Source organism: Apteryx rowi, unplaced genomic scaffold (genome assembly GCF_003343035.1).
Source record: "Apteryx rowi isolate R43461 unplaced genomic scaffold, aptRow1 scaffold_448, whole genome shotgun sequence".
NCBI classification, from domain to species: Eukaryota; Metazoa; Chordata; class Aves; order Apterygiformes; family Apterygidae; genus Apteryx; species Apteryx rowi.
Genome location: NW_020450703.1, coordinates 82,781 through 144,899, shown reverse-complemented (window position 1 = coordinate 144,899; position 62,119 = coordinate 82,781). Strand labels below are relative to the sequence as shown.

Here is a 62,119-nt window from a genome sequence, read left to right as displayed (position 1 = left end):
CCCGCTGCTGCCGCCGCCGCCGCCGCCGAGCGCCGGCGGCCCCGGGGGAGCCGCGTTCGCTCCGCGGCTTCGGCCCTCTGGGACTGGGCGGACAGTGGCGGCTCCAAAGTGGCCAGGACCTGGCTGCTTTTGGGGAGAGGGGAGGGGGAAGTCTTCACCTGCATAGTCGGGGTGACTTACGTTTTTCCCCTGTTAAGACTGGAAGTTTGTAATTCAGTTTATACGTTTTAATTCCTGTTTAGGAAGTGAGATCTCTGAGGGTTAAATTAGTTTTCCCAAGACTCTGTTTTGCAAGTTAGAAAACTGAGAGTAATCACCCACTTCTTAGAAGAATGTTGAGTTTTTGTCCCACTTATTTGGTGAATAAAAAAACCTTTATTTCTACTCACAGACTGTATCTGTAAAGGAGAAAAAAAAACAACTTGTTTTCCCGGATGCATGTCCGCGTGGATATAGCAATAATCGTGACTAATTCTTTAAACCTCAATGAATAAAATAAATAAGACATTCAAAAAAAAAAGCCATTTGAGCTGTTTAGTGTAGTCAGTTAGTTGTCAGTTGTCATATAGCAGTACAACACAGAATTTTAGTATGCATATTCAATATGCATATGAATTTTAATATGCGTATGCATATTTTGTATGCATGTTCTTTTTATGTAATCATATGCTTCATTGGTTGTTAACCACAGTGGAATACATCTGCAGGAAGGAATTCAAGGTCTTCTGAGGGTCGCCAAAGCAATGTCTTTAAGCAGTGAGAATGTGCGATATGTGCAGGTAGATCGACTACTGTAAATGTAGGTAGCATATGTAAAAGTTTAAATTGAAGTGGTTTTAATGGTTTTATCTTGGGAATGATCCTGATGTCAAAAAGAGCAGTTGGAGGGAGAGATGTATAGGCTAGTAGGCAGAGAAAAAGCTACTGAGCATAAAAATGGGTGAGTTATTTCTGATTTTGATACCAACCCTTGGCTACCTACTGCTTAATCCCACTTGAGTCACAGTCTCTCCATCTGTAAAGTCAGATTCTTAAGTGAAAAGTGTTATATAAAAGCATTTGTGTTTCTTGAGAATGTAATGGTACAGGCTGTTGTGCAGACAAGAGAAGTGATTTGAAGATGAGGAATAGCCTGAGACAAACAGCTTGCTTAACAGTTTGAGCCAAGACTTTACTCAAAGAACAAAATTTAACCCACTTTTAAATCTCACATGTGAATAGCTACTGAAAGACTGCAGTTCTTAAGTAAACTTTCAAGCATCTATGAGTGCACATTTCCATAGTTCATACTAACACAGATTGCATTAGTGTACAGTTTATTTTTTAAAAATCCTGACTACTATGTGAGATGTCTAATATTTCTCTGTTTGTATCTCTGCTTTCTGCTTCTTTGCAGTGTATTTTAAACATACCCAATTTAGTTATAAAATGATTAGGTTCTGCCTGAGTTGGGATAAAATTCAGTATGGATTGCTAAACCTGCCTGAGAAATTGGCTAACACTTGGATGGCTAGTCTTGAGCTTCAGACAGCCTTGGCAGCATAGACTGATTAAAGTCTATGGATAAAATAAAGCACTATTTTTTACCTGTTTGAACAAGTGCTTCCAGATTGAGGGTCCTTCTTTGCCTTTCAGATGTAAAAAAGAAACTGTTAGTGGGAGATCATCATCTTACATTTATAGATATTCGTAAATTAATGTAATTTATTTCCAAAAGAGAGATGCTAAACAATGAACATATGAGAGGATCATTTTATCTGCCAATGATAGGTTGAAATAAGACACTAAAAACCCAAGGAAATTCTCTTACTGCAGGAGAGGCAGTGAAAAATATAGCACCCGATAGTAATGCTATAAATTATTGTTTACTCTTATAACCATAGTTAAGATTAGGCTGCATTCTTACATTTGCTCTTACCAAAACAGTTATATGATTGTTGTGACTTAAAGACAAGGAGGTATTTTTACACAGTATCTCTGAAAGTTATCACAGCACTAAAATATTACTTCAGTGTTGTTGTAAACGTTGTGGTGTAAACTTCTGGGTTGCCAGTATCACCTCTTTGTAAATAAAAGCTTTTGTTGTTTAATTGTGTTTAGGTAAAAACACTGCCTGATTGCTTAGTTTAAGGTCTGTATGTTCATAGTAAATAACTTTAGAGTTGATTGAGGACTGATCATTCATGTAAATGTTTAGAAAGTGCACAAAGTGCAAAAGTCTCCCAGGACCTGCACACAGTAAAATATACCAACAGTGTCACAGCCAAGGTAGACAACTTCTTATGTTTGTGCCAATGCAGACAGGTGTAATTCTGAGCTATGTATCTTGCCAAGTTTTTCCAGTACGTTTTCCTCCCTTGGACAGCAGGTTAATTTAATACTGCTTGCCTGGGAAGTTATATTCTCTGTCAATTCTCTATTTCTATGGTGTAGTATGTTAGTTCCCAGTCTAGGTGTTGCTGTCAGTCTGGGTTCTGCATTAAGTTGCTGTAGGCTTGTGGTAATGTTGGAGATTGTAGCTTTTGCTAGTAAGTGATGAAAATACAGATCAGTGTGTTAAGTAAGAGAATCTGATAAACTGAGATATAAGATTTCTGTAACTAAAGGAGAATAACTTACAACACTTTGGAAGTATAGTCTGTACATGTCAGTCAAGTGGGCAGGTTACAAAGATGAGCTGTCCTTCCCCACCGGAAATTTGCAGGGAGCGCTTCGTTTAAAATACTTTCCTAAGCTATTCAAGCTGTTACCTTTACAAGATATTTTACTGTGAAATCAAGAATGAAATTAGAGCTGGCTGTTCCCAAAATGTGAAAGATTACTGACAACATTCCTCCCTTAGTTTAGTGATTTCTAGTTTTTTAGACTTTGGTGCAGTGTCAGTGAGCATTTCTGAAACCACTGAACAGTATGGCCACACAACCCGGTATATCTGCAGATACTTACTATGCGATATCGTTCTGCTGGCCAGCTGCTTGTTACATGATCATGGATTCGCAAAGCAGTTTGGAGAATGAGGTACTGCAATTATTCTGGCTGATCACATAGAAATTTAATCCACAGGTGCAGTACTTTGATCAGATCCGACATAGGTTAATATTTGTCTGTGAGTTTTAAGTTATCTGAACCCCCCTAAAAATGTTCTGTGAGTCTGACTTGTCATATTTACTTCGCTTCCTACAGTGTTTTGTTTGGATCAATTTTTTTCAACCTAAACTCTTAATCTTAGTTACTAATACTTCATTTACTTCTTCCCTTTCTTTCTGAAATCTGTCTTGCTAGTAGATGTGACTTTTTCAGAAGATTWTTTTTTTGTGATTTTGATATGTTTACTTTGGTGTATCCAGTCTGCTTGAACATTGCACTCAGCTGTGAGAAATGAAGAAATAAAATGTAAATAGTTTGTCTTCTGTGTTTCAGTTATTTTGTGTCTGGCTGTTTCATGTTTAGAAGTTCGTATTTTCAAACTTTAAGGGCCAGAAATCAATGGATTTTTTTCCCTTTTTGAGAGCTGAAGTTCTTCTGTTATAAGATCCCAAGGACTAGAGTTCTAAAGATTCCCCCCCACTCCAGACCTTAGACTTTGTGATTTGTGATAAAATTTTTGAGTGCTGGTAATAGAGATATGAGCACCAAATTGTGATAGCTTCTGATAAAACAGCCTAAGAAAGATGAGAACTGAGTCTGAGGCTCTCTAATTGCCCATATTCAGCTCTCTGAACAAATCCTGTGTCTCCTTTTCAGCATTTACCTTAATCTAGTCTTGTAAATCTTGTAGATGGACTCTCTCAAGAAACGTTCTGTTCCTAGTATGTGCTATTTCACCTGTTTTCTCCTCACCCTGTTCTTTTGTCGTTTAAGTTCTTCTGGACAGATCCACGTTGCCTTATTGACCTGTAAAGTAGCACATTCATACAATCAGTGCCTTAACAGAGACTTCAGAAGTATCAGAGTATCAGTATAAAAGAAGGGAGAAGATCAGTATATCCCTATTCTGGGCAGTTTCCTCTCCTTGGAAACTACCAGCATGACTGTTCTTACCTGCCACAGCGGTATTGATACACGCACCAAGCCATTTTGACTACTAGCTGTTGTGCCATCCAGAGGTGGTTTAGACTGAAGAAAGGGCCAGTGTCTGGAGTGTGTTTCTTCGAAAGCCTGCAAGCGCATCTGTGCTGTGGCTTAAGAGGTGATAATTGCCTATTGCTGTAAAGCCAGTCCTGTAACTGTTACTGAGCAAGCTCCACTGGCTTTTCTGTAAGGACTGTGGAGATGAGGCTGCTTCTCATGTTCACATTATACATTTTGAAATCTCTCACAGAAACATGGAATAGGAAGCTTATCAAAAGAGCACAAGAACGTGCATAGCAAATCAGAAATATCCTGCATCAGATTGTAGCTGCTAAGTGGATGCTCAGATGTAAGCTGTAAGAACAGCATAAGCAGATGGGATGCTTCTGGGGTTCTTCCCTCTCTGTATATGACTCACTTCCAGTTTTCAGCTGTTCTCAACTCATGGACTTTCCAGTCCAGACCTGGTTTCTATGTGCTGAGTAGTTTTCAGTGGGTGCTCTTCTGTGAACTGCGTGTGGGTTGGTATCCACTTGAACTTTAATTTAGGCATATCAACATTTTTATATATCAAGCATTTACTTGTTAAATTAGTATTTGTGTAACTTGAGATAATATTCCATGAATGGAGTTCTTAAGTAGACAAGAAATATCAGATCATTTATGGAATTGAAGGAATTCTTGGAGCATTACAGATAGGAAAATGCCCTTTTTTAATACTAGTGCAGATAGAATAGCTTTGAAGTGGTTTAAGTGCATCAAGACTGAGGTGCTAAATATTGGTTTAACCAATGTAGTGTAACTAAATCCCTGCAAAAATTGCGCAGACATGTCCTGGTTTGAAATGTCTCTATTAGTTGGGATTTTTTCAAAGTCAACTTAAAATCATATTTGTCACATTTGCATGATGCAGCTGAGATCAAAAACATATTCTGTGCTGTTCATATTTGTGATTGTGATAATTTCATGTATAACTTCTCTTTTTTCCTGTATAATCAGCTATTCTGACGACTTAGACTTTTGCGGGTGTTTTGTTCAGTATAATGGCATGTGGCAAGGAAAGTTGAACTGTGTTTGCAGGTGCTATCGCAAGAGTCCTGTAAAGCCAGTTTGCGCAAACTTGTAATGTGTACAGTTACTTACTTGCAGTTCTTTGTACTGTTTTTTCTCTCTTTCCCACCACCTGAGTTAAATTAAGATTAGGATATGTCAAACTCTACAGTAAAGAATTAACGTCATTATTTCAGTAGTGTTTTGTTCGTAAAGAATCTAGATTCTTAAAATTGAGATGATTATTTAATCTTTTAAAGTGAGTTATCTCCCTTACTTATAAGAGCTCCTTAGCAGGCTTGCAGGGTCCATGGGTCCATGGTCCCAGACTACGAGCTGGGCTCATGGAAAGGGTTCCACCACCTTTCCTGCACTTCTTAATTAATGTGATGGTAGACCAGTAAGAGCAGCACTGTCAAGAAATGCTGTTCTAAGCTGAAAGGGAACATTGTCCCTAGTTTTAAAGTCTTAAGCTTTCATTTCTTTCCATGATGGTGCATTTATTTTATTTCTACAATTTCATTAGAAAACACCACCACCATGCCCAAAACCTACAGCTTTACTGTATAAACAGTGCATCTTTCTAATAATCGTACCTGCTAGTACAGCAGTAGAAAATTAACTTTATGGTGACAGAATTCTGACACAACTCAAAGCTAAGTGTTAGATGTATTTTGAAACACAGGGTTTGTCTGTGTGCTTTTTTAAACTGTTCATTTAACAAAGATGGTAGAGAAGGGATATGACATACAGGATTTTTCTTTAGTCATATTTCCCTTATGCTAATAGGACTGGAAGTTACCCGCTTCCAAGAGAATGCAGTCAGTTATTTCAGTACTTTTCTCCTTTATTTTGTCTTTAACCTAATGTTAATTGAAGGTGGGCTGGTATTTACACACCAACCAATTGTGGAGGAGAAGTCATTGCTTTGTATGTTTTTCTATTTAAGTGGCTAATAATAAACTTAAGTTCAAGTTTCTTTTTCCCAAGCTGTGGGAGAGCTCAGCCATGGATTCAGAGCCTGAGCTTGCACAACTAGCTGGTCTGAAGTTCTGCTCTATTCCTTCTTAGGAGTGTTCCTGTAGGGGAAGTTCCTATAGGGATGAAGTTTACCTTTGGGGTGTAGAAAACTAAGTAAGGTCATGTGCAGGTAACTGAGTTATTACAGTGTTGTCAATCCCCTTAGGTTAAGCTGTCACTGTAACAGACATGGTATCTCGGATATTTAAATTACTAACACAGGAACTAAAAATAAAACTTTTTTTTTTCTTCCTCCGAGTTAGGAAATGTTTCTTCTCACTCGAGTCTTAGGACAATAGAAAACACTAGCATAAAATGAATGTGCAAAATTCATGCATCTGGAGATGCGTGTGCACATACCTATGTCTTCTTATCCTAAGTAATTGTTATTACAGTGTCTATAAAGTTACAATTGTCTATAAAACAGTATTATTATCGATTCTTCTTGGTGTTATACATTATCACAGACATTGGTTTAATATTCTTCGTGGAGGAAAGAATGGTGAATGGGGCTTCTTTTTTTTTCCTCTCTTTCTTTAGAAATATGACTTACAGCTTATTCTGTGCTTTCTTTTGCTTCCTGTAGGCTGGCACCAATGCGATTATATACACTGTCCAAACGCCATTTTGTCCTGGTCTTTGTAGTATTCTTTGTTTGTTTTGGTTTGACAGTCTTCATAGGAATAGCAGGTAAGGATGTTGTCTTTTTTAAAAGATTAAGTTTTTGTTTGCTTTGTCTAAATGTGTTGGTATTTACAGAGGTACTTAGATGCTAATGAGCTTAGTGCCCCTGAGATCTCTGAGGAGGTATTGCTGTAAATCTACATCTGGTATTTACAGGGAGGGGTGACTGTTTCTTCTGTCTCATTCTTTCAGAGAAGTACTACCTACACAGATTTGGTATTTGCAACTGCTTTGCAGGGGAGAGTAACTAAAGTAAAAGAGAAAAGCTTCATGGTAACATAATTTTTCACCAGACTGCTACATTAATTTTCTTATTTGTGTGTCAATCTGTAAAATGGTGCTGCTAATACTTGTTTTGCTCTGAGGAAGTTGATGATTGTTTGTAAAGTCTTACAAATTTTGGGTGATAAGTGCCACAGAAATATAAAATATTTTAGTAATGTAAAAATATGAACTTCTGTTGTTGAACATACATGAAATTAATTCTCTAGTTTTGAAGACCTCTGAGAGAGTCATGAAATAATATGGAAGACTGAGCACCATTAGTGGCTGGGTACTTATCCTGGAGACCAGAGATATTTGTGGAAGTTTGGTCTACAAAGATGCAGAGTGTCATTAGGCAGATTGAGAGTATGAAAAGCCTTCTGTATTTCATGCCAGAGAACTTTTCCAGGTCCAAAAGGCACTTGAAAAAGAAGTCAGCACACTCACTTTCACTAGAGCATTGCCTGGTGCATCAGGGTAGCTTTGTCATCACAGAGGTAAAGTGGGCAGGCAGGGAGAGGGGAAGGGAGGGAATGGTTGTACTCATTAAGCAACTCCTTCCTCCCCTGCTTTGGGCATAATTTTAAGACTTTATCATCTCTCCCGAATTTACTAATTATTTCCCCCTTAACCAGGGTTTTCTCCTGTGTCACTCTCTGACAGCTCTCTTGAGTGTCCCTAGGGTTGTCTCTACCCGTAGAGTTGTCTCTACCTGTACCCCATCCTACGCTTCCCTTTAGAATGAGATGGCCCGCAGAGTCCTGTGACTCAACCTTTCCTGCCTGCCTTGGAAAGAAGCGATGGTTAATTTGAGGCAGCTGTTTGGGTTTTCATGTCCCTCCATGCCTCATAGGCAGTACACTCTTCATAATAGCATTAAATAATAAAATCTATCCACAAAATAGGACCTTTCTTTTCTGCTGTTTGATTTATAGTAGAAGCCTAAGGTCAAAACAGACTGTTTTCCAGTTCATAAAAATAAAATACTGATATGCCTGTGACTTGTCTAATGACGCTGAAGGGCATTACTTGGCCCCTACAATATTACGTAAATACATTTATAAAATCACGTCTTACATGAATGATTAAGCAAAAAACCAGAATGACTTAATTTAGTGTCATTTCCTATTTGGCTTAAAAAGTGAGCCATACTTGCAGTTTTGTGTTTATATATGATTCTTGTGTATTGACAGTTGCAAGAATGTGACAAACATTTTGATTTGAGACGGGGCAAAGAGCAGTGTTCCTGGAAGAGAAAACTGAGTGTTTTATTCCTAGTGAGTAGTAATCCTTGAAAGCGAGCTCTTAGTGGTGTGCCGCGTTGTGTCTGCCTGTGCACTGATGTGATGCCCCGGTGCCCTTGTTGTAGGGGACTTGGCTGCGGTAAGCCATGCTCGGTTGTCTGTTCTGTGCTGGGGTCCAGTACTCATTGCCATTCCCTTCAGGAACTGGCACTGCTGTGGGATACTTGTCCTCAGCAGACTGGTTTGCTGGATAGCTTTGCTGACAGAGCAGGGATGCAGTTCATTGTTAGAGCTTAATTATTTTTAAAAGAATGCTGTTTACCTTGGGAGGAGAACCAGTGAACACTTAAACTGTGATGTTTTTCATGGGTTTTGTTGACAGCTTCCTGCTTCCTGTGAATAGAGGGAGGGGTGCTCCCAAAACAGTATTCACTCGTTACAGGGTGCAGTCTGAGTAAAACTCACCAAACCCACTAAGTAAATGAAAAAGCGGGAAGATACATTCATGTCTGCTGTGCTACTTGTATATGCCATTCCCCATACTCAGCATCTCTATCTGCAGTTTGGGAAGCCTAGCAGAGGCCTTACCTCTCATCTGAGAGAAGATGGTTTAATCTGAGGTAGCTGTTGCTCTCCAGTTCTTGTAACTCAGGACAGGTGCAGAACTTTTTTTTGCAAGTTGCGCTTACTCTCTTTCCCTTTTCTCTGTATGCCCATGCAATCTTTGGGCATCTTGAGACAAGTCCAAGGAAAATACAAGATGCGGAGCTTGTTTTCTGTACCTGAGCGTAGTTTTTCTGTTCACTGACTTAGCGTGGTTGTTTGCTTTCAGGTATGGTTCTGTTGACTTGGCAAGACCAAAAGGAAAACAGCAGTGTTATTTAATCACTGTTTTTTAATAATGTACATCCTTTTGGTCTGTTGCTTTAAAAAGCTTTAATATATTGTCTGTTAGAAAAGCAGCAGTTACCGCTGTAGAACCTCATTAATTTTTTGTTTGCTGTTTTTAAAAACTGGGATTATGACTATTCTGCTCCAGTATTTTTTAATATCTTCTAGTAAAAAAAAAAAATCTCTAAAAAGGATCATTCTTTATTGTTTTTGTTAACACTTAATTACTGGAATATAATGACATATCAACTGTGGCCACTAATTGAAATGTCACTCTGCTTTTAAAACAAAAAAGAGCTTTCCAAATAACAATCTGGGCAGTTTTGTATGTGCTTGAGAGCTGAAAAGAGTTAGAGTGCTTATAGAATCCCAAGCAACGCTGTTTAGACTGTTTATAGCTGTTTAGTGTTTAGAGCTGTCATGACAGCTAACCAAAAATACTTCTTGCCTAGAATGAGTCCATGTTGCTTGTTTTTAAACTCCCTTCCTTTCCGTTGTTTCTTCATATTAACTTAGAACTCCATGGTCTTTTTGAATAATTGGTTTTCTTGCATTTTTTTTTTAATAACAAGTTTGTGGCTGAAACAGTAATTATTTTGAGGGTTAATAAATTAGATTAAGTTGCCAGACCAAATAAGTAAGGGGAGAAACCATTTGGGTAGGGAAATATAACTGTGATTGGGAAGCCTCTAGATGACCCAAATACACACATATGTGTCCCACCTATGTTCCTACTTGGAGTATATTTCCTCCATGGCCCTCCGCTTTACCTCTTCTCCCAAGTGCCATGTGTTCTTGCATACTTAAGAAGGCAAAGGGGAGACCTTATTGCTGTCTACAACTGCCTTACTGGAGGATATAGAGAAGATGGAGCTAGACTCCTTTTAGAGGTGTGCAGTGATAGGACAAGAGGCAACAAAAGCAAGTTGGAACATTGGAAATTCCAGTTAGATATTAGGAAAAAAATTTTTGCCATGAAGATGGTTAAATACTGGAACAGATTGCCCAGTGAGGTTGTGGGAATCTCCGTCCTTGGAGGTGTTCAGGACTTGACTGGACACAGCCTTGAGCAGCTTGATCCAATTAAACCTATTTTGAGCAGGGGGTTGGACTAGATAACCTCTAGGGTCTCTTCCAACATAAATTATGACTCTATGGTTCCCCTATTATTGCATACAGAATTAGAGGCAGGGTGTGGGCAGACAGATGCATTTGATTAGTTTTTGTGAAGTGTTACTGTATCCAGAATGACTGGAGGAGTAGCTGGATGAAAAGTCTGGGAGTGAACTGAACATCTGCCACAATAATTGAACATGAAACTCCATTGACTAAATGGAGTGTGTGTTTTAAGAGAAATTCTTTATAGAACTTTTATGCAATTAATATTTATTTATGTGAATATATATGTGTGTATGTATATGTGTGTATGTGTGTATATATATATATATATACACACATATACGCGCGCACACACACACACACACACACTTTCCTGTAGAAAAGGAGGGCCCAATCTGAGTAGTCTGAGAACTGTCCTAAACAGACATGTAGGTAATTTTGCTTGAACAGACCAATATGATCAAAATCCAGCGCTTGCCACAAAGTACTGTTATTGTGATTATACAAGCAAGTACTCTACAGATACACAAAAAAGACACTAGTGTCATGCGCTCAGATACAGTGGGATGCTTTTTCCCTAGCATCTCAGCAGTGAACACAATGCAATATGAACATTATTAGCTAAGTATATCAGGTAACGGTAGCAGTTTGGTCATAGCAACTTGGGAGTTCAGTGCAATCTAATATGCTGTTTTTTCAGGTGTGTTTTCCAGCCCTTTGTTGAGCTTCAGGCTACTGTACCAACGGTGCTATTGGTGCTTAGCTAGCTTTTCTATGGCTGAGTACTTTCATGACTGCAGTGTATCCATACCTTAACATGAGAAAAATACCCAGTGGTTTGGTGTAGTAGTTTAGAGCAGGCATGCAGGGTTTCTGACCTAGAGTTTTTGATTTATAATATATGTAAACTGTGTAATCATGCTCAGAAACACTATGGCAGAAATGCTTAAAGGAAATTAGGTAAGGAGGAAGAACCAGGCCAAGGTTATTAAGATATTTATATGTCTAAGTGACTTACCTCTCAGCTTAAACATTGGCAAAGTGGGCTATTATTTACCTGCCTCCCAGGGATGCTTCGTAACTATTTTGTCCAATCTTTTGAAATACTGTATTTATATTGTTACTTATGAGTAATATATTTCAATATTCCTTTTTTTCCCCTCTTCTATATCGTATAGGTCCTAATGTAATTGAAACTTCCGTAGCAAGAACTGACTTAAATAACAGCCTGAAGGTAAGAGTTAATATGTATTGTTGGATTACATGAATGACTTTATTTTGTGACATTTGTTAAACATTGCCCCCTCCCCATCACCCTCCTGCTTTAAGATTATTTTAGGCAGTTAGATTTTTAATGGAGTACTACTGGGCTACATGGTGCTTTCCAACTTGAAGTAGAACGTGTGATATTTTTACGACCACTGTGGTGTTTCAGGAGTGACACCACAGCAATTTCTAGTCTTCTGTGAGCAGGTCACTGGTGGGCAGGTGAGGCAGGGAATTTCATGATGGGATGACATTTATTCACAGTAATTCCTGATAAAGTAACACTGAGTGTTGATAGGATTCCCTAGTGAGTGCACGATGCGGATTCTTGTAAAGGCCTAGAAAGAGAAATTAAGAGCAGAAATGGAAAAACAATGCTCTCGGTGACAACTGATAATCACCTTCCTCTGATTTTTCTTTCTGTCAGCTAGGAAGGAATGTTTCTTTTTCATGTGAATTGTTCTCTGTCAGGTGACCAAGACAGTGAGATCCAGCTTCCTAACACGAACCTTCATATTCATTTCCTTGAAAGCCTTCATATTAAGCTTTCATTTTGGTTCTCAGTTCTTCTGTCTCTATTTCTGCCTAGCTCTTCACTGTCAACCTCATATCTAAAGTAATTTTGGTGAAAATTACTGAAATTTTTTTGGGAGTATAGTTTCTTTAAATGCACTGACTTTTTTTTTTTTTTTGATGTGTCTGTTAGTCACATGTATATGTTTAGATTGGTAATGTATTTTGGGTGGATTTAAAAAAAAATCTGTTTTTTATATCAAATAAGAAGTCTTTCCTGCATGTAGGTTTTATCTGTTAATGGTATCTTCAATGATTTTGAAATTAATATAGAATTTTTAGAAAACCTAGTGGAAAATTAGCTGCCATTTTCATACTTAGAGTTGTAAAGGTTTTAAACTGTGAAGCAGTTTGAGGGCCAGAAATCTAACTCTTCACATAGCGTGCTAAAAATAATTTTTTATATTTTCAGGCTAAGTCTCAGGATTTTGTGTTTTTATCTCTACATTTTTTTGCTGCTGCTTTTATGTGCTTTAAGTACTCATACCTTTCCTGAATTCAGTGCTGTGCCAAAGATGTATGCTGTTTGAACTACTTCTCTGAAAGACTTATTAAATTTAAAGTAATTAAGTTAGTTGGAGTGTTATTCATACTGTCAACACAGTAGCATGTATTAAATCTACTCCCCAAAAGGTTGTCACACATAGCTGTACGATGCGTTACATATCCAGATGTATGATGTAACAGAATGACTGGTGATAACCTTGTGGGGTTTGTGTGTGTGTGTTTGTTTGTTTTACAGCTGAAGCCATTTAATTTAAGTTCACCACCACTGTCTACTTACAATCAGCAACTGTGGCTGACCTGTGTAGTTGAGCTGGATCAGCATGATGGTGAGAATCTTACCTAGTTTTTCAGAAAACAGCTGTAGTAACCTAATTACATATACAATATCTGTAATTTCATGCGTCTGTCACGTATGTGATGCTGTGGTTGCTGGGTTTTTCCTCTGAAATAGTCTCTCCCTTTCTATCCCCTGCCCCCCGTAAAGACATGGACAGAACTAGTCTTGAGGCTTGGAGGCAGCAGGTGTATGGAATAAGTTGTTTGTTATTTCTGTGAAAACAATAGTATATGGAGAATCTGTGTCTCTGTTCCTGCCTTTTTGTGACTATTAGATGTGTAGATTATAATAATATTAATTATGCAATAAAATGACTATAAATATTTGAGAAATATTGTATCAGAAATTGTTAATCTGTCAAGATTCAGTCCAGGCATTTGTGACTTACTGCCTGAATATATGAATAAGAAGTATGATTTCTTTTTTTCCCACTCCAGTAAAGTATAACTGAATAACTTCCAGTAATCTTTTGACATTTTATATGTTTTGAACTCTATTTGAGATTTCATATATGCATGTAGCAATAGCTTAATATTTTCTCTTTAATTACAGTATCCCTCAAAAAGAATGTTACTATGACTGTCAAAGTGCTTGGGGTGGTGAAGGATGGAAGCACGCCATATGTTAATAATCAAGTTCACAACCGGACAAGATTACTCAACTGTGCACAAGTATGTGCCTTTTTAAACAAAATTCTGATGCAGAGCTTTTTCTTTTAAAACTTCGTGTGCATGTTATGTGACATCACAATTGAGAAGCATGTATCTGATGAGGAGATCTCAAGGAAGAGCTGGAGTAAGGTTTCGTTTATGATAGCAACTGTGCTAGTAATCCTGAGCCAGATATTTACCTACTTTTTTTTTATTATTATTATTGTTGCCTTACGTGACTCGTGTGTATTACCTCTTGTTTCTTGTTAGCCTCGCTCTCTGCCAGCCAAGCAGTGTGTGCTGCGTAGTCAGTTTAACAGATTAGCGGTATTGCAGTAAGGGGTATTGTAGTGGAAGATTGGGTATTGGGCTCCAGGGGAGAGAAGAATTCTCAGCCAACACCTAGCAGAGTGTCTGGCTGAAATCCTCTAGAATCTGTGTTCTGAAAAAGCCAATTTTCTTTCTATCTGAGAGAAAATGTTTAAAGTTTTGAGTTTCTAGTATAATTTTAACTGAAATTTTTAAACTTGATTCAAATCCCTTAGGAAGGGCATAGCTTAAGTTTTTTCTGGTAAGCATATATCATGAATCAAGTGTTTGGGACTTTTTTATATATAAAATCTACAGAAATTAGAGAACTCAGTGTTTCTTTAGATTTAATTGCATGCAGCAAAAGACTAATATACTTGGGTTTTCCCTTTCCGTATGCTAACTTTAAGGAAAAAAAAAAAAAAAAAAGAATTAGTACGAGATTGCTCCATCTCACCATCTGGTGACCTAGAGTTTGACTGATAGAATTATCCAGATCCTCCCCAGAGCTGCAGACAGTTTCTTTTGCCAGTTTTAGTGAAAAGTTAGTCTTATTTATTGGTTCAAACTTTGATCCTGCTGACTCACTTTGTTGATTTCTTCTGCTTTATTTGATATCTTTGAAGGAATACTGTATCTACAGGGCTTGTTTGAGTAAGTGTTCTGACTGATCAAGATTGGTGAGACAGGTAATAAGTATCATCCATATCTGACCATTTAAAAACAAAATTTTCAGCCTATACTACCAGTGCATATTGTGAAATAAATTGAAGGCTGTTACATGCTATTCTTCATTGTGTGTGTTCACAGAAATGTACTGAAATCATTGTTGCTCACCTTGGCTACCTGAATTACACTCAGTACAACATATTTGTTAACTTTGAAGATCTAAATAAGTTAACTTATACTATCCAGAATATTACTTTCACAGTAAGTATAAAGTTATCTTGTTTTTGAAGATGAAACATAAAGATGCATCATAATTAAATTTCCTATCACTGCTAATGTCAGAGCTATTGTAGCATTTACTGTTAATAAGGTCAATTTGCCTAACACTATGGGGAAAGATTTTTCTTTCAGAACAGCTAATGCTGTTTGCTGGGACACATAATTTTAGTTTAATTCCTGGAAGATAATTAAGAGTAGGCAAGCTAGGCTAGAACATCTGGTTTTCTGCATTTGCTTATAAAAGTGTCGGCTCTCTAAAGCGTGGTATCTTTTTAAGCCTTTCCAGTTGCTCTATCTGAATTAGCATGATTTCTCCAGACTTTTCAAAAGCATGGGCTAGAAAGATTTAATGAACTCAAAAGCAAATGAAAAAAATTTTTGACTGTGCTTATGAAGAACAAAAAAATGCTTATTCAGCTAAAATAAGCAGGCAATCCTTAATGAAATAACTAGCTCAGTTCACGGCACTAATGAATGTTTACAAAATATTTGCTTTGCCAGTGTGTGCTGAGTGACTCCAGAAAGAAGTTTAGAAACATTTGCATTAGGAGAAAATGGAACTAAGCTGAATTTACAATATGGGTTACTATGTTAACTTGCATCTCTAAGTAGCATTCTGTGTGTCAGAGCAGGTAGAAAGCAACAAGCAAGAATATTACTGTAAAGAAAAAGTGGGTTTTTTTTTAATATGCTGAGTGGACTCTCTGTATATTAATATTTACAATACTCTTGTGTATAAAGCACATTATTAATAATAAGCTATATTAAAAAAAAAAGACTCTCAAACCCTTTGCTTAGTCCCAGATTTTAAGCAGGGTGAAGTGTTGGAGCATTTAGTGGTTCGGTTTGTCATCTTGCTTTATAGGCTACCTTTAAGGCAGATTTGCATGCAAAAACAAAAAATACCAAATCCAAAGCCCTGCTTGCCCACAGCAAGTAGAGTTATTGATTTACTTTATTATTACAATGGTTTGTAGTGATCCCAGCTGAAATCACAGATTGGCTAGTGTATAAGGGGATTCTATATATATAATTTTCATTCTAACTTTACAGTTTAAAAACACCAGACAGAAGTCAACAGACTAATTACATAGTGAGGTAAAGCTTCTTGTCAGATGGCAAAGCATAGGTTGTACCAGGGCTTATACTTTTCAGAAGTGGTTTCAAAAGAGAAGCATGCAGGATATAAGATAAACCATCAGCAGAGCAGAGTTTATGCAAACTGATGTGTTAAAATTAATATTTCCACACTCATAACAATTAGAGGAGAAAAAGGAGCATTTTCTGCATTACCTATGAAAAAATCATTATTTCTCATTAGCTCATTTGTTTTTCCTTTACTTGATTTCCCATTCCCCCCCCCCCCCCCCCCCCCAAAACAAGAGAACAAGCTTTAAGAAAACATGTTCATTACAGGAAGCATGCCTACCGTATCAGCTTCTTCATAATCAATTTATGCATCTGACCTTTGAAGTAAAAAGGAACATACTGGGTTTAGTTAACTATTGGAATTCAGACTTTGAATTAACATGAGATTAAAACCAATGAAAAACATCCTCTTTGTCCTGATAAGTGCTTTAACATATGACAGCACATTAAGTATGCTACAAAATTGCAGGTAAAAAAGAAGGAAGGATGTTATGCTGCTTTAGTTATCTCTTCGTTGGGTAGTCCTATATTTTTCAGAACAAGCTTTAACTTGGGGGAAAATGATTATGATTTTGTCTTCATCTTTCCCTGGTGACATGGTGGAATTTAATTGTACTTTTAAACTTTGAAAACCAAGAAAACCTTTCAGTATCTGCAAGAACTGTTTTGACAGGTTGTGTATGACATCAAGAACTAATATTGTTCGTGGGCTATTTTTTTCTGTTTTCTTGTAGTGGAAGACCTACAATCCAAATTTTTCACAGGTGGAAATCTGGTTCCGATTTGTGTTTGTAGTTCTTACTTTCATGGTCACGGTAAGATTTTGTTTCCTTCTGTGTAGGCAGCTGATGACATTTCTTTTTAATGCTGTGTTTAGTAACTTAACCCCTGGCCGTAGAGTTAAGATATCACTGAATGTGTGCAAACAATGTTTGTAAAGATGCTTATTCTGGTGCTGCCTTTGTTTTTGCAAGTGGTATTAAAGGGCATTAGGAAAACAGGACAAATGGGGAAGGCTTGTTTTTCTAAACTCTGATTTTGAATTGAACACAAAGAATTTTGCTCAAACAAAGGAAATTCTGATTAGAGGTTAGAAAAAAAAATTTTGTAGCGCAGGTACTCGGACACGGGAACAGGTTGCCCTGAGTGTTTGTGGGCTTTCCATCTTTGAAGATGATCAAAACTCAGTTGAATATGACCTTGATCTAACTTCAAAGCTGGCATGGCTTTGAGTTGGGGGGTTGGACCAGATGACCTCCAGAGTCCCTTCCAACGTAAATTACTCTATGATTAATCACCTCTGACCCGATTTTGCCCATGAAAAAGAAGCATTTTGGAAAAACAAACAACACAAAAACTAGAACAGAGAGTTTCAGAATAAAGGAGCTAAAGCACTTAACACTTGCATGGTATTTTTCTCACATATGTGATGTCACTCATATCAAGCAACTGTGAACGTGGTATAGAATCTTTTTTTCTTAATGGGTCAGTTTAGGCAGAAGTTGTTGATGGTGTGTGAGCAGTAATTAGGCAGCATTTTTCACACAGTGCTGATTTGCCCAGTAGTAGCTGGTTTCCTTTTGAGGTTGCCTGAGAGAATAAGTAATTTACACGGGCGTAAGCCAGCAAAATGGGGGCAGAAGTAGAAGCTTAGAGACATGGCTCCTGTTTTACAGTGTCCTCAGTACCAAAGACCTCTTGAAGTAGTTTGCAATGTGCTATGGTATTTCTTTACTCTGATTAAAACYATTAAGGCTGTTTTCTTTCCTTTATAAAATTGGGTTTTTTGTTTTATAGTGTCTGTTTGCACATTCTCTACGAAAATTTTCCATGAGAGACTGGGGTATTGAACAGAAATGGATGTCCATCCTTCTTCCCCTCCTGCTACTTTACAATGGTACTTGTATCCTGGCATTTTTATGAAAGCTCCTTTTTTATTTAAAAAAAAAAAAAAAAAAGCAGCTTGGCCTTCAACTTGTAAGCAGCTGTTTATAAGACTTCAGAAAACTTCACTAAAAAAAATCAACACTTTAAGTGTATCAAATTCAAAGGCATAATCATTAGGTGGATTTCATTCTTGTCAGTGATCAAAATGTCAATTCTGTTTCTTTAAAACTCTCAGTAAAATAAGTGGCTGCAACCATACTGAAACTTTTGTATAATGACATGTAGATGCAATTGCTGCATATTTACCTAATAAACCTTACTTCTTCATTTTTCAGATACTCATGCTTTAGTTAAAAATGGAAACTGCTTTTAGTCTGCCTTGTAAACCACATCAAATTCTAGTGCTGTCTAGCAGTATTAAAAGAATATTTGGCTTTCAGTCATGCTATGGTAAATTTTTTAGGTCATCACCAAGAACAGCAGTTTAGCAGAAGATCTGATAAAACATGCACTCTTCTGGAAACCTTGGCAACCATTTTAGAGTATTGCTGCTAGATGCTTCATTTCCTTTGTAAATTGCTTTAAGATACAGCAAACTTCAATTTCACTTATTGGTGTAATTTGAAGAACCTGGTTATTTATTTCTCTGAAGATGGATTCTGCTTTACTTCATAATGGAAAAGATTGCTTTTTCCCCCTCTGTTAAACTGTTTTTCTTATTCTGTTACAGATCCATTTTTCCCCCTTTCTTTTTTGGTGAACAGCTGGTTTCCTGGAATGCTGGATGATCTATTCCAGTCACTGTTCCTGTGTGCGTTGTTGTTGTTCTGGCTTTGTGTCTACCACGGTATAAGAGTGCAGGTAGGGGTGCAACAGTATCTAACTAGTATTTGCTGGGAAAACACTACTTATTTTTCAGTTCTCTGAAAAGGTGACAAAATTAAAACCTGATTAAAAAGAAAAGCTGACATTTATTCTATGCTCAAAATACAATGCGACACATGAGGCTTTGGGATTAAAATGATCCATGGTGAAATAGATTGTCTTGACGCTACTATGCCTGAATGAGATAGATGGGACAGTTCACTCTAAAATATTGCAAGACATATTGCAGAATAAAGATGCCATTATGCTTTGTTCTTGCTTAAAGGGTTTTGTTGTTGTATATAGTGGTAGTTTGCTTTCTAACCACTTTAAAATATTGCATAAGAAAAATATGAATTCTGGAGCATGTTCCTATAGCTGCAGTATCAATGAAATAGGTGAGACCTTATCAGTAGGATGCCTGAAATCTGCTGTATCTTAAATTTAACACAAATGATTACAGAGTTTTATGTATTCTCTAATAATCTGTGCAGGCTGAAAATATAGAGGGCAAGTCTCTTGATCTAGTTGAATGAAACAAGAAACAAAGAAAATAGTTATTTCATTGTGTCAAGAATGAATCAAATTTCAAATGTGGGTTCATTCCTTAACCACTCTACTGTCATCTTAACAGGGGGAAAGGAAGTGCTTGACTTTCTATCTGCCCAAATTCTTTATTGTTGGACTATTGTGGCTGGCCTCTGTTACATTAGGAATATGGCAAACGTAAGTAATTTAAAATTTAGTACAAAGGTAATGAGCTGAAAGTATTCAAGAATTAGAAAATTGTTTATAATTAGTAGTATTTGTCTCTTAACACTTTGATTATGATTTAGGAATGGATAAATTACAGTGCTCAAGTTCTTATCTCTTTCCATTTTGCAAATTGTGACTGACCTGAAAACAGAATTCTCCATGGATGATTTAGTAGTACCTAATTCTATAAATCGGAGTGAGAGATAGAAAACACCACTTTATCAATATGTTCTGGCTCCCTATAATACACCCTCCAGCACTATGTCCCAATTAGCTTTTAATGTTCCAAGCAACAGTTTCTCTGCAGTTAGTTATGACACAGTTTGATGAAACTTTCTCAGCTGTTCAGCCTGTGTGTTTGGTATTGATATTGCTTAGCCAAGCTATGCTATTTCTTCTCAAAACTCAGTAGCTCTGTTTTGCTTAATTTTTCTCTCCTCCTGCAGTCTGATGTGTTAACATAAAGGGAGCAGTATTTCCCACCCAGAAAACTATCTCAATTTTGGTACATTTGTAGATTTTGAAACCGTGCTAGTCTCAACTGTTTGCCTCTTATTTTATTTCTTCAAAGGAAGAAATCTCCTAGCCTTCTCCATGCCATTGTTCATCGTTGAAAGCAGTGCAGTTGCAGGAAATTCTGGTGCTATTGCCCCACCAGCAGAATTGGTATGAGGGAAGGGCTTATACTGCAGTTTTTGCTTAAGGATAATCTTATCACCAAGGATGAACTTCAAATGCTAAATCCCAAAGGCTTGTAGGAATTTATAAGATTATGCAACTTCTAAAAAGTAAGTAGGGAGACGAGAGCTGCTGACAACCCAGATCCTCTATATTCTTTGAAAAGTGGGGTTTGAGAAGGAGGAGGATGTCATGTAATGTAAATTGTCATGGCTCTGTTGGAATTAATGGCATTGCACCAATTTACACAGACAAAACCTTTAGTTATAAACTTTGTATAATAACGTGAAACCTCTTGTTTGTTAGGGGGTTTCTTGGTCAGTAAACTTTTTTTTTTGACCTTGTGTTTTGTAATGATGTAAGTACCACTTTTTCATTTTGAATCTTTTCTAGTGTTAATGAAGTACATGATCCTACATACCAATACAGGGTTGACACAGGTAACTTCCAGGTAAGTCGGAAATGTTTTCCTGCTATTAAGTTGTTATATGTAGTTAGGTAATACAAGGAAGAGGGTTTTGTTCTTCTGTTAAAATATAAAGCTCATTCTAGAGAATACCAATGCTGGCCAGGTGGTCTTATTGTGATGAGGGTACTTGAAATGTTTCCATTTTGCTTTATATCACACACTGGCTTACATAGTGTGCCTTATTGAGCTCCATCCCAGTGAGAACAGTAAACTGTCTTCCAATAACCTTGGGCATCTGGAGGCTCAGCAGCAGAAGTATAGTCAGGGATTCATGACTCTTGGGACTGAAAGACAGTTTTTTAAGCCTCTTGTTAAGTCAGTTTGTACATCTCTATTCTTGCCAAGATCCTCTGTCCTAGTAAATTTCTGCTTTTCTTGCTGTAGGGGAAGATCTGATTTATACAGCTTCATGTATCATCTCAGGAGCTATGTTTTTAGACAAACACTGAGATTCAGCTCATTGTGAACTCAGTGAGCAAAATGACCTCTGCTATTAAACATCCTTTCTTTACATTCCCTGTTCCCCAAAAACTACAGCCATCCTCATTTTCTACCTCCTTTCATGGGCCTAGTTTCCCTGAAGAAAATTTCATATTGTGTTTGGGAAATAATGATTTCTATTGGTAGGGTATTATGAAGAAAGAAGGAATAGGCCAAATCTTGTTAAATAACAAAAAGTAATATTCTTTTCATAGGGAATGAAAATCTTCTTCCTTGTGGTGGCAACCACATATGTTCTCTACCTTTTGTTCCTGATAGTAAGGGCATGTTCAGAACTTCGTAACATGCCTTATGTTGGTAAGGAGTATTTCCTTTGATTCTACTCCGAACAGGCTTTTTTCTTCCAGCCATAGGTGTAAACTCTCAAATAACAACTTTTCTCAATTTTTTTTCAGATCTCAGGTTAAAATTTCTGACTGCATTAACCTTTGTAGTGCTTGTCATTAGGTAAGGTTTTTCAAAGTACATTTCTCAGAACTGTAATTTTTATAACTTTTTTTTCAGGGCTTTGAATACATTTTGTTGATAATAAAATTGTCAGTGAAAGTCAGGAATGGCTTTTTAATATGAGAGCTATGGTGAACATTTCTTAATTTTTGAACCATTTTTGAGGCTTTTAGAGCTAGCTTTATATTAAATCCATTACCATAGTAATATGTTGCAAGATTTGGAAATTCACTCAAGCAGTGATGTTTTCTGTACTGCGGAGAGGTCTGCAGTGCACTATTCATTTCCTTTGGAGTTTTCTAAGCTTCCTGGCGGAAGCTTAGAATAAGGTTTTTAGATTATGGTTAGCGTTTGTCTCCCCTGCCTCAAGCTGTTATTTCAAATTGCTGTTGTCTCTTGAATTGTCTGCAGTGGTTGAAATCCAAGAAAAGTAAACATGTTTCTTTCCCTTTCCTCAGTTGATTACTGAATTTTAATTAAAAAAAAAATCATTCTTATTTTAGAACTATGAAAACAAATGTGTCTTAAAATAAATGCATGTCATGTTAACATAATTACTTTCTCATATACTGTTCTATCAAACTACTATTTCAATGTTGCAGTTTAAAACATATAGGCATACTGTGTCTTTAAATTTTTCCACAGCATTGTTATACTCTATCTACGCTTCGGAGCACAAGTTCTACAGGACAACTTTGTTGCTGAACTGTCGACTCATTATCAGAATTATATCCTTGTGATATTGCTCAGAGAGGAATATTAATCTGTGGGGTTTTGTTTGTTTGTTTTAAAGATGATGATTAAAGATGGTGTATCTAGGGACTGAGACCTTTGCTTTCCAGGTGGACTTTTGAAGTTCAACTCCTGATGGAATTTTCACGTTGTCATTTTCTACTGGCTATTCTTAAGGATTATCAGCTGAGACAGTTTCAGTCTAATGTGCTTACTTCATAACTGCAATTGATACTCTTTTAAAGGAATGAAGGCCTAGATATGCATACATTCAAGTTATTTTAACAAGTTATAGTGAAAAATGTTATTATATTTGATTGCTGCCTGAATTCAGTTTGCTGTATACCTATCAATTGGCATGCATACCAAAATACTTGAGAAACTATTAGTTTAGAAATCACTGAAGGTGTATTTGTGTATTGTTGCTAGTCTGTGGGTAAGAGGTCATAGCATAGAATTTGAATGACTTGAGAGAGACTGTTTCTGATGCCTGTATTTCTGGATCCTGACTATAAGATCCTAATTCATTCTACTTTCTGAAAGTGTCTGTGTGACTGCAACTGCTTCTGTTACCGATAAGTTTAGATATGTGTTGGGAGCTAGTACAAACCAGTATTTAAAGCCTTTAGCGTTTTCCCAAATTGAAGGCAAGAACCCATCTTTAGAGTTCTATGTCTAGATAGTCCTTTCTCCTTCCTTCTCAACTGCTATGCCAATCAAATACTTTTCTTTAAAAAAAAAAAAAAAAAAAAAAAAGGCAGCCCCCCCCAACTTCTCACTAGCTCGGCTTTCTTTCAGCAATGGAGGCAAAACTCTTTAATTTTATCATGCACTCTACCAAGAATAGACCTTATCTCAGCAAATAATACTTGCGGTAAAATTAAAGCTTTGTCTTCAGTGTGAGCTTTACCTCAGAATAGCTTGGGCGCATTAGTTACCATTCAGTTTAAAAAATACAATTTTATTTAGCCTTTCATGTTCTCAGACTTTAACTGACATCTTTCCATTGAAACAGCTTACCTATGGTTTATGTCTTGTTTTAAAAGTTAATATGTATGGAGCTATATTGAGCAATATCCTTGACAATTATTACCAGCAGAATTCTTATCATTTTATGGTTTATTGAACTTTTATCTCTACACGTTAGCCTTTGTGTATTCCCCCTCAAAGAATGCGCTATATGGTAAGTGTAAGCAGTTGTCTGTCAAACTCGCATGACAAGAGCTGGCATGTTAGCAGATAGTGTGTAACATCATCATATTTTGGTTGTCTCATTACTCTTTCAGTTTGCTTTGTATTAACATAAAGGAGAAGCTGCACTGCTTCTGAGCAGTTTAGTATTGGATGCTTAAAAGAACGCATAGCATGTATACAACTAATCAGCTATACTAGAATTCTTATGCTCTTTGATGAAGCTTACAGCCAATGTGATGTTTGTATATAATGCTGTAACTTTTGAAATGACTCACAGGTAACCCTTAAAGAGTAACAATACTTCACTCGTACTTTATTCTAACAACAAGGTTAATGTATTGGTATACTGACAAACTTGACTCTGAGATAGATAATACAGAGATGGAAAAATAGGAATGAAGATGATCTCTAATATGGGAAGAGAGATAAAGGGAGCACACAGTCCTCCATGGGGAATTTTGGGGAACTCTCTGGGGAGAGGGAGATAAAGGGATGAATCTGTGGCACTTGTGTTTTTTGTCTTCCTAAGTAAAAGGTGTAAATCTGATTCATGTGCTGTTTATACAGTATTATCCCTCTTTTACAGATAAAGATTCTGTAAAATAAGTATTTATACTGAGTCTGTTTTCTACTTTAAATATGGAGTTCAAAATATACTGGGGAGTATGCAGGAGGAAGGCGCTAAATTGTGGAGCTGGTTATTTCACTCTAAGCTTTCTAAAATTGAGATGAATGGAACTATTACAGAAAGATGTAATTTTTCCCTTAGGAAGGATGAGACAAATGGCTGGATGAGGATAAATTTTTTTAGCTGAATTGAAAGAAGTATTAGTACATAGAAGATCTGAAGTAAAAAGCTGCCAGTAAAAAGATGTTTGTGTCAAATTACCGGATCATATTTTACTTGTATACAATTATGAACTGTAGCTAAGCAGCAACAGATTATGCCAGGAGTGAAGGCCTTATAGCAGGTAGAGGGAATTGTCATAAATTTCCAATGGACAATATGTGCTTCCTTTCATCTCATCATAAAGTTACAAGTCCTTCCTTCACCTATTACAAAGATGAAAAATAATTGGCTAGTCACTAACTTACATACAACTTTGATCTACTATTTTTGTAGCTTAGGAATAACCACAAGGATCATGAAGTCTACACTTTTCAAATAAGGGTATCTTGACTTCATTATTCTGAAGTGCAGGTTGAAATAATATGGACATTAAAAATTGCATATAGGAGGAAATCTGCTTATATAATGTGAAGCATATCTGTCTGAAAATATGAAGAGAGAGTTATGTCATCTCCTTCAGTCTTAAGAAAAACCATTGTGTTGTGGTTGAAGAGTAAAGAGTTTAAAGGAGAGAATTCTAGTTTGGATGTTGGATTGTAGTCACGGCTGTCTTAGAAGCTGTTGAGTCTGTTGCTTTGGCTAGGTTTATAAATGTAGGTTTATAAATGAAATGAGCTAAATTAACCCTTGTTTGTATTTTTCCAGAATCACAATTGAAAGACAATCCTGCTTTTTCTATGCTGAATGATTCAGATGATGATGTGATTTATGGGTAAGATCACAAAATACCTACAGAGAGTTATTTCTAGCGTGTTGTTTTTGTAATTTTTTTTTTTTTTTTGCATTCATTAAACAACTGAGGGCTTTGTAGATTGTTAGTGAAAGTAGTGTGCCTAAAGAACAAAAGCATAGCCTTATTCTGGAACTGAAATGCAATGAGAATGCGTGCCATTTTGGTTTTTCTTTTTTGGTTTCTAAAAAGGGTTGGCATGGCACTGATACAAACAAGTAGGTAAATATTAGGATACTGGCAGGATATGGAGTGAAGGCAGCAGAAGATGTGAAGGGGGAGGACTTGCTTTTAAGTCAGGAAGGACTGCAGGAGTCAGGTGGGAGTTAGCAAAAAGGCAGATCATGTATAAAACAGCCATTGCTGCAGAGAAGGAAAATGGCTCTTCTTAAGTGCCATCACTTACTGAAACAGGAATAATGGAATCTAGCAAAACTTTCTGGATTTGTGTACGAGTTTGTGATATGAGAATTATAGTAGCACTTAAAACCTCATCCAGATCAGGTGTTTCTGTGCTAGACACTGAACAAATTCATTTTGATGGTTTCACCTCTTACCCAAGGATACTGAAGTGGCTGTAACAGTGAGGATAGGGATAATACTGAAGTGACCTGATTAAGTTTGTGCATAGACTAGCTATATGCATTGTCTGAGGTAAGTTGCCTTTGTGTAGTTTGATGAGTAGTGGTGGTACCAGCTTGCTTCTCTTGTAATGTAAAGAAGCCACTACTGACAAGTAGTACTGAAGCTACTGTAGCTACCGAAGTAACTTTTATCATGGATCTTCCTCTGAAAAGCAGTCACATATTTTGTTTGAATCCTTAACAAGGAAGCAAAACAGATGCAGGGTTCTTACCCAAATAATCCGATGCCCCAGTGTATTCTTAGAGCTTTCCTGTTTGTTTTAGACTGAGTAACTCATCACCACAATCAGAACTTCTAAAAAAGCTCTCTTTCACAGGAGTGACTATGAAGAAATGCCACTTCAGAATGGCCAAGCTATTAGAGCCAAGTATAAAGAAGAATCAGACAGTGATTGATTGATTAAATGTGGACAGACTTGCTCAGCTGGGATCAAAGCAACTTTTTAAGTTTTCCTGGATGGACCATTTTCTTGGCTTTTTTACAGCCTGTTGTTGTCATCTGAACGCTGTCTCCCAGGAATGACATCCCACTTCTATTTCTGTTTACGGAGTTAAAACCGAAAAAAGAATGCTTGAAAGGGTTGTGGAGGAAATTTAAAGAAACCAAATATTTTTACAAGTCTTATAAAATCTCTGATAGCAGGATGTTTGTGGACTAAAATCTTCAAGTCTGTTTCCATTTAGAGGTGGCAATGATTATATGTTGATTTTAAAATTGCTTCCTTGCTCTGTGTGTGTGTGTGTGTGTTTGTTTTTTGTTTTTTTTTTTAAGGATTACATACAGCGTACTGTCTTTAATCTCTTGCACTTGTGCTAGCTCCTTTGAATATTGTCCATGGCTGTGCTAAGTGCCTCTTTTCCTTTCCCTTTTCTAAATTACTCATTTGAGCTGGAGGCAGGGAATGATGTGCTTTAGGTTTTTTTTTTATTTTTATTTTTAATTATTATTATTACTATTATTTTTAGAAATGTAAGAAAACACAAGCTTTCCATTTCTCCTTTGAAGAAGCAATATTGATTTAAAACCTTTGAGTTAATTTAAATATGTTTGTCAGATGTGTTTTAAGTGCAAGATATGTGCAAATAGTCAAGTTCTACTGAGCCAAAATATAGACTTAGTAGTGCGAAATAATTTGTGTAGTATAGGTTTAACATGCTTTACCACCACAACAAAAGTGTTTCCCTCCCCTGCCCCCTTCCCAAACAACCCTTTCAAATGAAACTATCTAGGCAGCAGCAAATCTCAGAAGGAAGCACAGTACTATTTAGTCTCATTTTTCTGTATTGTGGAGAAGATTGTTACACTTACAAAGTATACAGTATAAAGTTTCATAGAGAAGCAGAGTTGCATATTTCTTAACATTTCATTTTTAGAGGCTTTTTCTACATCAGGATTTTCCATGTAGTTGTGAGTGTTAACAGGGCAGTTAATCTACGTTCTAGGAACAATCACGACTACTCATGTGTTGAACTTGCGTAAGAGTTGGCTTTTGAGCATGTTCTGTGCATACTTCAACTACTTTTTCCTTAGGCATACCACAATTGCTACCTATACAGGTAGATATTTTTACTAGTATATTTTGTGATTATCTGTATTCCAGTCTGCGCTGGGACAGTTACATGGGAATTCAGTATTCCTACTACAATGCTGCTGCTCCTCTATTTCAAAAATTTTTTTTTTTCCTAGTCTCCCACACCACCATTCAATTCTATATTTAAGTGAATGCTGTTCATTTCTAACTACTTTGTATACTTTGTACTTGACCTGTCTGAAAGTCTCTCTTTTCATGGATTTATAATTGCTATATAGTCTTGTAAAATTTCTCTGCCTTGCTGCCGTATAGAAGACTCTAAAAAGCAATGACAGTGATATGAAGGAGCAATGGCAAAAGCATTAGACAGTAATACTGGCTTACACTAGGGAATTGTGCTCATAATTGAACTAGTTTAAGCATAAGAGTGCAGTGAAGTCCTACTAGATATACTGGATCATACTGGGGGAAAAAAGTATAGACTTGTTCTGCATTTAAGCTACACCTGTTCTAGACCATTCCAGTTATTGCAACTGGAGTTGCATACAGTGTCTTGGTACCTGTTCAAGATCACTGAGGGGAGACTTCACAGGAGTGCAGCTTGCTTACAGAGGACCAGAGGAACTGCTTCATGTAGTTGCATCCTTGCTGTCGTAAAAATAGTTCAGATTAAATCAGTGTTCTGTTGAAGATGACTGTGGTAAGATACTTACTGTGTGTGTATGTGAAAACTTTCTGAAATTACACAGAGCTGTGAAATTTTTCAAGGGTGTTTGGAAGTTAAAACTTACGTATCAAGAATAATTTATTTGGTAGAAGCCAAAGTACTATCATATGGATAAAGTAAGGAGACTGCTGGAAAAGAAGAAGGCTTTCTCCTTTAATTTCTTAGTTAGTAGGTGTTAGTTTTAGAACACATGGGAAAAAATTAAAGAGGTGTTTCAAGTTAGGTTGTTTTTTTGGTGAACTGTGATAAGCTCTACCCCTACCATTTCCTTTTAGACTTTTTTTTTTTTTTTAACAAGTAGGAGAGATGATCTTTTTATCCTAAAAAAGGAGAACCCATTCTCATTTTTATTTTTCCCCAGATGACTGTCTTAGGGTGTACAGCTGTTTGAATTTGCAGTCAGACTTGGGAGCCAACTGGATGACCTTCATGTACCCCAAATCCCTTTGACTTCCATTGGAGTAACAGTAGGTACAGGAATTAGGTTTTCAGAAATCAAGATCTACATGATCCTGACGTATTCAGATCTCTTTGGCTCTATTCTAAATTGTTTTGAATAGATAAAATGTTTTATTTGACAAATGTGCAAAGTGTACTAATGTTTCTTATCACAGTCTGAGCTAGTTGTTACAATTAAACCCCAAAATATAGTGTCATGTTTTGGGATTTCATTAAATGAAGAAAGCATTTTTAATCTAACCTTGAGATGACGATTTTTTTTCTAAGCTGTTCTCAGCCTATTTCATTTCCCATTTTGTCTGCATTAATTTTTCTATATCACTACATTTAAAATGGAAATAGAATTGGTAAAAAAGGGAAATGTACATTTCAAAAAAGTATCTCACTGCAAAAATATTAATATCCTTAAAAATTTTTTTTTAGATATTATATTTAACCAATTTTGGTCATGCAAATAGTTTTGTATTTCAGAAGTGTTAGAGCATGACAGTAAGCTTAGTCAAAGCACCAGGACGTCAAATTCAGTATATGGTAAAAAAGCAAAAGCAGTGAAGCAGATCAGGAAATAGTTTTCCTAGCAAGAAATTTCCATTTCTCTCTTCTTATCTATGAACAATTGGAAAGCAGAGACAGTATTTGAGGAATGTTACAATACAGATTGTAAACAGCTTGGGAGTAGGTGGCATAATTCACTTCTGAGTGATGCTTTAGTAACCTAAGGGTGAAACAGAAGGGATCTGGATAAGAGACTAATCTAGCTTTCATTTAGTTAACACTAAAGGAATTTGGTATTTCCAACCCTATTGGAACTGTATAAAACGAGAAAAGTATAGAAAATGGCCCCAGAGTATACATAATTACTGCTCCAAATGAGATGCCTTTTATTAAATAAGTGCAAGAGTTTTACATTCACAGTGACCAAGAGGGACTTTTAAGAAATCAGTTATCACTGAGTATGAACAATTCATGGCAACCTTTTCCTGTAGTATTTACTTGAAAAACAGAGTTGGTGTTGGAAACTTTCCTAGGACTGGCAAAGAATAGGAAGCATAAGGCTCAACACCAGTAAGGAACAGCTAGTCCAACAGACCATGAACTGATCTGGGAAAAATGGATGTTTCCAGCTGGAAGACTTTGGTCTTTCTCTGAGTCAAGACAACTTTGTATCCATAGTGACATAGTTTTTGCCCACTTCCTTTTGCTTATGCCAGTAATAACTTTTGCATTACTGTAAAACATTTTTTAGAAGTTTGTAAATATGTAAAATGAAGCTAAAATATGGAAAACTTGTGTACCAAAATGGTATCAAATGTGTAAGATAAATGCTCTGTTTAATGAGAAGCTGTTAATAAAATGCTGCTTTGAAAAAGTGTGCATGGGGAATGTGTTGAATATTCTGTGTGTTTAGAAGCTGTGTAATGGCAGTAAATTATCCAAATTATTATGTTGTTGTTATGTTTTTGAACTTCATCCTGATATGGAATATGAAGCAAAATTAACATTTTACTTCAAGCAAAAGTTGAGTGCTGAGTTTCTTTGAAGACTTCATGTGCATAATCATTGTTAAATATGTTCATAATAAAGTTTTATATCTTTATCTTGTTTCTTGGCTTTATCTTCCTTCTAGTGAATGACTGCAACCCTTTGCCACTAACTTATATCAGTATTTTCAGTTTACATGTATTTTATCTTATGCATATTTAAACTTGCTTAATTGCACAGGGATTTGATTCAGGCTTTGCATCAGTGCAGATTAATCAGGGACTTGCTTTCTTTTATTGCCTGGGCTTGAAGATGGAAAGACAGCTTGCTTATTTGCTTAACCAGTTTACAAAGGGGAATGGGCATTCTGAAATGGCTTAATAGTTGGCAGCTTTGTGAAGCCTGCTGTGCCATGCTGGCAGTGGCACTTCCCCTGGTGAATGCTGGTGCCATTTGTTTCTGCTGAAAGTGTGTGCTTTGTGTTAACTGCTGTTGGATGTCTCTTCCAGCAAGGTTACAAGTTTTCCTACTTACCTGGGCTGGGGGCAGTTCACTGCGATGACGCACCCTCCCAGCACGTCCAGGAAGGAGTACCCCACCTTATACCCCCAGCCAGTAATAAAAAAGGTTTAGAGATGGTGATGTTGATACTACTCATCTCCTTGTTATCAGTCTGTATTTTCCAAGGTGCTGTTTGTAGCTGTTAGAAAGGCTGTTAAAAATCTCTGAAAAGACTCTTAAAAACTTTCTTTTGGAGGTCAGCACATTCATCACCCAGAAGATAGAAAAATCAAGTTATTTTCTACTATTGACATGAAGAAAACCAGCAAAGACATGGAATGTTCAAATGGCTTAACCAAGAAACCAAGTATTTCTAGAAATGTTAAAGTACAGGAAACTCTTGCTTTTAACTGTAAGTAAATAGCTAAGTGCTACATTACCAGTTTTGTCTTGTCATGCTGATGTAAAGGACCTGAAGTTAAAGCATTTGAGAAGCCAGCTTAAAAATTTTCATGAAGATTCTCAGATTAAAGATTTTTCCTTTATGACAAGTTATCTCTCGCCCTGTTGAGTATTTCAGGCACCTTATTCAATCTATCTTGTTTTAATATTTTCTTTTTTTTACAGGTATTGTATCATTTCTGACAGTGAGCATTACTCAATCGTGTGTTTCTAGACAAAAACCATGCTAAAACTTCCTCTGCTGCAGAAGTTCAAGGTACCACTCGGTATAGTCCTGTAGCAGGCTGTAGGACATACGCTGGAATAAAGTGTCTTGCCATGAAGGAGAAGTGTTTATAGAGATGATGGTCAGAAACTGATATGTATGCTAGCAGCAGTATATAAGCCTTAGTGTTATATTTAAGTAAGTTTCAAATACACTAAACCCAAACCTGCTGATAAAGATAACTTTTTTGCCCTCGTATGGACAGTAGAAATGGAAAGGAAGATGATTGCAGCCTTACCTAGCATAAGGTTTCCTGGGGCCTAGTCATTACTGATAGCACCTCTGTGCATCTAGTAGTACAAAGAACAAATCCTCTACTACTATTAGATGTTTCAGCATTAAATCTCTCCAGCTGGTGGAAAAGTATTGTTGTAGCAGCAGCCCTCCACTTCTAAACAGTTTTAGTTTAGAGCCAGATACTGAAAACATTTGATAGTGCTTCCTACATATAAGGAAATGCAGCTCAGTCAGATAAGTTTGAGCCCAGGGATACTATCCTGAACTTGTTTTACAGGGAAATCTTTTCTAATTAGGCAGGTGTTCAGCTTTACTAGCAGTGAGCTACTGCTTACAGTAGCAGCACAGCAGTTTACAGAGGTATTTGGAGATTCATAGCATGTTCCCATAGCTGCTTTAGTTAGGTTTGGATAAGGTTTTGTTTCTCTGTCACCTGACCTATCTTGAAAACTTGTGTTGCTGGCTTTGTCATTCTTCTGCAACTTTAGAAGGCAGGAGACATGTATACATGTTATTTAGTCATGCCATCTGATGCAAGTTTTTTTTTCCCCTTTCAAAAAGCATCACTTTTCACCAACTATCAGAACTCATCACACTCAGTATCAGCAAAATCAATATAGAAGGTTAACAGGTAAGACTTACTTAACACATAACTTACTGCAGCAGTGTTATGTACAGCTTGCTAAACATTTCTAGAATGTAAAAGACTTCCTATCCCTCTTCATTCAAAAGACAGGACATGGAACAGTAACAGAAATAATGAAGTGCTGTATAATCAGATTAAACAGTTCCCAAAAATGCAGCCATAGAGTTTTTCTGATAAATTTTGTCTCATTTTCTTGCAAGTTTGTAGTTACTTTTCTCTGAAGAGAATTGAATTGGAATTTTTTTTTTGAAATTCCAGAAGAGAGTCCAGATGAGTCACACCAATGATTATGAATTTCAATAATTTAATGCTAACCAAGAGTACAAAGTATGAAAGTCAGTGTCTTATTCAAATTGTTCTTAAAGAAGAAATCTAGAGAAAGTGTTTACACTGCAGCAGATATCAGTATTAGCACCTTGAAGAAGAGTCCTTGAAGTGTTAAGACAGCATGGCAACACTGGTATGATACTAAGTACAAACATAATCCATGTAACAGCATGTTTTCACATTTCTACATTTGAAAAAAGTTACTTTAAAATGACATTAAAAACAGAAGTTGTTCAGTGTATTCACAGCTTGAGTCAGGATGGAATGCAGTGCTGAAGTAGAAAAGAGTAGGAAGATGAATGATTCCAAGGCAATTATATTGCAAGTCCAAAGGCACTGACAATACAGTACATAGTCTTATTTTCCCATCTCACAGTGCAGTTTCCTACAAATACAAGAGACAGAAGTTTCAGTGATTAATATGAAAATGTGTACGTCCTTATATGCATGTTTGCAACTGTTTACATTAAGAGTTTTAAGAATGAAGCTTTTACAAGAGCTATAGTTCTGGAGTAATAGTATGCAGTTTGGTATTTTTTCCGTTTGGTCATGATGTTAACACTTCTAAATATGAAATGCTTAACTGCCTAGTCTCAAGGGGACTACATTAAATTGCAAGATGAAGAATCCAACAGTTGTGTCCCTTACCATCACTGGAGTTGTCCCAGAAGCAAGAGCTTGCTGTATGTAGTCCAGCACCATTCTTTTGCATAATCACACAGGTCACTATTTGAGTGGAGAAGCTTTTATTAATTGATCACTAATATAACAACATTTAGCTACAGTTATGCTTAGCATAAAACTTACATATACACACTATATAATATATAAAATTATAATATATATATTATAAAATATATGTTATGACATATATATATTATAGTTTTATAATTATAATATATATTTTTATAATGTATATTATATATTTTTATATATAGTGTGTGTGTATATATACACACACGATTACAAATAGTTTACAGACATGGTTATTAATGTCTTTAATGCTAAGATTTTTTTTCTAAATCCTCTTCACTGAACTTTACTATACCAGCTTTACCAGAAAACAGAAATTTGAGCTTACCAATATACTTGAAAGGTTTCCCCAGCTTTGTGAGTTGGCTCAGAGTTTGTTCCACCACGCTTGTTGTCCACTGGTTCACTCTGCTGTGCTGGTAGGCATTGCCACCAATTGCAGTTTCTATGGCCTATTGGCAACAAACAAACAAAATAAGCTGCATTGTTGTCAATCAACTAGGTACCCTTTAACCCGTTCAACATGGACCACTGAAGATCAGACACCATACCCGTAGAAAAAAATCCTAAATGTATTTGCCCATACTGATTAACAGACTTGTTTTCTATATATTAATTTCTATATATAATTCTATATTAATATAATCCTATATTAATTTCTATATATATTTCTATATATTATTTGTATATATTATAGAAAACTTGCATCTCAGAGTTCAAGCCAGGCATACAAAGATATACTGTATTCCACCCCTTCTTTGTTTTTTAATATTTTGATTCTCACTTTTTTGTAATTCCTATCCCAATGTCCTGAAGTCAGACTTACGAAAAGGGTCCTGCATTTAAGCAGTTCTGAAGAGACTGAAAAAATGCACGAACACTCATTCATGCATATTATTTTATGGAAACGAATTTACTTCAGATTTTTCAGCAGGAAAGAAACCTCAGGACCATTTTGGGGGAAAAAAAMCCCCACACCTGTGTAATTGCTGGTTACTAACAGAACAGAACAGCCTTCAGCCAAATGGTATATTTTACTTAAGAGGAAAGTCAAAATTACTTCAGATTCAGAAGAAGCAGGAATATTTGTTAAAACGTGTATTCAATTTACAGAAAGTCTGACCAAAACAGTTATTTTGCTACACACAATAACAAGAAAAAAATGTGCAAGTCCACTCTACAAGAGGAACTGCAGATACCAAAACCAAATCCTTCTGAAATATTGTAGACAAGTAATGTAGCAACAAGAACAGTTCAATCATTTCAAATAAACACGAAAAACTCATTTTTGAGGAAAAGCCTCTCAAAACTAGAGTAACATATACCTGCAGACAGCCTATAAAAACCCCATATGTTAATGAAACACAGTATCTGTATAGGATGTAACAAACAAGGTCCACCTAGTAATTCTAACGAGGATACACTTCAATTGAAGAGAAGCATATGTAATTATTTTAATTATCTTTTGGATTTGCAATGCATATCAGAACTAATGCTAGGTATCACACTTCCATTTAAAGAATGCACAATGGTTACATAGGAAATTATCTAACTCTGATAACAACCTGTACTAGAAATCTGTTACTTACTAGTTATCAGATTTTTCTAAATGTGTTTTTAGCACACAGCATACAATATATTATACTTTCACAACAAGAAAATGAAAATGTTTGATTACCTCTTTTATGATGTTACTAACTTCATCAACAACAAAGGAAGTCTACAAAAAAGTACAGTTTCAAATAATCAGTGAACATACTCTCCTTTTTACAGGGTTCAAGGTTTGTTAAGTAAATACATTTGAAGCTTAATTTACTCTCATTAGATTCCTGCAAGCCAGGAGACATCTAGTCTTCCTTTATTTACTTATATGTAACTTAAGTTCCCTGAACGCAGTCAAGTTAACAAAATTCTCAGCAAAGTAATGTAAAGTAATATATGAACTAACATTAGTTGGAGATCTGAGTCAAGACTTTAAAATTTTAACTTGAAAGTATTTTAAAAGCATACATATAGCACTTCTGTACATATGCATTCTCATTTTGCAATAAGCATTAACATCCACAATTCACAGAAAATGAGGTCACAGGGATAACCTCAGTATGCACACACAGTTTAATGACATCTTTAGGCCACTGATGCAGACAAAATATCAATTCACAAGGCAAAGAAAAGCTGTCATTACAATTTCAGCTGACGATATGAGAAGGACTGCCTCTTGGAAATTAAATCTAGTTTACTGGATTTTCTACAACTTGCTGCCTTTCAGGCTCTGAGGAGCAGTGATTAAAGATACAGCATTCAGATAGAGAAGGGAGACTTTTACTACATGCTCCAATGTTTTACTAGTCTGTTAAAAATACTACCTGCATTTTTGCACAGTTGGTATTTTTTTCTGTTTTACCTCCTCAGCTATTACTGTCTCCCATGTTAGTTAAAAACAACCCACCACCACCATCTGATGAATGACAGGAAGCCCAGCAGCCACCCAGCACTAGCAGCATCTCCAACAGTAATTCCAAACAACAGAAGGAGCAGTAATACTTTGGATACCTCACTACCTTCAGCAAGTCAAACACAGGCTTTCACATATGCAGACATTTTCACTATAGATTTGTCATAGCCTCAACTTACAAACCAGAAGAAAGGAATCAGAGAAAAGACAGACATGTAGCAGCAAAGTAATTAAATTCAGAAGACTGAATAAGGATTTCAAAATTAACTTAATCAAGCAAACATAGACTGAGTTTCACTTTGAGGTCTGTCAGCTTCTCTAACCTGCACTCATGAATAAAACCATAATTAGGGTGTGCATACAAACAATATACAGTAGTATCTCTTCTTAGAATTTCATTTAAGTTATATTTACACATTGTCAGCATTTCCACAATATATTCATAAAACCTTTGGTTAGAAGGTGAATAGTCTAGTCAAATGTCATGAGATGTTCAGAACAATGCAAGCAGTTGAGAGTGTTCTCTAAGATAAAAGAAACAAAATGTCAAGGAAGAAGGGGGTGCAATACCTTTTTTTTTATATATATATATAACTATTGAGAGTCACTAACTTGCTACCAGACTTTGACATTATTAAAAGCTTTTGTGTATTGTGGCAAACTCGCTTTTATTTTCACCTTCTTGACTTTGACTTAATTTTAAGCCTTATTTATCATTTGTTTTCACAGTAATAAACTTTATGGGTATTTAAATTTTAAGATGAACCCCTGTATTTAACCAAGCAAAAGCTATTATTATCAAAATATTCTTTTCCATAGAACATAAATTAAGAATATGCACACCAGACATGCTGGCAGACATGCAGAATGCTGCCAGGCATGATGATAATCTGTGTACAGTTTATGTTCCCAAAGTCTCAAACTTTGCTCAGAAGTGCCTTTGAGTTAGAACAAACAAGGTTCACAAACTGAACCAAATTAAATTCACCCCAAGTTCTCAAAGGTATTTAGTCACCTAATTTGTACTGAAACAAATGGGAGACAGGGTCCTACATATATCTGAGAACTGGTTCCAGGGTTTCTGCTACTTCTCAACCCACTCTCTTTATTAAGGTGAGACTGTATACAGGATTAGATACATCACAAAACAGAATATAAGTCCTGATATCTAGCTTGTGATTTGTGTGCTGTAACTGAGTCTCCAAATAATACAACACTGTTCCATCCTTCAATAAGAAAAGGCAGATATTTTCAGTATTGAAAATAAAGGGAAAATAATTCAAAATCTGTGCAATTCCTCTGATTCTTTGGACACAAGGATATTAGACTCAAGGTTTTCTCTACCTTATTTAAAAGGGGTATTCCTAGCCAATGAATACAAACTGCAAAGCAGTACTTTTTTTTAGTAATTTTGAAGACACTTCTAAAGATGACTATTAGAACGATGATCAAATTTAATCATCAGGTTTTCAAAAACCTGTAACTGTATAGGCCCAGCAATCAGAACAAAGCCTCGAGAACAGCATGAATCTGACACGCTTTCCTCTCCAACCCTGCTTTGCTATTGTCTAACCAAGTCACAATGCAACTGTTTAAAAACAGTACAGTAAATTGTCACAGTTTGGAAGAAATGTCACTCTGCAAAAGCAAAATCTATGAAAAAGGTAGTCATTTAGGATGTTAAAGAAAAAAATCCTTATCTTCATTAATGATTTATTATGGTATAGCTACCTCATTAAAGTGCTCGTTACATGCAGATAGATTATCTGCTTGAAACCTCCTTTCTGCACAAAGATCTTTTCCAGACTTCCCCTCCCTCACTAACCTAAACGAGGCTTTTCACCAGAGCACACTGTATTGGTGCTGAAATCACTCTCCAGGGGCGCCCCGAGCGTTTCCTCCCAGTGATTTGCAGCGACAACGGGGCAGAGGCAAGCCCGGCCCGGCCCGGCCCGGCCCAGCGACCCCCGCAGTGCAGCCGAGAGAGCTCGCCCACCGGCACGGCCGGTAACGGGACGCGGCGCCGCCGCACGGCGGCCACGGCGAGCTCCCCCGCGGGCCCGGGGCAGGCGGCAGCAACAAAGACCGGGCCTTCGCCCAGCCGTTGCCAGGACGCGCGGCACGGAGGCGCCGCCGCCAGCCCCCGGCGCCCTCCGCGGAGGGGGGGGGAGCGATCGTTGCGACCGGGGGGGGCTCCCAACGGCTGCAGGCTCGCGCACAGGAGACCGAGGGGCGGGGCGGGCACCGCCCGCGACCCCCGCCCGCCCGCAGCCTCACGGAGGAAGAAAGGAGGGGAGGCCCCAGACCTGCCTGCCTGCCCGCCCTCCCTCCCGCCGCGCCGCGCCGCGCCGCGCCCGGCCGCTACCTCCTCCCCCGACTGGAAGTCGTCCATCTCCCCGGTGGAACCCCGCGCACTGCAACCGACCCGCCGGCAACGCCTCGCAGTGCGCCGGCGCCCCTCCCTCCCCCCCTCGGTCGGGCTCCGAGGCRCTTGCGCAGTGCTGCCGGCAAGCTGCGGGTGCCTGACTGCCGCCGCTGCCCGGCGCACTGCGCCTGCGCGCCTCGCGCCGCTCTCAGCCTGGATCCCGCCCGGCCCGACGCGCACCCACCCGAACGGCCGGCAGCGCGCCTGCGCGCTCCCGCGGTGCCCTCCCACTGGCCGCTCACTCTACGCCTGCGCAGTGCCCGCGCCGCGTCTCGGGAGCTTAGCAACGGGGGGCGCCGTGGTTGCTGCGTAAGCGCTGGTGCGGGGCGCGCCCCGCCCCGCCAAGATGGCGCGGTTTCCATAGTAACAGCTCGGGGAGGCGGCGGCTCCCGCGGGTCGGCCGTAGAAAGAAAATGTGTTATCTTACAGTTTTGAGCTGAATTCATTGTTTTTAGCAGCCAGAATTAGAGACCGGACAGGGAGTTTTTACAGAATGTGCAAATGATACAGGTGACAACTGTTGAGAGACTGTACAAGTCCTGGCCGATAGCACTGAAGTTCAGAATGGCCTGGATGAATTGGAGAAATGTTTGGAAAGAAACAATGCAATTAGATAGGGACAAATGAAAAAGGACTGTATTTAGGAATAATCAGCTTTGTAGATACGGGATGGGGAACAGCTCATTAGGTAGCCTTTCCATAGAAAAGAATATAGAGGGTCATATTAGATGGGATTTACCTGAGTCAGTCATACAATACCGCTGTTAAAAAAGAAGCTGCCGCCATGGGCCAGGTAAATGGCTTGACTACGTATGTGTAAAATACTACTGCAGTTTTCCATGTCCATGGATGACAGGGAAAAATGGCATTAAAATGCAGCAGTGAAGTTTTTGGTTAAATATTAGGGAAGACCAAATAGTAAGGATAATCAAGGATGAAATAGATTTCTGGGGCAGGTAGTAAAGTCTTCATCAATGGCAATCTTTAAGAGCAGTTTAGACAATTACTTCTGCCCTAACTTTCATAGGTGTAATTCATGTTGTCTTGAGGTAAAGAGGTGGATGAGGTGATTTCCTGAAGTTCCTTCCTCAGTCTTGGTTTATGATTCTACGAATCTCTCACTCTTGGTAGCTACAATCCACAGTTTATTTCAGGTCTTTAATTCAGTTAAAGTTTTTGCCTGAAATGAAGGCCCAAGTCATCCAAATATTCTTTGCTGGGCCTAGCTTTGTGCCCACCAGCAGTTGTTTTCTTTTCAGCAATACTGTTGAAGAACATGATTAAACGTGACATGCACAGGTGGGAGTGTTTGAATCTGTGGAATTCATTGAGGTTATAAAATTGCAGGCTGATTAATTTTGCCATGTGAATAGAGTAGCAATACTTTATTTAATTTTAACTAAAAATATCACTTCTTAAAACATCCAAAACACTAAAAGGGGCTTCTGTATTTTACATATTGTTTATCTGGTAGAGACAGGAACAAGAAAGGAGATAGAGCTGCAAAACAGACTCTCTTCCAGACTTTGAAATAATTTGGATGAAATTTTGAACTTCATGACACTTAGTTCTGTAATAGGCTGAACTGGGACACCCAATCCGAATAATATCTTAACTTTTAATTTTTATCTTATTTCAAGTTTATTACTTGAGAAGTAGAATTGTTTTTCTACTTTTTGCAGATGTATAAAAAATTAAATTTTTTTGAACTGTCTGCTTTTCTCTGTTTGTGTATACTAATTGTTTTTTCATTCAGAACTGAATAGAAATCTATTTTGTTTCTGGGAAAGATCTATTTATGATACAAGTGGTGTTTTCTATGCAAGTCTGCAGACATTGAGGTTAGTAGTATATTCACATCTGTACTATCAGAAAAAGAAATGATGCAGAACTCAAAGCCACTTCTCTTCCTGTGTGTGACTTGAACGCTGAGCCTCTTTTGATATTGGTCGGCTTTTATGTTCCCTTGTGCAGCCTCTCTTTTTAATGTTAGAGGGGTGAATAACTTCCCTTTGATTGTTAGTGCTGTTGCTGGTAGCAAAGCCAGAGATTTTGCAAAAACTCTTGTAATACTAGAACTCTTCTTGGAGTGCAGCTACTACTAGTTGTTGTAGGAATGCCACTCTATATATGCTACAGTCTAATTTTGGTGCCCAAAGGAAGGAAGGGGGTGGAGAAAAGCCACCAGTTTTCTTTAAGGAAAGATAAATGAATAATAAGAGCGCTACTCATCTCTCAAGAGCAGTTTACTTCCACACATCTTTCTTTGATGACTGCTGAAAAGGTAGGAACATCTTTTTAATCAGTTCTGTGTGATATTGCGGAGGGGAATGTGTTGTTATTTACAGGCACTGTGTTATTTAGACTGCAAAGATTTCAAGGGAAGACCAGGAACTGGACCTTAAAAAAGTGTTTTTTTACTTTAAGTGTTCAGGTGGGAAGTTATTACAACCACAAGACATAACTTCAACAAAACATTACCAAATAATTTGCATGTGTGTATGCCTGGATGTGAAAATAAAGCTGCTGCAGTCAAGCAGTATAAAATAACACTTGTAATTTTTTTATTAACTAAGAATACATTTATTTGATTGGCATTTGTAGAATGGGAAATAACCATAAACTACAGTAGCATTTGTGTTCATTTTTACTCTAAACTATCCTAATGTTGGTGTATCACACCCCTTTTGGGGGGTTAATGGATGAAGTAATCCAATTATCTCAAGTCAATGAAGGCTCTGACTTTCAAAGATCAGTTTGTTATACTTATTTCATTGTCATGATTTTGGTGATGCCTGAGGATATGAAAGGAGCTAGTAAAACTTCAGTTTTTAGTTGTTGCTGAACCTTTGTGGGCTTGCATTAGTGACTACTAACAAAAGTTACCTGATCTGTAAAAAATATCTTGAGGTACAGAATGTCTTAGTTTAGAAGGGAGATCAATAATGTATTACATGCAAAAGCTTTTCTCAAAGTAGCTTGCCAAGTCAAGCATTCATAAGTTTAAAAACTTAAGAAAAGTAGATACCTTTTGCAAACTTAATCTTCAGTTACATAATTGTATACTATTTTAGCCTGATTTAAAAGAAAAAAAGCCATCTGAGATGGCATTGTCTGCATGCACACCTCCCCCTCCTGAAAAGCAACCACGCTGGTTGTCCAATCTCCTTTATATGGCTTTGAGACTTCACACAATGTGCTCAAAAAGTAAATGATCCATCTGCAAAGTACCTGACAGTTGATTATTTTAACTACATAGTTTAATGCTGGAACAAAATGCTTTATATGGACTTTGTGCTGAAAAGGGGGAAGTATTGATATTAACTAAAGGGATTGCCATTGCTTTTGGTTTCACRTAGTAGGTGCTTGGCTTTATGAGGTTAGCTGGCAGTGTAAAACAACTAGCTAGCTGGATTTGATGAGTAGACATGAAAGGAAGGTATCTGTGAAGGTCTTTAGGATTGTTTTTTCTTGCCAAAGAGGATCACTATTGAATACTCCCCTCCTTTATTTCTGCCAAAACCCAGCCTAACACAGACAGCTTCAGTGATAGAACAGCTCTTTTACAATGGTACTGAGATTTTCAGTCTAATTTGAACACTTCTGTGAAATGATTAAGAGCTCCAGCTACCTCATCATTAAGCTAGATTTTGAGTTACCCTTGAATGCTAAAGAGAACTTGACAGAGCACAGCAATTGTTCAAGCTTAAGTCTCCATAAAGATGACAAAATAACTGCAAGGGTGCCAGCTGCAAAATTTGTGGAGCTGCTGGCTATATGATGGATTTTTAGCTGTATTCTGTTCAGAGTGCGATGATCCTGCCCAGCAGTGAGAGAGTCACGGAGGCTTTCTGCGTAGTTCAGATCCTGTTGCACTTACGGCCCCTGGCACTTCATTCTGCAATAGATTTGTTTGGTGTCCTGACCTTCGTATCCTAGGTGATTAGCCAAAGTGATCCTAGCCTTTTTATCCTAGTCCCTTTTGACAGTCTACTGCTGGCATTAGATTCTATGCTTACATGATTTATCGCTATGAATAGAAGTATAGCAATAGAGCCACTGATCTGAATTACGGTGCTTGAAGTATTACCTATGGGCCAAGGTCAAATGCCATTTTCAAGAATTCTGCCTTCACTTGGGCCAAATCCAAATCTCATGTGGAATATGGCTGGAGAGAAGACAGTGAGTACAAGAAAAGGCTACAAGCTATTTCTTACCCCACACCATTTAGATTTTTACAAGCATGATTAGTTGAAAACATCACTTTATAAAATTTGTGCAAGACTCCAAGTAAGATTCTGTATGCGCTTAATATTTTTCATACACCCAGGTGTCACCTGAAATTTATTTCCCAAAATTGGCCTGAAATATGGAAATCTTTGTGCTATTCTGTGAAGAAGGGAGAAAGCCTTTTTATTTTTAAGAATTTTATCAAATAACAGCTATTTCTGTGCTTAACTGCAGGTGTTGTTTAACTGCAGGTGTTGCTTTTAGTAACTATTTTACAGTGGCATGTTCTTAATAGCTCTTTGAAACATTCAGCGTATACCTTCTTTAGGATGAATGACTGGAGCAGGGTTTTTTTTTTTGATCCACCTAATAACAACTGCCATGAATTCGCTAGCTTTTACTGATGCTTCCCAGCAGGACTTTCTGATGGCACTGTAACTGTGGTAGCTATTGGGAATCCTAGGAGTTTATGGAAAGCTGTACTTGTGAATGCTGTAATGGGTGTTTTGATATCCTGTACAGGGCAGAGGTCCCTCTGCTTGTACTGGGTGCTCTCTCAGATTGATTTAAATAGAATTGAAGGCTCTAAATATGTTAGTCACTTCTTGGAGTTAGTCTTAAGATAGAAGATTAAAGCAGGTGAGGGTTGTATGGGCCTTTGAAAATGTCATATATTGTGTTAATACATTGCTAGGGGATTTCAGCTGTGTAATTTCCTGTGAAATTGCAGTTGGCAAGGAAATAAAACATGATTATGCATATCTCTGTCTCATTTGTTTCCACAGGAAACCAATCTTTTTTTTTTTTTGTTAGCAATTCTTCTGCGAAATGCTTTGTCCTTTTAATGTCTGTTGAAGGGTTTCATGAAAAAATGTCGAAGAATTGCATGCATATTGTTTATAAATAAAAATTACCTCCTGCTTTTTTGTGTGAAATTAAGTAGCTTAATTATGTAGCTGTATGTAAAGTAATTCCTTCTACCTACAGAAATGTTATGATTGTATGTCTGAAGATTTTTTTTTTTAACTTAAGACTTTGATAGTATTTAAATATAATGATCCAGCAAAGCAGATACTTGATCGGATTCTCAGCTGAGATACATTAGTGAAGCATTACTAACTGCTTCAATAAAACTCTACCCATTTATCCTAATGGGAAGTTTGACTGTATGTATTTAGTTCATAGATTAAGTTTGCAATACATAACCTTTTCTCATATATGCATCTTTGATATTTGATGTACTGAAACTGGAACACTTCTATTTCTTATAATTCACACTAAACACTAGACAGCAGCATAAAAACTGAATATGGTGTGTAAGCTGACCATTTTCTTTCTCTACTTCTCTGCAAAGTGTATTAAAATTATCTTCCATTTTAGTGGGAATTTTACAAAAGTGAAGGTCACAGAATTTATCCAAAGGACAGCTGTGGTTCTCATATGTTTGTACAGTAAAATCATCAGTTCGGGGCAAAAATTGTTAGTGCACTGAGCTAGAAATAAAATGTATCCTCTCAACTCTTTTCTGTTTGTGTGTATTAACAAAGATAATCTCATTGCTTTGTGATAAACTGTTTATCTAGACTTAACAGAAATTAGGTAATTGATAGAAGTGAATCTTAAAGGGTTTCTTTCCATCTTCCGTCTTAGACTTGTGGTATTTTGTCTTTCTGTAAGATACGATTAGAAAGGGGCATTTTTGTCCTAACCATTATGACTTCTCCAGTCCTGGGGCAGCAAGGCTAGTGTTTGAACTTAACTAAAGCTTCTTTACTAGTTGTTTTTTGTTTTAAAAAAAAGGTGAAGATACATGGCTAACTATTAATGGACATTGTGGTGAGACTGTCTGAAGAAAGGGACTGTCTTAAAACCTCTGCTGTATCTGAATTAAGGCATAAAGATCTGTATGAGTATAGCAAAAAGTGTTTTTCAGAAAGCATTGCTCAAATACTAATTGAAAAGCCTTGGGGAAGTGAGGAGAAGGGATGATAACATATATTCTTTTTTTTTTTCTTTCTAGATCTTGAAATTCCAAGTCTGCAAGACCAAGTAAAAGAAGCCATTCCCCCTACTCCTTTAGGCCATTTCCTGGTGTATTCTCCCTCAATCAGGTGCCAGTTACAGCCCTATCTGGGATTGCAAGCTCTCATCTCTTTCAGAACTGCTCTCAGCAGAAGCAAAGAACAGGAAGTTCTTTTATATGAAAAAGACAAGGCTGCTGTGACCTTGCTAACTGTTTGTATTCCCTGGGTTGCAGAGGTGCTTAATTGGTGACCTGTGGGAAGAGAGACACCTTTATTTTTCTCTTCATGGGTATGACGCAGTGAAACCTATCACCAATGAAGTAAGGGCACAGGCACTTAAGAAACACTCAGATCTCTTGAAAGCGACATTATACTCTGTGAAATAGTATTCATCATTTTGGATGTAGTTGAACGGTAATTCAGGAGTCTCCAAAATAAGTGAAGTTTGGGAAAAATGGCCTGTGAATTGAATCTAAACTTCCTTAAGGAATTGGAGCGAGAGGCTGTTCTGGAGGTCCTGCACCGTGACCAGATGGTGAGAAAAACAGAGGAGGAAAGAGTAAGGTACCTGCCATTCCCATATTTCTCTACTTTTATTCTTTTTTTCTCTAGGAGTACTCTTCTTTCTCTTTCCTCTCTTTCCGAATATGTTCCTTTTTTTGTATGTTGTTAGCTAATGCCTGTTTTATTTTTTGGGAAAACTAAGGGTTATCCAGAGCCTCTTGGATTTACCATACTATTAACTTCTCTACATTAGTTGTAGAGCTGATACAAATCAGCTGAGCAAATACTGTTCAGTGAATAATATACTTGATGAGTTTTACTTCTGGCATTCATAGAAAATTCAGTTTCTGCCTGTATTTCTTTCTCAGTGAAGGTTTTATGACATTCTCACTGTGTCCCTACATACACCTATATTGTCCTGATAATACAGAACACGTTCAGATCTTTCACTGGTTTATTTAACTTACTTGTTATCAAGGCTGAAGTTAAGACTCTTTGGGTACCTCATCATCATGCTGAATCCATCGCTGTCCTTTCTCATGTACAGTAGATACCAAGTGCACTGCACTTTCTTGGAGGTTGTTAGTGTCAATAGGTGTCATTGGTTAGGAAAAGGATTTTATTTAATTATATCACACTATACAAGTATCTCAGTTGTGAAGGATAAGGGATGATCTTTTTGCATTTTATTTGCTTTATATCAGGGCTTGAGTAAGGACTTCCTGGCAGCTTGTACCCTACTTTGTCAAGTTGCATCCCTATGTAAAACAGGATATTTGTATTGCTAAGTAAGAAATTTTTAGTCTCTTACTTAAACGTAGAAACTTAAACTTTATTTACTGCACACATTTGTGTAATTGGACTACTTAAATGATTGGGAAAAGTAAGTAAAGGGTTATAAAGAAAGTTTCAATCAGTTAGAATTGCCAACAGTTTATGATGTACTGATGATTAAAAACCATAACTCTTGATTCTTGGCACTTTTAACGGAAGCAAAGTTAACAAAAGGGAGAGGTTTAGATATTTTGGTCTGATGTGTGTTTTTTTTTTAACTTTCACTTTATGCGTTTGTTATGATTATTTTTAACTGATAGAAAATTTGCTTTGTTGATGAATATGATAATAAATATCTTCATCAAATGAAAGGGAGCACAATTAAGTCTCAGTCTTTGTGAATACATGATCACGCTTGCATGCAAAATTTCAGTGCCCTGTCCTGGGTGTGCATCACTGACATGAACAGAACCCATTTATACTAGACTGTTGCTCTGTCTGCGTGCACTGTTGTGGTTGCACATACAAACGCGGTGCAAAAAATGCTGTGTGCAGATGCCTCCGGCAGTGCACAAATTAAGGTCAAACTGGAAGGTGTATTTCCCACTAATAGTGATATTGCACAACCAGGGTATTAGCTTGTGACTTACATGAGGTTTTTTGTTTGTTTGTTTTCTGACCTGGGATTAGGAAACTGAAGATGCAGCTGCAGCAGCTTCGGTGGAAAGGGGCAAGAAACATGAGCCATGAATACCAGGAAAGATCTTGTGCTCGCTGTCACAAGTCCCTTGGGTTATTGATGAATAGAGGTGCCGTATGCAACGGGTGCAGTCATCGAGTGTGCTCTGAATGCCGTGTCTGCCTGAATCCCTACCTGTGGAAGTGCACTGTTTGTTATGCTCATGGGTAAGAAGTTTTTCTGGTTTGGATAAATGCTGTCTGGTTTTGTGTGTATCTGTTGTTTAAACGATTAATGAAACAAAGCCCCTGGCAGAATAAAAATGTTGGATGAAGTCCTGGCACCAGTGAAATTAATGGGAATTTTGCCTTACATGCCTTACAGGAAGTCATGTACTCAGGATTTCACTTCCTGTGTTTAGCAAAATGGCTCCTCAGGTTAGGCCCGAGGCAGGTGGTCCGTCTTGTAAAGGTGATAACTGAAAAGCATAGGAAACGATGTTAATATTTTACCTGTAGATGGCACTCTTTCCTCTGAGTCAGTACTGAACCAATGCATAACAGGTTGCTGAAGGTGCTGTGTTTTAACATAGTGTACCCAATTTCTTGACAATTTCCTAGTCAGTTTTTTTTGTTTTGTTTTGTTTTTTGGGGTTTTTTTTGGCACTTACTATGGGAGTAAGGAACTTGGATTAATGAATAATATGAAGTCATGGTTCATATATATATTTAAAAACACAAAACATTAACTACATTATAGGGAAATATTCAAATGTGATCAGAGATCCAAGTTTGTTTACTTTGGATTTGTTTTTTCTTTTACTATGTCACCTTGCTTTTGTTTTCCTGAAAACCAGAAACTTTCATTTACTGTGTTGGTACAATTTATCGTATCAAATACTCCATCATAGTCCCTCCTAGTCATCAAAATCTTTCTAAACCAAACAGTTTAGATATATTTCCACCTTTGACAAAAAATACTTTAATATTTTGTAGGCAAAAACATATAGTTTTGAAAATGAATCAGCAGCTCTGCTGGTTTACAGGGATTTATATCCCTATAAAAAGGGTGAGTGTTTGGATGAAATTTTACTTTATGTCAACACAAAACTGATGTACCACTTCATTCCCTCTTACAATGCCAACATGGGGTTTGAATAATGCCTGAGGAATATCAGGCAAAGTATTGGTCTTAAGCTGCATGAATATCTACCACTAGTTTAAAGTCATTTTCTATAGTTTGGAAGAGACTAAACTATCAATAAATAGATGCTTTCAGTATTCTCAGTTTATTTTGCAATTTGTACATAAAAATAGGCAAATTAGCTCTGTCTATATTTGAGATAAAGCAGTTGCTGATTTTTTATGTATATATTTCACAATCTGTGCTTCACACTATAAGCACTAAAAAGGAAGGTAAAAATGTCAACTTTCCAGATCCTGCCCTCAATCCCTCCCTCCACCTGTTCTTCTTTTACAGGGTTTTCCAAATACTTGGTGGCCACAGGGGACCTCTCCTATAGAGAGTAGCTAGTTATTGAACTGCCTTGTTGTATAGTGTTGTGTGCCCTTAGCTATTACGTAACCTTGTTCAGGCTGGTGAAAACAGGAGAGTGTTATTGACATAGAATAAAAGACATTCTGACTTTTTCACAAGGAAATTACATTTTCTATCTTGCTGATATAGAGGAGTCCTTCACCTGTCAATGAAATTCTCTTTATAGCAAAGAGACAGTACAGGATTCACATTTGATCTTGTTTAGTTCTGATGCAAAGTCCATTAAAATTGGTCAGACTTCTTCTGTTGACTTCAGTGAACTTTACATCAAGGCTGCAAGTCTTAAAGAGGTTAGTGAACCCAGCAGTATGGTAAATCCTACTCAGTGCCTTGTTTCTATCCTGGTAAGGGAAGAACATGGTGACTGCAAATTGTAAGAGCTGATTTTCAGAAGTCCTGAGCAACCATGGTTTTAAGTCTTGGTTACCCCTAGAGAATTTTTTCCTGAACAAAACATTATTATCAGCAACACTACTGATATTCTCTCCTAATGTTGCAATCCTAGATTATTTTTAGGGCCCAACTTTGTTTATCCCCCTTTTGACACTGAGTGACAAAAGGCATTGCAGAGGTTTCTTAAGTTTCAAAAATTATGTACTTCACCTAGTTGGCTGAAAGCAGCACACCAAATTCTGTTTGCTTATGTCATTTGACACTGAAAAGTGTGTGTATGCAAATAGAAGTCATCTTTTAACTTTGTATGTGTCTTTCCTCTGTATATTCAGAAAATCAAGCATCTGAAAATATTAGTATTATAGCCTTGGATAGATTCTTCTAAGAGGACTGTAGAGATGTAGAGTAATATTGTCAGCCAGCTTCTTTTCTTACAAATTGATTTACTTCTATTTTGCAGTAGAAATTACTTAGTCGGAATTTGGCTTAGTTTAATAAAGATATGTGCCTATCTGCAACGTTTTGATCAATATTGATGTCAGAAGGTCAAACAAGACTGATTAGGCTGTTTCGATTTCTACTCATGTTATCAACTCAACTAAAATTGATTGAACAGAATACTAGGTATTTAACTATTCTGTTTAAACCTTCCCTTAGTGGGATCCTGCGCCTGCCCTGTGCTGAGGGCGCTGGTAAGTCTGTGCCCATTGGATGGTGCGGGTGCTGCCTAGGCGATGGGGTGGCATGGGCAGGCAGCAGGCTGTGGCCGGGGCCCTGGGCTGTGGCCTTGGTTGGTGGCTTCATGGTGGTGGGTGACCGTGAGAAGAGGTGCGCAGGGGCCGCTGGGGTGAGTTCCCCCTGTCCCAGTGCAGCACTGAAGCCTCCAGATGAGTTTCCCCCAGTCTCCAGGCCAGGAGTGCGGGAGCGCAGCTACGTACAGAGTGGGGTCCTGCAGGGACTGCCAGGGTAGACTGCATACTGGCAGCATCCTAATAGCTTAAGCTTAAGGGTAACTGCTGGATGGGGAGCACCACCATGCTTGTGCAGTTGGATACGTCATTGGAAAGCCAGCTATCCCTGCCTGGTATTCCACGGAAGTGTTTAAATATGTTCGTTTTCTTTACAAAATAAGAAATTATAACAAACCTTGTAGACTCACAGTGTTTATATCTTTCACCTGGAAGAGGCATCTGTTACGTGAATGGAGTTGATATATCATTGTTTCCTAAAGGAATCCTATCTTCTAGGAGTCTAGAAAGACATTTGCTTTTAACAAAGTTAGTCTGTTTTACCTGAAAAAGATAATTCTTTATCAGTTTAATTGCCATACTTCTGGTGGTAGCTTAGCTTAATATACTCTTTAGTTTAAAAAAATCAAAGTATTTTCAGATCTGTTTTCATCCTGTGAACAGCCTGGTTGTCATGTGAGCAAGTGCAGAACTGGAGATTAAACTCTGGGAAGATAACCATGGGTGGTGTGGGGAACATAAAGGGAAGGTTGGAGATAAGAATTGTGACACCGCCAATACAGAGCTCTTAAAGCTCTAAAGCAGACAGAGATTTCAGACATCTATTAATTAAGGAAGTTATGAATAGATCACTTCTGAATATAAACAAGGTATCCTGTCCCAGAGTTATTCCCACTGAATTTTCAAGCCCATCTGTGTAAAGTTGTGCACCAAAAGCTGTGGTTGGACATGTAAATATGTAGTACAATCTACACTTGTGAATGTTTTGAATATTCTGCACTGGTGACTACAAAGATGTATTTTAGATGCCTAAAATTGCCTTAAAATCAAGCCACAAAAAGACCAGACAACATCCTACCTGTAGTTTGTGTATTCTAAAATAGAGTAAGGTGAGGTGTGGAGCAGCAGCCCCAGGGATTTGTTGCCTGACCTTCATGGATATCAAGATAGCTCTTGCTGCACTTAGGGATTTTTGCTTTCTTAAGGATGCAAGCCCTATACACATTTACTGTGCTTATGTATGCATGTATGTTGGTTGTCAATTCCAAGCAAATTTGACTGAGAGAATGTAATAAAGATACTAGTTTCCTAGAAGGGAAATAAACTAGAAATGAAAGAGTTAGTGCCTGCAGTGAGGAAATTTTTGCAGCAGAACTTCATCCAGTAATAAACATCAGAAAATCCACATGGAGTTGAGACATTATATGTGCCCTAAATTTAGGAAGACATTTAGATGAGAATTTGTACCTTAAGACTCCAGAGAATCTACTCCTCAGTTAAAGGATTTTCCGTGTATTTAATAATGGATAAGTTCACATTGCAGCTTTCGTCTAAATCAGTTGGAAATAATAAACTGGAAGAGACAGATCCACTGAAAATCAGGCTTTGCTAGTTCTGCTCTTCACAGAGTTGCCTTTCTGATACTGTGATCCTGGTGCCTGTGTATGACACTGACATCCTTGATGCTGGTCTCCAGAAAAGAGAGAAAAAGGCCACTGGCATATCAATGAAGAAAGACTATTTTCTTTCCTGCTTTGGGGTTATAGAGCTCAGCATGCGCTTCCCGGCAGCCACCCGAAGTTCTGCCTGGGAGCGTATCTTCCATCACAGGCTTTCCCTCTCCTCAGTCTTGGCCACAGCTGTAAGTGATGGTGCAACCACAAGTGTCTGGTGTCGTCCTGCAGGTCAGTTGTGTAGACTGGTATGGACCCAGGTCTTCTGACTTCAGAGCAATGCCTAGAGCAGTATGTGTTGCTTTGCACAGAAAGTTCTCCATGGCCAACCGGAAAAAAAGGAGGGGGGCAGCCCCTAGTTCACAAGCCCAGCACAGAGTCAATCAGTGGTGTGAGCAGCCAGGAGTTCTTAGTTCTGTGGTAGGATTAAGGAGGATTATTTGATTGGTAAATAGTTATCAAACAGTTATAAAAATGCACTTTGGAAAATGTTGATTCAAATGTCTGTTGCTTGTTTTTCAGAGATGTAAAAATAAAGGCTGGTGAATGGTTCTTTGAGGAACGAGCAAAGAAATATCCCAATGAAGGTAATCACTGAAACACACCCTAAATTGATGTGGAGTGTATAGTCCTCATCTAAGTGAAACACAGAATGTAGTCTGCCACTGTATGTAGTGTTTCACCCATTTGGTGGGAGATTTGCCTGAAATAAAGACTGTATCTTGCGGTGTGTCTGTCTATGCATTAACTAAAGGATGAACACACACTGGCAGAATATATTTAAAAGTACAGTCTATTTTGTATGAGTAATCAGTAATTAATGAGCTCACTACGGTTACTAAGACATACAGTGACATGTGAAAAAACTATAGAAGTGCTAGAATATATGGGCAGGAAGGAAAAACCTTGCATCCATTGTTTGTCAGAGTTAAAACATCCATTTTTTTCACTGAGAAAATATCAAAGCTTAAAGAAATGCTGGAGTGGAATAAACAATAAAAGGTGTGGATGTAAATCAACAGAGAGCTAAACACCTACTGTTTTTTTACTCTCAGCCAACTGTGCCATTAGCTTGTGTTCAGACTTTTCAGTGCAATTAAAAATACAAAGCACTGAAAGATGTGGCGGACACAGCTGGATTGCTCTGTGGGGAATGTGTTTCACCAACCAAGAGGTTGTTAGTTGGGGTTTTGCACTTGCAATGACTAATGAGGTGGAGAGGGTTTGCCTCATCTTTCCCTTGAAGCTTCACTTCAGACAAGCAACGATTTCACTTTGTGCAAGGCTGTATCTAGATGTTCCAGTTTCACTTCCAATATCTTAAGTACCTCTTGGGAATCCTGAATAGGAAGAAGTTTGTAAATGGGAAAATGTAATCAGGCAAATTTTGAGTAGTAGGCACTCAGAGAAGCCAGCAGTTAGCAAATTAAGGAATTGAGCTGTGATAGTTTCTTCTGAAACACTTAACTTAGAATTTGAAAGATTTCATTGAATTCCATTCTAGCCCATACCATTTCCAATTTAAAATATTAGTTGACTGATTTTTTTAAAGCACAGGAATATTTCATAACTGTTGTTAGTAATTTTACTTCATATAATCTTTCACAGTTTGGTAAGTCTAAAGCTATTTATTTTAACAATCATCTCTCACAGTTACTGTAGAAGAATATGTTGTTCCCCAGACACTGAATGTGATACTGTAAGGTACTGAATGTCCTTCTTTCCAGTAAAATGAATGAGTTCTCACCTTGCATTATCAAAACTTTGTGGGAGCTCGAAGCATTTTGCTTAGTTATTCTAATAGCAGTGTTGTTGAAGTCACAAAGGTCTAAGGGTATATGCAAGGTAGGTTTGTAGGGAGAAATAGGTTTTGTTTTGTTTCCTTGTTAGAACAACTGATAAAATTAAAGGGGGGGGGAAAATGACAAACCTCCAGACACGGGCTTTGCTATGTATCCTTCAAGCTTGGAGAGACAGTGCCCTCTTTTGGTTTAAAAATGTAATACAAATGAAGTATTTACTGTAAAATAAGTTTAACTGAATAAAATGCACATTACAATGAAGTTTTCTCATGTTGAAGACTAAAAAACATGTTACATCAGTATGCTTTTTATTAATTTTGTGTAGCTTCTACTTACAGATTAAAAAGACTGTTTTCATAAAAGTGTTAGATTGCCTTTACTAATAAATTAAAAATCTAAAAAGTCATTAAAAGCCACAATAAATCAAAATACCAAACATTATTAATAAATAAGGGAGCATTAAATCCAGAGTTCTTATTAAAATTTGTAATATTGATAAGTTTATTGTTTCTACCATCACCAAGCTCTCCTGCTTACATTTAAGTAATATGTTATAATTAATGATGTCTTTAACAAAACATGGATCACATGTTGCTTTCTGTATAGCTATGGTTAAGAATGATTAGTGATTAAATCCATTCTGGCTCTTTTCAGTTGACCGTGTGTTATATACACTTAGCCCTTCTTTCTGTTTGTGATCACTCAGGAGCAAACTACATTTTTATGAGCCTTCATTGTTCGTGCCTGATGGAGCGCTTGCTCCTCGCTGTTCTTCACATCATGTGGCTGCTCACCTGAGGAGCGTGACACAGTTGCTATTTCTCCATAGGGATGGCCTTAGCAAAGGATTTTTACCTTGTCTGTGAGCTAGTCATGCATTTTCATAATTACTCAAGCCTGTAGTATAAAAAGTAAAGAGTTTTTCGGAAGGTTCAAGAAATGTACCATGTGCCTGCTCTTGTACACATTTCCAATCTTTTCAGTGTTTTCATTTTATGGATTAAATGTGCTTCCGTGCAGTTGGCCTTTTGCACTAACTAGTTGCCTTCTAGATCTCAGGAGGTTGAGGGCACTTTGCAACCTGTAGCAGTGGGCCCATGAGCACCCATACAAAGTGCTTTCAGCGTTTGTGAAGAGCTAGTCTGAACATCTTTTGCCTGAAAGAGAGGAGGTGAAATTGTGATAGTGTGTTTGTTACAGGTGGGACTTGCATGCTGGCTGGCGTTTAGGCTCATCTGTCAGATGAGGACAGGTTTCACTCCTGGTTTGCTCATGCCTGAGCTTCTGTAAATACAAGCCAGTACCTGAAAGTGCACTGATTTTGAAAAGTATAATAAAGGCATTAATAACTGCTGTTGTTGCTAAGTGACCTTTGGGTTTTTTCTCCTTCACAGGCAGACATGAAACGGTTGGTGCAAAGCTCTTGAAATCTTATCAGAAACTGAGGTAAGGCTAATAAAAGGACAAATCGTCCTAGGACACCAAGACTTTGTACAGTTAATATATTGTATATTATAAACCAGCCAGCCAACAGTGTATATTTTTTGATTATGAAGAGCAAATTTAAATACATTTGGAGTACAAATGGTAATAGCATAGAAGAATTGCCACTTTTATGTCTAGACAACCTATAGAAAGGGTCTCAAGTACAATAGAGAGTACTATTTTTATCTTAATATTTTTCTATTTACTTGAAGTGAAGGAACCTGTACAGTTTTTTTTAACATCTGTTTATATATTTCTGTATATCTGTTTTCACCACTGTCTTTCAAATTTGCACGCTAGTTGTACATGATCAGAAGTGAAAATTATTTACTTGGTTAGAAAGCAATAACATCAACATTTTCTAAATGGGAGATTTTGCTGATTTGATGGCTTTAGAATAAGTATTAGTGAAGGAACTCTGTATTCAGAAAGATGCATCTCTTTACCAAAACTTAAAGAAAGTGAAAAATCCAGTTTGCACTGAATAAATGCCTTAGTGATTTGAAGCTTAAACATGATAATGCTTAAGTTAATACCAGTCATATGTAATGAAATAATAGTTTGCTTAAACAATGTTGTGTAAAAGAAACCCTCTTCCTTTAAAGAAAAAAGTAAAATAAGATACAATAAATGGCCTCAATTTTATGAAAATTATCTGGCAAAATGTAGCTGCATAAGGTGGAAACTTGTAGATAGCTAGATCCTAACCAGAACCTAGATGTGGTAAAAGGAGAAGAGAATCCAAAGGGAAGTTCACTGGCTGCCTTTAGGGGCTGTGATTGTGTTGCGATAACAGACTTGAGTGAGATTTTTTTCACAAATCTGGTCTATTTATGACAGACAAAAGGGAGGGTTGGAAGGCTGTAAAGCAGAAGGCTCTAACAGCTCTGGGCCCTGGGCAGGGAAGAATCCTTCCAGTAGTGGAAATAAAGACGTCTGCTTTCTGAAAGCACCTCTGAAACAGAGATGGGGCGTGTTAGACGGGAATTGTGCTTCAGGATTTGGAGCTCAGATTGTAATACTGCCAACCATAAAGAAGTCTAGGAAGCCTGTCCTGTATTAGGTCTTCCTGATTGTTTTAAATTAATAATTCTGCTTAGAGCAGCCCGAGATCAAAAAGATAAAAAGGTAGTCTTCATTCTTAGAAACACAGGCAATAAGTCTTTGCTGCAGCTCTTTAAGATGCAAGATCTTAATCCCATATCTTTAGGCTGCAGGGAAGACAGACAAATAATATAGATACTGTGCATGTATGTGGTTTATCTGTCTATCTGTTAGCATAATATATTAATTGTTGCCCTGTTTATTTTCTCTTAAATATCTAGTAACATTTCTGTTGTTCCTCCAACTCCACCTCCTTTCACTGAATCCACAGCAGGAAGCAACGTGACGGTAAATGTACATATGTGCAATATATATGTCTGCATGCCCTGTCTTAGGGTGTCATTTCTATGAAAAGGCCAGTCACAGAAATACAGTAAATAGCAACAGCTACCATAACATCATTTTGCAATATAAATGCTGTCTTTTGTCACTTTATTTTATGCTGCACTGGAAGTAGGAGAAAGGTTAGAGTCTATCACAAAAGATGTTTTTAGTTAGTTTTGAATTTTTGAGTAAAGTGATTATCCCCCACTACTTGGCACTTGCTTCTTGAATACCGTGTACAGTTTTGAGCCCCTCAGTACAGGAAAGACACTGACAGACTGGAGTGAGCTCGGTGGAGGGCCACTGAGATGGTTGGCACTGCAGCCCTCGCCCTGTTAGGAGAGGCTGAGGGAGCAGGGCTGGTCCAGACCAGAGCAGAGACGGCTGTGAGGGGAGCTCCCCACAGCGTGAGCGCTGCGAGGAGCTCGACAAGAAATCAGAGCTGGGCTCTGCACAATGGTGCGTGGTGGGAGGGCAAGAGACACGGGGCAGAAGCTGGAACAAGAGAGGGTCGGGCTCAGTTTAAGGGTACGCTTTTCCCAAGGAGGCCAGTCAGGCTGTGGATTGGGTCTCCCAGAGAGGTGGTGCAGTCTCTGTCCTTGGAGGTTTTCAAGAGTGGTCTGGTAAAGCCCTGAGTGACAGCGTTGGAGCTCGCAGCTGGCCCTGCTTTGAGCAGGAGCTTGGAAGGAGACGTCCTGAGCTGCCATCTGCCTGACCAATCCTGTGATTCTGTGATATTCAATAGTCTTTTGTAAAGTGATGATTACATGCATTGCTTTCATTAATAAGTGAAAAACAGTGATTTTGATGGTTTGTTTTGTATCCAGTTTCTAAAAAACAGGGTACTAGAACATGACTCAGAGCTCACTGAAATCGTGCAAAATGTTACTGACTTTTTCAGCTGGTTTTAGTCTGGGTCCTGAGACCCTAGTTTTGAAGTCCACTGCTATTTTCTTAAACTTTTTAATATGTGCTTATCTGGACTTTGATGAAAATTCTTTGCTTTTAGAGGCACAGGAGCATAATAGCAGTTCTGTAATAGTTAAGACTTTCTTACTTGAGGTATTAAATATATTACAATGAATCAGTCATGTAATTAGTTGTATTTATGAAATTGCTATGAAATCTTCCTACAAGGAGTTCCACTTATATATCAAGAAGTGTGGAAATGAAAAGATAATCCTCCATAATCATACATCAGTGTGACTGTTTGCAATTGTGTAAAAATATGTGCTCATATGTGATTGTCTACAGAAGTGAGCACAGACTGCAGCCTTACATTTACTTGTTGTACATTTACTTGTATGTGATGATGGAAACTTTGAAACACAGGAAATATTCTATGTGTTCTTATTTTTGGACTCTCCCATTTGCAGGAACTCCATCAAACTAAAAGTTTTAATAAATCTGTGGAAAACTTGTTTTTGTCTTTCACAACACATATAAAAAGTAAGTAGCTTTCACTGCATCATCATTCTAGAGTAACATAGTCAATTGTTTCCATTTGTTGGCCAAATTGTTGGCCATAAAGTAGTTTTAACTTAAGGGTATTTTAATGACTAATGTCAAGACTAAGCCAGACATAAAAATAATAAGGTAAGTCTTCATCAGTATTCTGCCAGTTGTTTAACAAGCTGATGATACCAGCAAAGAATGCCTTTCGTGTTAAGGAGTGAAAAGACTGTATAATGTTATTTTTAAGTTTAGTGGTTGTTCAGATGCAGTAAATTTAATGGAAGTAACTCAGAGTTTCTACTGTAGTTATCTATCTTCTATTTTCTATTGTAGTTATCTATCTTTGTGTTATCTATCTGATTGAACCCCAATTGACCCTGTCAAAGAACCTGTCATGTAAAGGAAATAGGGGTTAATGTTTTCACTCTCTGGCAATTTTTAAGAGGACTTCCTTCCTTTTTCTCAGTCTATCTATTTTTTTTTCTTTGCGTGTTTTTAACAGCTAACCACTCCTAACAATTCTTTCATTCTGATACTTTTGTTTCCTTCCATTCATTTATACTATCTGCTGCTCTTTATGGTGCAGGTTATGTATGCATCTCTAAGGCTTACTACGCTGAGAGCAGCCTGTCTCTGAGGAGAGGAGATTAAAGGCATCAGTGAGTAAACCAGAGGAAACCTGGTTCTGAGCCTCATGAAGGAGGCTTGCAGATCTGTGTGCATTTGAACCAACCTCAGCATTTTTTCACTGTCTTAAACAACCCCAAAGATAAGATTAGACCTGAATAAATTGGGCTTTAGTCTCTTTCTGCTTTTCCCGTTAACTCTGATCTTACCCCTTGCTTGCTCATTCCTCTGACTTCTTCCAGCCATCCTAAAGCCTGTTTTTCTTTAACTCCACAGATTTAATGTGGAGTCCACATGAACACGTACTAAAGCTATGCAGAGATACAATGGCCGTCTCTCCTGAACAGAAGTGTGTAGGGGGGCCTAGGATACTTCGTTATTGAAAGCACATTAGCTGAGGCAGCACAGAATAGGATGCAAGCAAATTTATTCTGCTTTCTGTTAGTTTGCAGCCTGGGCATGTTCCACTGCTGCTGGTAGAGACAGAGTGCAGGACTGTCATCACCCAAAGCACAAGCCTCAGCATCGGGCTTCACCAGATGCAGCCAGCTAATGTAATAGCTCACTGCTACCAAAAGGAAGGCCCTGCTTCTCCTTCCCATCTTTCCTCTCTTTCTCACTTCCTGGCCCCTGCTTAGCTAGAATTAGCATCAGTGGTTTTGGACCCTTCTGTGATCCTGATTTAACTAATTAAAAGGGCAGAACACTAACCCAGCCAAAACAAATGGGCACTTTTCTGCTGGCTTAGTGAATTAAATAGGCTCAAGGTAAGGTCTCTGTGTTGGAGCGTGCACATCACAGGGCCATGTGGCCAGGAGCCAGAGGTTGAAGAGGGAAGAACAGTGCTTGAAGAGGGGGAGGGCAGCAAGTTGTTAGCTCAGCTCAGCTCTACATGAAACCACACTCAGTTGCTGTCATCCTCAATTAGGGTAAGAAGCTTTTAATTTGTAAGAAAATAGCAGGCTGTTAAAATCACCAAAGTCAGTAATTAAAGGAAAGTATAGGAAGCCTTCTAGAGAGAAAGACTTGGGCTACTTGACCTAAGAAGACAGGTTTTGCAGACAATATGGCCTCTCACTGAAACTTGGCACTGATAAATGCTTTCAGTCACAAGTGTCTAAAGTTAGTGCTCTGTATCTTATGTAGATAAAAATGTCCTGATGTGCAGAGGTATTTAATACAAGCAGCTCCTGTGTATTGCAGTAAATAAACAGAGAGATCCTAGTTGTGCCTCTGATGCTATCACTGGAGCCAACGTGTATGCACGGCTAAGAGCAGACCGGGGACAAGGGATTAGCTCATGCGACACAATGCCTTCCTTGTCTGGCCTGCTCTTGATGGCATTACCTTCTGTTCCAGCTTGGTCTGGCAGCAACAGGAGATTGTTATAATCCAATTGTTATTATCTGGTGTATGTAAAATGAGTTGCTGGTTGTAGTTCTCTTTGCAGTGCAAAATCGCCCATGGAACGAAGCATGTCCCTTCTTACTGACTGTTTGGGTAGAGAAGCCAAAGGAAGAACAGATATGAAAACCCTTTCTCACAATAAGCTGTTTCGTAACCTGTTCATTTTAACAGAGTGTGAAGCAAGCTTGTGTTTCTGCTTCTACTACTGGTTAAACTGTTCAGATTGTATCTGCTCCATTAGATTTATCACTCCATTCTCTTTTATGATCTCTGATTTCACTGTGTATTTTAAAAACATGGTTTCATTTACAGTCAGAGATGATTTAGTTGAGCCTGCCTATGAATATGTCACGTGATGCCTTAATGGTGTACCCAAAGTACAGTAAACATGTGAGGACTGATTGCTTCTACGGACAAAACTAACCCAAAGTGGCTTTAAAAATCACTCCAGAGTGCTGTTGTTCCTGAATACTATAATGACGTGTTGTCTGCTGTCTGAGACTCCCCCATAGTAGCTTATGTTACAGGAGAAAGATTTATTTCTTCTGCATGAATTAAACATGTGATAACTATTTCATATACCACTTATACATTATTAATTCTTCATAAGGAACTATCTAGGGTTTACAACACAGTGTTTGCTGCTGAGCCTCATAGTTTTTAGCTTTGGAAATCACAAATGAGTGCTGTCCTTCCCTTTAAGTAAAGCTCTGACTGTACCCTGAGGAATAAGAAGAAAAAAAAGTGGTGCACTAAATGTCCAATTGCCCCATAGATTTATTTGACAATAAACTATATATTACTGAGGTGCTAATTCAATAAGGTACTTAAGTATGGATGTAAGCTTATCCGTATAGTGTTATTGCAGTGTTATTGAAGTCAATGAGGGCTGCTCATGTTCTTTAAATTATATGTGGTTTGGGACCAGAGGATGTAATATCTCTCCTTTCTTCCATATTTTGGCTTCATTTATAAGTATTTTTCAATATACTCTGCTTTCTAATTGCCACTGTAATGTCACTATAAATTATTACAATGTTCTTACTTTCATCCTGAAGAAAACCAGTCAATACTTATTTGTAAATACCACTTTACAAATCAATATCTAAACTATATACAGGGATGGTAGCAGCTATTTCTGTGATGAAACTGTATTTGTGCAACAATTCCTTGCAGCAGCTATAAGGATAGGAAGCAAAAAATATAATTTCCAGTTGAAACAGCAGGGAAAATTTAGGTAGGCAAAATATAATTATACAAAATGGGACAGGTACTTCACTTCCCATCTGTTCCTTACTCTCAGGAGATCAATACTGGAATTACAGGATGAAAGTCTGAAAGATACAGTATTGGCCTATAAGCCTACAGGATTGCTTGCAATGTTTGTTATAGTGACATCTCTCTCTGTGTTCACTTCAGAAATCTCTAAGTCCCAGAATGATATGGCTGACAGAAGTCTCCTAACCACAGATTATGGTCAGAATGTGGAAAAGAGGAAGGAAAGAAGGAGCCAGTCTGACACTGCCATCAACATTGCAAGCAGGGTATCTAAATCATTATACTCAGTCTCTGGAACTGTAAGGTCTGTTTTGGGAATGAAATATGTTTATAAGAATGGTTACTTTTATAGTGTGATTTTACTTTTATTATAGGAGCAGAGCTTAGCTGATGCTCACTGACCATGGTCAAAAATCTGATTCTTCACAAGGTTTTTGACCAACTCTCCATGCTTGGTCTCAGCTCAGAGCTAACACCTGAGACTGAGTTTTTACAAAGAGTCTCATGTGGGGCAGGAGAGGATGAGGTTGTTTTGCTGGCAGGTGCTCACAGACCCTCTGGGGGCTGATTGCTGCATGCTCTGTGTGACCATAAGGCTGCAAGGAGATGCTCTGTCGCTTGTCCTACTCCTGTCCCTCTTGTTGCTGAACAGGACTAAGCCATGGCCATCCCAAACCCATCTTCACATTTTCTGAGCACTTTGCTCTTTGGCAAGGAGAAAATGGTGACTGCTGTTAGTTGCTTTTCAACTTCCATTTTCCTTTTGCTTTGCCTGTAGCCACAAGCTTTCAGTATTTTCATGAAAAGTTTGAGAAAAATCCAGTCTTCCTTTTTTCACAAGTTGTGCAGGGCTGAAAATAATGTCATGTGTCTGCTTTAAAGTTGCACTGAAGATTTTGTTTTGTACATTTTCACATCTCCAGTGACCCACATAGTGGGTACTTACTGAAGTGTATGTGGTTTGCTAAGTGGCTGAATTAGATGTTGAAAAATGCTTTTGCTTTGAGCCAGCCCTCATGGGAAGTGTCACTCACTGCCAGCTTGGTGCAATTCTCACTTTCCTCTGAAGCATTAGGTATTAAATGGAGGAGGTAGGATGTCAGACACGATGGACTAGTGGTTTGAACTGGCCCAACAACTTCTGTGAACTCCGGGAAATTATTTTTGGTGTTTTTGTATGTGATCATATTATAAATAAAATAGGCAACATTTCTTAACTGAGTGCTGCTTTCATTGTGGCAAACCACACTTCCGTGCTACTTTATATATTATTCCACTGGCGGAGTGCTGCTCTTCTAGTGCACTGAAAAACATCAGAGTTGGAGAAAACATGAACTATAACCATGCTTCTTTGCATGCTGATCACACACAGCTGGTCGTGTTTTAAGGATGAATATGGATTCTTTGGCTTGGCAAATGTATTAAGTAGGAGATACCAAATTATTTGTGTGGGGTTTAATTGACTGTTTAAAGATTTAGGACTTAATTTTTTGTCCATCCTTTGCAGTAGAGATCTTGAAAGCTCAATGTTGTTTGTGTAGTCAGAGCTCTACTTTTGCGGGTCAGGGAGCCTTTGTTTCATTCAAACCAGTTCAACTACATCTAAGCTAGAATTGCTGGAATTACTGTTGATCTTTTTTCTCTTGTCATCATTGCAGTTTAGGTTTTTTAATATTGAAAGAAGTTTTACTTGCCTGTCCCTGCACCTACATGGTGGCTTTTTGTATCTGTACTGTGATTAAAAAAAAAAAAAAAAAAAAACCCTCTGTCAATGGCAGCATTGCAATATTCTTCTGTTTATTTTGTCTTGTTCTGATTTTTCTTTTCATTTAGTAAGGGTAGATGTTTGTATCATTACCAGAACTGATGACTAAGTTTAGGCACAGAACCTGTTTTCAATTACTTTCAATTCACTTGTAAAATAATTTTGAAAATTAATCACTGCAATT

At 37.7% G+C, this 62,119-nt stretch overlaps 3 protein-coding genes across 4 annotated transcripts in view; 2 read left to right on the top strand and 1 right to left on the bottom strand.

Annotated features, from left to right (window-relative positions):
- Positions 1 to 2,974: 2,974 nt before the first annotated feature.
- On the top strand, positions 2,975 to 28,839 carry TMEM181 (transmembrane protein 181). Its single transcript, XM_026077097.1, has 17 exons — positions 2,975 to 3,018; positions 6,728 to 6,831; positions 11,522 to 11,577; positions 12,925 to 13,015; positions 13,579 to 13,697; positions 14,796 to 14,915; positions 16,817 to 16,897; positions 17,880 to 17,979; positions 18,700 to 18,830; positions 19,468 to 19,559; positions 20,661 to 20,718; positions 21,432 to 21,534; positions 21,633 to 21,684; positions 22,330 to 22,412; positions 23,510 to 23,599; positions 25,106 to 25,172; positions 26,152 to 28,839. The coding sequence occupies exons 1-17, from the start codon at positions 3,014 to 3,016 to the stop codon at positions 26,228 to 26,230; spliced, it is 1,431 nt and encodes a 476-aa protein (XP_025932882.1). The 5' UTR covers positions 2,975 to 3,013; the 3' UTR covers positions 26,231 to 28,839.
- Positions 28,840 to 32,432: 3,593 nt separating this feature from the next.
- DYNLT1 (dynein light chain Tctex-type 1) lies at positions 32,433 to 38,190 on the bottom strand. 2 transcript variants are annotated; one of them, XM_026077095.1, is made up of 5 exons: positions 38,046 to 38,188; positions 34,904 to 34,945; positions 33,554 to 33,677; positions 33,121 to 33,198; positions 32,433 to 32,857 (listed from the first exon to the last, which is right to left on the bottom strand). In XM_026077095.1, exons 1-5 carry the CDS (start codon positions 38,070 to 38,072, stop codon positions 32,787 to 32,789), a joined length of 342 nt encoding a protein of 113 aa, XP_025932880.1. In that variant the 5' UTR covers positions 38,073 to 38,188; the 3' UTR covers positions 32,433 to 32,786. The 2 variants fall into 2 exon arrangements, with proteins under 2 accessions (XP_025932880.1, XP_025932881.1); XM_026077096.1 differs by lacking the exon at positions 34,904 to 34,945 and having other exon boundaries at positions 38,046 to 38,190.
- Positions 38,191 to 40,111: 1,921 nt separating this feature from the next.
- The window catches only part of SYTL3 (synaptotagmin like 3), a 36,130-nt gene continuing 14,122 nt past the window's right edge, over positions 40,112 to 62,119 (top strand). The window contains exons 1-8 of the mRNA XM_026077094.1: positions 40,112 to 40,389; positions 44,356 to 44,923; positions 46,328 to 46,543; positions 51,211 to 51,275; positions 53,885 to 53,936; positions 55,301 to 55,367; positions 56,780 to 56,852; positions 60,312 to 60,436. Of these exons, the coding sequence (XP_025932879.1) occupies positions 44,814 to 44,923; positions 46,328 to 46,543; positions 51,211 to 51,275; positions 53,885 to 53,936; positions 55,301 to 55,367; positions 56,780 to 56,852; positions 60,312 to 60,436 (708 nt within the window). The 5' untranslated portion in view covers positions 40,112 to 40,389; positions 44,356 to 44,813. The remainder of the gene's footprint in view (positions 40,390 to 44,355; positions 44,924 to 46,327; positions 46,544 to 51,210; positions 51,276 to 53,884; positions 53,937 to 55,300; positions 55,368 to 56,779; positions 56,853 to 60,311; positions 60,437 to 62,119) is intronic.

Excerpts from the sequence above, each read along its gene's own strand:
- DYNLT1 (XM_026077095.1), bottom strand. The coding sequence starts at position 38,072 with ATGGACGACTTCCAGTCGGGGGAGGAG. Across the intron at positions 34,946-38,045 it reads ACTTCCAGTCGGGGGAGGAG|ACTTCCTTTGTTGTTGATGA; the intron begins GTAGCGGCCGGG and ends ACTTTTTTGTAG. Across the intron at positions 33,199-33,553 it reads GAAACCTTTCAAGTATATTG|TGACCTGTGTGATTATGCAA; the intron begins GTAAGCTCAAAT and ends CCACTCAAATAG.
- TMEM181 (XM_026077097.1), top strand. Across the intron at positions 19,560-20,660 it reads ACATTAGGAATATGGCAAAC|TGTTAATGAAGTACATGATC; the intron begins GTAAGTAATTTA and ends AATCTTTTCTAG. Across the intron at positions 22,413-23,509 it reads GTCGACTCATTATCAGAATT|CAGCAGAATTCTTATCATTT; the intron begins ATATCCTTGTGA and ends GACAATTATTAC.